Consider the following 61,726-nt stretch of genomic DNA (forward strand, 5'->3'; position numbering starts at 1 on the left):
ATGAACAATAAAACACTGAGGGACATTAGTTATGGTTGATAATTTAAAAATTTTACATATCAAATAATGAACATTCTTAAAATCTAAGATACAAAGCCAAAACTATTGATAAAAGTGGGAATGTTTAGAAATAAAGTTAGTCAAAAAGTTTCATTGGATGTCCTTCTACCTGCTGTAAATAGGCATCCAATGTAGAGAATAAAGTTCCTGTCATGCAATCAGAAACATTTTTTTTAAATAAACATGTACAGCAGGTAAAACAAATATTAAACAGATCCACAGTTCAAATATTCCTATTGGGCATGAACTTCACAACAGATGTCGGCAACAACCCAAGTAATGCACAGATACAAAGAGATCACATCAAATGAGTCCACACATGAAGTTATGGGTAGAAATTTTAATGATACAAGGGAAAAGTACTGAACACTTTTTATATAGATATTGGAAACGTCTGGTTTTGGTTGTGACAAGTTGCCTCCTGTATGGACAACTAGTAACAGGGATCGCTTAGGTGGTATTTTGACCTGTCTTTCCATGCAAACTGATTTCTATGGATGCTTTCTATGAGTACAGCATAAATATTCATTATTATCCTAAATTTTCAAATACAAATGAAAAATTCAATATAGCACCTGGAAATGGATGAAATGAGTTTTTATTACCTGTTGGAGTTAAAAAGCTGATAATTACAGACAAGTGTATGAATAAGGCACAGATGAACCAAGTAAGTTTGACTTGCAAGGCAGAGACAGTCCTCTGCAGAACAGCGACTTCCTTTTCACAAAGGAAGAAGTCCTTGCACCAGCCTTTTATTTACAACTCACATTCTTACAAGTAAAAAGTGGGAATCGGTTCAGCCAATTCTTACAGAGATTTCAACATAAAAAGTAGTCATTCCCATATATGGTATAAGCTTGTCATGTCCAGAGAGTGATCCACTCCAGACCGTATTCCTTAACTCTCCACTCCCTTTTACACACTAAAAAACAATCACAGGAATCATCTTCACTAGAGTAGAACTTAAAACATAACCCTAGTTTAAACTAAACAATGATCATTTTTATACATTTTTCCAACATTATCAAATCATATGAAGTTGACTTTAAGTTGTGGTTTCTGATTTTGTTCACCAGCAGAACTAAACACAGCACCAGTTTGAGTTGTTTGGACCACAAAGAGGAAGTTGTTCTGACAGGATGTCTTGGGTGCAGTAGAGAAACTGAATTTTATTTTTATAAAAAAATTATCTAATTGCACCAATAAACACCTGAATATTTAAGACTTTTAAAAAACACCCTGAACATAAAAAACCCCCAAATATCTACATAATTTAACAAAAACATCAATGAAGTATGTGGATATTGTTTAGGTATCTGGTAGATAATCTGCAGGGACTTGGAGTGGCATCTATACCTGCAGCCTCTGTCTGCTCATGGCATCTCCTTAAAGCCTGTGGAAGTTTGGGACAGTTCCAGGCAGGCACCATGGCATCCATCACAGCACTCGCCAGCTCTCTGTAACCTGCCGCCGGTCAAAGCACATCTCTACATAGCCTCTAACAGTTGCTGGCAGGGACCATGTTATCTCTGCAGGCAGTTTCCAGCACCATCTCATGGCTGTTGCTGTAGCATCTTGAATGAGCCAGTCCTCATACCACCATCTGAAGTGTTGCTGATGCCACAAGCCCATCTTTAGGGATAATACTTAACAACTTTAGCCCTTGCAGAGATGAATTCAGTTCAATTAAATATAGCAACTATTTTATTTTAAAAGGGTACTTAAGAAAAACAGGTCTAAATAATCTCAATCATACAATACAATTCAAACACAACATTGAAGAATTTCTAACAAAACTGGATTTTAATCTTTTTGTACCAACAACGTATTTCCCTTTTCCCAATGAAAAAAGTGAATGGAAACTACAGCTGAAGTAAAAACTGATCGCAGGAATCATCAAAGGTAAAAATCAGTATCATCCTTTGTTTTTGCAGCACTGATATCAATTTAGCTTCTGCCAAAATGAAACTATTTGGAATATTGTTCCACTGAGCATCTTAACAACTGGTCTTTGTGTTGGAGCTGACTTTAGCCAACTGTCCTAAATCATGTAAATACAGCCCAGATAAGTTACAGTTATTATTGACTGAGTTTTGCTACATTTTTACTACAATAACACCACCAAAGAAAACAAAGTGGGACAAAAAATGTGATCAAAGTCAGTAGAAAGAAATAGAACCACAGAAGAGCTTCAAGTAAAATTTCATGCACATAAAAAACAAACGAGTAAAATAATATAAACAAAACCTTAGATGCTGACCCAATTGGTGCTGAGTTAACCAGACATAAGGAAGCTTCAAACATTAGCAAAGCTGTTGAGAAAAGAGACACAACTTATTTAAATGATCACAGATTGATAAAAGAACTCAGGTGCACTTTAGAGTTACAGCAAGACATTTTTATGTTTATTTAACAAACTAATGATTCGAATATACAGAGAATGAGTTTCTAAAGGTGAATTAAACTGACTTAAATTCAATAAATTCTGATGTTTGTAAATGTATTTACACAGACAGAAATTATCAGTAAAATTCAACATAGATGCTATTTTAAACAACTGGGCCGTAGAAGTAGTATATTAAGGTGGGGTTCTGGGTTCTAATATACACACGTTGGTCATGTGTAGTTTTACATCTTTACGGATTTTATTTTAATTTAAAGAGGCACTAAATATTAAATAATATTGTTTGTTTTTAAGAGCATTTGTGAAAAAAACATTTATGAACATTTATTTTCCCTAAAGTCCCTTGAATTTTAATTTCCATAGAAAACCAGTTTAACAGTACATGCCTTAGCAGTGGGATAGTTCTAGGAAATCTAATACAATAAAGACATCTACTATTTCATAACAAGTAACAACAAATTTGTTGTCAATTCATATATATCCAAAGAATATCGTCTTGTCCTGAAGATACTGATGAAGTAGTAGGTTAACTCCCTTCAGATATCAGGAGATAAAAAGCACCTATGACAGGAGAACCACCAAAGCAGCAGGGGGAGCTGTAGCAATAACAAGACATTTAGATTGGATGTCTGGTTATTTTCATTGTCTTTTTTACAAACTTTGTGAACCTTGCAATTTGAAAATTCCTAAAAGCTCTCTGGGTTGTAGTAGTTCACCTCTCTAGCAAATACACTGCTTCCACCTTGTGGTGATATTTATCCCATACAGTCAGATGTCTAAAAACACAAGGGGCAAAGATTTTCATTTGAACTCGTTCAAAGAATCACTGCTCATCCCACATTTCAAGTATTCCTTATTTTAACCTAGAGCTGAACAAAGCAGTAAAACATGTTTTAAATTCATCTTTCAAAAAATATTATGCAAGTCTACAGGACACTTCTAACATATGCGAGGATACTCCTCCATAAAGAAAGAATGGATTAAAATAATATTTGACTGCCTAAAAGCCTATTGACAGATTATTCAGCTATTAATCATTAGCTGCAGCCCTTGTGAACACCCATGTGTCTGTTCAGATCTCCAGGTCGTGAAAATGCTTTATTGCAAACACTACAAGCAAATGGTTTGTCTCCTGAATGGACTTTCATGTGACTTTCAAGATGAATCTTTTGATTAAATCTGCTTTTACAGACATCACAACTAAATGGCCTCTCCTCTGAGTGAAACCTTACATGTCGCTGTAGCTGTATTTCATTCATAAAACATTTACTACAATCACTACAGCTAAACGGTGCTGTATGAACTTTAATATGACTTTTCAGATATACATGTCGTGAAAATCCCTTATTACAAACACTACAAATAAACGGTTTTTCTCCTGTGTGAACATACATGTGACTCTTCAGATTCTGTTGTAGAGAAAATCCCTGACTACAAATACTGCAAATAAATGGTTTCTCTCCTGTGTGGACACGCATGTGACTCTTTAGCGTCTCTTGTAGTGAAAATCCTTTTCCGCAAAAACTGCAGATAAACGGTTTCTCTCCGGTGTGAACACGCATGTGTCGTTTTAGATTCTCATGTCGGGAAAATCCTTTACTACAAACACTGCACATAAATAGTTTCTCCCCCTTATGAGCACGCATATGAGTTTCAAGTCTCTGCTGCAGTGAAAATCCTTTACTGCAAACACTACAAACAAATGGTTTCTCTGTGCTGTGGATCCACATGTGTCTTTTAAGATTTTCATTTCTTATAAACCTTGTACCACAAACATCACAAGAAAATGGTTTTTCTTCTGAGTGGACCTTCAGGTGACTTGTGAGATTACTCTTTGCATGGAACCTTCTACCACAATCATCACATGCAAACGGCTTCTCTCCAGTGTGAACTCTCATATGTGTTTGAAGAGAACGCTTTACTTTAAATCCCTTATTACAAAGATCACAGAAATGTTCTCTCTTTTCATTGTGAATCATCATGTGTAATTTAAAATTTGTCTCACGCTTGAATCTTTTGCCACAGACATTGCAACCAAATGATTTCTCTCTTGTACGAACTGGACCCTGAGCCTTAAGTTTAGTACGCAGTTTAGATCTTTTACCTCTTCTTTCAACCATCATCTTACTTTTCTGATAGGAACATCCTGGATCTTGGTTACAGTTCGGTTCTGGTCCTTCACAGTCCAGTCCATCGAGGTTTGTTTCCAACTGCTCAGCTGAGTGTCTGGTTGGAGCATCTATTTCACTGTTGTCTTCAGTTTTGATTTGATGAAGCTCTGATAACTGAGGTTTCTCCTCATCTTCACTCTTCACATTACGCTGCTCTTCCTCTTGACTGATCCACAGTTCCTCCTCTTCCTCCTTTATGTGTGTGTGCTCTGAATCTTGCTGGTCCAAATTGGAGCTCCAGTTATGGGGAACCTCTTCTTTAAGTGCCAACATCTGATGGACTGGGAAAATTGGAAACACATGGACAGTGTTTGCTTACAAACAATTTTGAAATATTAATTTAACACTAAGAAATATTTATTTATCTACATACAAATTAGTCATATTGTAACAACTATTGACATTTGGATTTTTCATATTTGGCTGAACAGCACGATTAAAACTTTATTGTTTTGGAACTGGAATGGTTAGAAGTCATTCCTGCTGTTGGGCTGTGTGAGAAGTCATGTGATGGACTGTTGACCTGTCCATGGTGTACTATACCTCTGCTACAAAACTGTTGGGATGTTTACACATAAGTTTATCACTCTGATTCTTTCCACAGTTTAGCATCCCTTTTATTACTTCCAGCCAGAGTTAACTGGCTCCAATCCACACAAATATGTGTCACTTACTGCGATCTTTCCCATCTTGTGTCTGCTCCAGTTCTGATGGAGATGCTGCAGGTATGGAGGGCACTAAACGGAGCCCTCCGGGGTCTTCTGCTTCAACCTTCATCTTTTCAGACATCCTCGACTCACTTGAGATTCTCTTGGTCACGTTACTTTTTGCTAACTTCACACGAAGATCCAGGTTTCAGTCATATAACATGTATCTATTTTTATGTGCTGCCTTTTTTATGTGCAGCCTCTGAACAGTGTATTCACAGAAAAGGTAAACCGCAGCATTGCTGAAGCGATGCTGCAAAGCAGAGTCTGATAGTTCTGGTTCCACTCTGTAACTGTCCCCAGTGTCTCGGTCCTCATCTGAACAACAAGGCTTAGAGGAGGTGTCCACAGACGACGTGGTCTTCTCTCACAGTCTCACAGACGTAGAATGTGGACTGGTCTTGTAACACTAAACCATGAACTTTTAAAAGCTTCAAAATCGGAAACACCGATTAAATCTCTGCTGTTAGCTGCTTTAGCCAATGTGGCCAACAATCAATTCACTTTGCTAAAGAAGGCTACCTACATAATGCAATGCAACCTTCAATAAGTAGAAATATTCACAGCGCCTCAAAACAAACGAGTGAAAGAAAAATCCTTCCGGTGACTGTCGAGTAAAGAGTCTACAACATACGATTTAATCCCGATTTAGCAACTCAAGCTAACATTTATACTTCCGGTTTCTTCCTGCTCTTCTTCTTCTTGTATTATTTTGGCGGTTGGTAAATAACTTTATGGTGTGCATTACCGCCACCGACTGGTATGGTGTGTGGTTCTTCATGGTTTTAAATCTTATTTACTATTACAACAATCAAATTCTATTTATTAATTTAGTTTTTTTGAAATATCTAACTATAATTTGAATATGCTTGCTACCTAAACTTCTTTGCAAAGTATCTATCAAAATAAAATTTTCTTTAATACCTTCAAATTCTCTCCTCAAAATTGATCACTTAAACGGTGAAATCAAATCAAAGAAAAACAACAGTAGAACTCCAAGCTATGTTTAATAGTGAAAGTAAGAGCATTTCCACACGCACAATGTGAAGGCTGTTTAGCCTTAAGAAAACCACTAATCAGTGAGGCTAACCAGAAAAAAAGGCTTCAGTTTGCTAGGGAGCATAAAGATTGGACTCTAGAGCAATGGAAGAAGGTCATATGGTCTGATGAGTCCAGATTTACCCTGTTCCAGAGTGATGGGCGCATCAGGGTAAGAAGAGAGGCAGGTGAAGTGATTCACCCATCATGCCTAGTGCCTACTGTACAAGCCTGTGGGAGCAGTGCTATAATCTGGAGTTGCTGCTGTTGGTCAGGTCTGGGTTCAGCAACAGTATGTGTTCAAAGACTGAGGTCAGCTGACTACCTGAATATACTGAATGACCAGGTTATTCCATTAATGGATCTTTTCTTCCCTGAGGGCACGGGAATATTTCTAGATGACAATACCAGGATTCATCTGGATCGAATTGTGAAAGAGTGGTTCAGGGAGCATGAGACATCATTCTCACACATGGATTGGCCACCACAGAGTCCAGACCTTAACCCCATTAAGAATCTTTGGAATGTGCTGGAGAAGGCTTTGCACAGCGGTCAGACTCTACCATCATCAACGCAAGATCTTGTTGAAAAATAAATGCAACACTGGGTGGAAATAAATCTTGTGACATTGTAGAAGCTTATCGAAACAATCCCACAGCGAATACGTGCTGTCATCAAAGCTAAAGTCTGTCCAACAAAATATTAGTGTGTGTAGACTGTGTGGTCTTTTTTTTTTTGATGGTGCCTTGTTTTTTTTTGGCCAGGCAGTGTATGTGGAGGAAGTATCCTGACTATTTTATGGTGTATACTTATGATTCAAAAATAGAGAATGGTAGGGTTGTGGTTGGGTTTGTTATTCCTGACCTTGGCATTAAAGTTAATACACGAACAAGTAACAATTTGGCGGTGTATACAGGAGAACAGCTGGCACTGCTTATAGCAATGTACTGGGAGAAGAAAGAGAGCCAGATAAAGGTTTACTCACTTTCGATTCTAGTAGTGCATTAATTAGTGTGAAGAACATTGACTCAGAATCAAGAATGGATATAGTATTAGAGCTAGCACAGGTAGTGAACAGAGTGAGAATACTGGGGAAAAAAGTGATGTTACTATGGGTACCGACCCATATCGAAGTAGAGCACAATAAGTAGTATAGATATAGTATAGATTTCCCACTCAAGTTTCAGAAGGCTGAAGTAAGAGCATTATCAAAACTAATATCAAGAGACTATGGCAAAAAGACTGGGACAATGAGATGACAAGCCGTTTCTAGGACATGATTTCACGTTTGAGACTGGAACACACTGGGCTTAACAGTACACTGAGAGTGATTGGAAAGCATCTAACTGGGGAATGTGAATGTTGGGGGGAGGATGAGACGATGGAATATGTTATTATGTATTGCTTAAGGTATCGGCAGCAGAGGGACATATTCATAGCACATTTGAAAGAAAGGAAAATCCTATTTATCCAGAGGTCAATAATGCAGGGGTATTCTCAAACACAGGACTGTTTATGAGAATTTATTTGGGAGGATTTGCACTTCTGGCCCACACCCCAAACTAAAAGGTGGCAGTAATGCACCTTCAAGTTGTTTGCTATCCGCCAATGAACTACAGAAGAAGAAGTGAGGAGAACAAAACTGAAAGTAGCAATGTTAGCTTGACCAGCAAAATCTGACCAGAAAAATGTCTCAGGCTCTACTTGACAGTTTTTGTGAAGATATCGCCCCTACATGTTTGTTTTTAACCGCTCTGGTTATTTCTAGTCAGTTCCCGAAGAAATTTAATGAGCCTCTATTAGCAAAGTTAATAGATTTTAACCACCAGGGAGCTAAATCACCGAACAGCAGTGACTTTGTTAGTGTTTCCTATGTTGAAACTCATGGTTTGTACTACAAGACTATTTCATACCCTGGGTTTATGGACAATGTGAGTAAGCCCACTTCATCTGTGGAGACCTCCTCTAAGCCTTGGTCTTCAGCTGAGGACCGAAAGACTGGCGACAGCTACAGAGGAGGCACAGACCTTCTGACCAAGATATCTGACTCTCCGCTTTGAAGTATCGCTTCAGCCCTGCTACAGTTTACAGTTTTTGTCAATACAATTTAAGTGATCAGAGGATCACTTCAATCAGAGGATCAGAGGATCTGCGTCTGATTCCAATTTCAGTACAGAATTTCAGTACAGGTTAAATGACTGAAACCTTTAATTCCTGAAGGTTGCAAACAAGGATTGTGAAAAGAAGAATCTGAAGTTGATCAAGGATGTCTGACATTGGGAAGGATGAAGCAAAAGACCACAGAGGGAACAGTTTGATGCCCTCCATACCTGCAGCATCCACCTCAGAACTGGAGCAGACACAAGACAGCAAAGAGACACATTTGTTTCTCTGGACTGGAGCAATTAAACTCTGGCTGGAAGTATTAAAAGGGCTGCTAGATGGTGGAAATGATCAAAGTGATAAATTAATGCAGCCTGTAAACAACCATTTAGGCATTGCAACTAAAGCAAAGTGCAAACTGCTTTAATGCTAGTGGAAATACTGTGTCTAAAAAGAGCTCTACAAATTCATTTATTTATTTGGTATATATATAGCACAATTCACAATATATGTTACACTGAGGGACTTTACAAGACAAATATGCCCCTTTTCCATTAGTCCCTAGTCCCCTTTACTTGAATCAGATCGAGTCTGCTCTTTACGGTTTGGTTCATTTTCCATTACAATTGATCACCATCTCAGTGTGGGCGAAATCGTCAATAGCAAGGCGACCACACAATCTGAAGTAACGTGATGTGATTTGTAGTGACACAAACACAATTGAAGCTGCAGCATTGAAGGCCCTTGCACCTCAGCACAACTTGGCCTGTGCAGCGACCGTGGGAGCCTGGCAACACCAGCTGCACGCCACCAACGAGCCCGCCGTTCAATTCCGAATTTCGCTTCTAGGTGGCACTGTGGGCGTCATGTCATGATCTTCACTCATGCAGAATTCTGGTCTGGCGAGAAGTATTAAAAATTTGGGGGAAATCCAACCTTCCAGATGGAAGCTGCACTCACTTGTTTGTTAGTGGGAGGGGCTAAAACAATGTCATGAATTGCCAGTGCCAACATGTTCAGCATTGATCCCTGCATTTCAAGTGGATCTGATGATGTATGAGGGAGATAAAGCACTTGAAATATCCTAGGGGGCGCTGTTGATCCAAATTCCAATGTAATCCAATAGAGTTGTTTAGGGGCTGACAAAGATCAACCATATTCAGTTTGGAGCAAATCGGACCTTCCTGGTGGACGCTACACTCATTTGTTTCTTAGTGGGTGGGGCTAAAAGGATGTCATCAATTGACTGTGTTAACATATCCATCATTAACTCATAATCATGTATACTACATTTCAAAAGGATCCGATGATGTATGAGGGAGATATAGCCCTTGAAGTGTCCTAGGGGGCGCTGTTGATCCAAATTCCAATGTAATCCAATAGACCTGTTTGGGGGTTGTCAAAGATCAACCATATTTATTTTGGAGTGAATCGGACCATGCATGTGTACTTTAGAGCCAAACTTATGGCCGTTGCGTGACATCAGAATTTGCCACGCCGTCATAGCCACACCCTCCAGCTTTAAGCAGTCAGTATTGGCGACTGTCTTAGACCATCATGTTATCTGTTACTTGGGTCAGTTTCACATTGATTCGGTAAAGAACATCAAAAATTTACTCTCTAAAGGAAAACATGACACTTCTTGTTTTCAGGGGGCGGGGCTTCGATGATGTCAGCATGTGATCAGTGAATATTGTTCAGGCCTAGAGGCAGATCAATCTCAGAAGGTTTCAGGTCTCTGTGACTTTCCTTGTAGGAGCTATATCAATTTCGTCTTTCATGGCGAGAAGTCATATTTTGAGGCTTAGCCACGCCCACACGCTTTCATGTATCAAAAAGCTTTTGATAACTTTTGATCCCCAATCCCTTAAGAGTATACTGAGTGATTTTCAAGTCTCTAAGTCAAAAGCTGTGGGAGGAGTTTGCTCAGATATGCGGGCTAGAAAGGGCAAATCCGGGGTCTAAATGTCAACTTCAATCCAAAATGGTCGACTTCCTGTTGGGTTTGGACCAACGCTCCAAGAGACTGTTTGGTAGGTCTTGACAAGTTATATATGTGTACCAAATTTTAGATTCCTCGGTCAAAGCATGGCTTGGGGCTGATTTTTTTTTATTTTCTATGGGGCGCTGTGGACGAATTAGGCCACGCCCACCAAATATGTCATCATATCTGTGTTGGGGACTGGACTAGGATCAATCACATTGAATTTGGTGCAGAACAGATGATGTATGTGGAAATTAAAGCCAAACGTATGACCAAGGTGTGACGTCCAACTTCGCCACGCCACCACGGCCACGCCCTTTTATGAAAAGTCACTGTGCTTCAAACGATGTTAGACCCACTAGTTATCAGTCACCTGACACAGTTTCAAGTTGATTGAGTGTAGCCAGCCAGATAGCAACCTTTCCCAGTAAAAACAAGTGACTTCCTGTTCTCCGGGGGCGTGGCTTTGATGATGTCAGTATATGACTCCTTCGTGCCAACTTTGGTGTGATTTCTTTGGGAAAGTTATTGCATTTTTTCACTTTGGGCATGAATGCCATTTTCGTGCCCCGGCCTAAACATGGCCAAAAACTCACGATTTTGATAACTTTTAATCCCCCATGCCTTTACTACATATTGACCAAATATGATAGCTCAAAATCCCTAGGAGGAGTTTGTTAAAGTTCGAGGTGAGTAAAAGTGAAAAATGACCAAAAATTGGCCTTTGACCCAAAATAGCCGACTTCCTGTGCGTTTTAGGGCATACCCCCAAGAGACTTTTTTTCTTGGTTTGAGGAACTCTACCTGTGTGCCAAATTTCAGATCTCTACGACTTACGGTTCGGCCTTTCTCACGTTTGGGGGCATGGCTAAGTGGTATGGTCATGCCCACTGGCGATGACATTAAGGAACCAAAATTTTCATCGGGGGACAACTTTGGGTAAAATCGTGTGCATCTAGGGGCTTGGCAAAGTCCCAAATTGCCCCGCAAAGATGCAACGGAAAAAAGAAAGAAAGAATAAGAAATCCTACGATTACAATAGGCTCTTGCAGCCTTCCTGCTCGAGCCTAAATAGAGCTTTGACAGCTGCGCAGTCTATGACTGCTGTCAGACTCTGAGTGAAAGAGTCATAGATGGCTGCTGGCAGCAAGAAGAAGCACTCTGGATAAGCACACGAGATACTAAAAATAGAAAGGTTTCCACATATCCTTTACTTATAGAAAAAGCCTAAAAAGCAAGTAGAGCTGTACCAAACTGCAATGAGTATGGACTAGTGGAAAAGGGGCATTAGATTTTGTTTATATCAAAAAATATATAATAGGATTTATCCAATCACATTGATAGTTTCTATTTTAGATACGTGCCTTTCAGTTCAATCCTATTGATAACGCAACGCTGTCAAACTTAGTTTATAATGCCAGTTGGTAAAAAGTTTTCTATTTTAGCACTGCTGATTGCTTCAAGTATCTGATTTTGAAGCAATCCCTCCATCGGATGGCGACAGTTAACTCCCTGTTAATAAGAAACAAGCCTCTGACAGAACTAGTGCAGGCCCACTGCATAAAGCAGGAAAAGTAGGAACTGTGGATCAGTCAGGAAAATCGCAGCTTACTGTGAAGAGTGAAGGTATGAGAAACCTCAGTTATCAGAGCTTTATCAAATCAAAACTGAAGCCAACAGTGAAGCAGAAGCTCCAACCAGCAGCTCTGCTGAACAGATGGAAACAGAACCTGATGGACAGTACTGTCGAGGATCAGATGTAAACAGGAACCCGGATCCAGTTAATCTTTGCGGGACAAAACGCAAATCTCACATTAAATTACACTTGATGATTCACAGTGGAGAGCGAGAACATAGCTGTGATCTCTGTGGTAAAGGATTTAAACAAAAGAGTTCTCTTCAGAAACACATGGGACTTCACACTGGAGAAAAACCTTTTTCCTGTGATGTTTGTGGTACAACTTTTAATGTGAAGGAAAATCTCACAAAGCACATGTGGACCCATACCGCAGCGAAGCCGTCACAATATCAAATCAAAATTCACATCCCTGTTCACACAGCGGAGAAATCATTTATTTGTAATATTCAGAAAGGATTTTCAGTTGAGGCATGTCTAAAGAGTCAAATCTACATTCACACAGGAGAGAAATCATACACCTGTAGTGTTTGTAGTAAAGACTTTTCACAACTAGGTGATCTGAAGGATAACATCTATGTTCACACGGGAGAGAAACCATTTATTTGTAGTGTTTGCAGTAAAGGATTTTCACAGCAAATCCATCTGAAGAGTCACATGCCTATTCACACAGGGGGAGAAACCATTTACAGTGGCTTGTAAAAGTATTCATACCACTCGAACTTTTCCACATATTACACACATTACAACCACACAAATATATTTTATTGGCATTTTATGAGCTAGACCAACACAAAGAGGTATATAATTGTGATGTGTAATGAAAATTATACATGATTTAAAACTTTTTTTTTCAAATATAAAACTGTAAAGTGCGGTGTGCAAAAGTATTCAGCCCCCATTACTCTAAGTGCAACAGATTGCCTTCAGAAGTTGCCTGATGATTGCTAATGACTAAACAGAGTTCACCTGTGTGTAATCTAATCTCATTTCATGCCAGCCAGTGTCTGAGTTTTGAGTTTGTGTTTTTGTTTATTATACCTGGTCTGGTCATTAGGTTACCCTTCAGTGTTTTGTTGTGTCTGGACTCCGTATGGGCAAGAATTAGAACTCGACTTACCTTCATTCCGCTGGCTCCTAGCATCCTTCTCTGCACTTTGCTCCTACCACAAACCGCACATAATGACAGAAGGAACCAGCCTAGTGGACCAAGCAAGAAGATGGGAGAAGGAGTTCAAGAAAGATGAAATCGTGGCCAAACTGTTTTCACACCTCCTATCTTCCCCCAGCTCTTCATGACGGAGATTAGAGGTGGCTAACCACCTAAAGGATGGGTTGGAGAAATGGGGTAGCCTTTTTCCACAGGATCCCTTGATTCACCTCACCACTGAAACAGATCATCAGAAAGCTCTGGAGGAGATCGCTGCATCCATGAGGGGGCGTCCTGTTCTCTCCTCCACTCCACTCACCACCGAGGGTGGGCTTCTGCTCCTGGCTTCACCTCTGATCGTCCATCATCACTGCTGCCCTTGTATAACTACTAGTTTCCATTACACTTGTCGATGCTGAACATATGCAAATAAAAATATTCTACATATCATTGTTCTTGCACAGAGTCAGTGTCTCCTTTTCTGTATTAACTGCAGTTTATGGCTGCTCTCTTTTAGTGTTAGAAGGATAATTTTGTGCAGCTCCGCTGTCTTGCTACCACACTTCCCCCTCGCATTGTGTGACTCTTGGGAACCAAGCATGGTAAATGGTGAATGGCCTGCAATTATATAGCGCTTTATCTAGTCCCATGGCCCCAAAGCGCTTTACACTACAATCAGTCATGCACCCATTCGTATACACATTCACACACTGACAGTGGTAAGCTACATTGTAGCCACAGCTGGCCAGGGGCAGACTGACAGAAGCAAGGCTGCCATAAAAGTTTGGACATACCTTCTCATTCAAAGAGTTTTCTTTATTTTCATGACTATGAATATTGTAGCTTCACGCTGAAGGCATCAAAACTATGAATTAACACATGTGGAATTATATACTGAACAAAAAAGTGTGAAACAACTGAAAATATGTCTTATATTCTAGGTTCTTCAAAGTAGCCACCTTTTACTTTGATTACTGCTCCGCACACTCTTGGCATTCTGTTGATGAGCTTCAAGAGGTAGTCTCCTGAAATGGTTTTCCAACAGTCTTGAAGGAGTTCCCAGAGATGCTTAGCACTTGTTGGCCCTTTTGCCTTCAATCTGCAGTCCAGCTCACCACAAACCATCTCGATTGGGTTCAGGTCCGGTGACTGTGGAGACCAGGTCATCTGGCGCAGCACCCCATCACTCTCCTTCTTGGTCAAATAGCCCTTACACAGCCTGGAGGTGTGTTTGGGGTCATTGTCCTGTTGAAAAATAAATGATGGTCCAACTAAACCCAAACCGGATGGAATAGCATGCCGCTACAAGATGCTGTGGTAGCCATGCTGGTTCAGTATTCCTTCAATTTTGAATAAATACCCAACAGTGTCACCAGCAAAGCACCCCCACACCATCAAACCTCCTCCTCCATGCTTCATGGTGGGAACCAGGCATGTAGAGTCCATCCGTTCACCTCTTCTGCGCCGCACAAAAACACGGTGGTTGGAACCAAAGATCTCAAACTTGGACTCATCAGACCAAAGCACAGATTTCCACTGATCTAATGTCCATTCCTTGTGTTCTTTAGCCCAAACAAGTCTCTTCTGCTTGTTGCCTGTCCTCAGCAGTGGTTTCCTAGCAGCTATTTTACCATGAAGGCCTGATTCACACAGTCTCCTCTTAACAGTTGTTCTAGAGATGTGTCTGCTGCTAGAACTCTGTGTGGCATTGACCTGTTCTCTAATCTGAACTGCTGTTAACCTGCGATTTCTGAGGCTGGTGACTCGGATGAACTTATCGTCCGCAGCAGAGGTGACTCTTGGTCTTCCTTTCCTGGGGCGGTCCTCATGTGAGCCAGTTTCTTTGTAGCGCTTGATAGTTTTTGCGACTGGACTTGGGGACACTTTCAAAGTTTTCCCAATTGTTCGGATTGACTGACCTTCATTTCTTTAAGTAATGATGGCCACTCGTTTTTCTTTACTTAGCTGCTTTTTTCTTGTCATAATACAAATTCTAACAGTTTATTCAGTAGGACAATCAGCTGTGTACTGTATCCACCTCCTGCACAGCACAACTGATGGTCCCACCCCCATTTATAAGGCTTGAATTCCCACTTATTAAACCTGACAGGGCACACCTGTGAAGTGAAAACCATTTCAGGTGAATACCTCTTGAAACTCATCAACAGAATGCCAAGAGTGTGTGGAGCAGTAATCAAAGCAAAAGGTGGCTACTTTGAAGAACCTAGAATATAAGACATGTTTTCAGTTGTTTCACACTTTTTTGTTCAGTATATAATTCCACATGTGTTAATTCATAGTTTTGATGCCTTCAGCGTGAAGCTACAATATTCATAGTCATGAAAATAAAACAACTCTTTGAATGAGAAGGTATGTCCAAACTTTTGGTCTGTACTGTATATATGTGTGTGTGAAAAATATATATGAAAAAAGAATAAAAACAAATAAAATGAAAATTGGCATGCGCATATGTATCCACCTCTTTGCTATGAAGCCCCTACAAGTTCTGGAGCAACCACTTACCTTCAAAAGTCACATAAGTAGTGAAAAGAAGTCCTTCTGTGTGCAATCGAAGTGTCACATAAACTGCCTGTATAACCACACCTTTTCTGAAAGGCCCAGAGGCTGCAACACCACTAAGCAGGAGGCATCACACCATGAAGACCAAGGAGCTCTCCAAATAAGTCAGGGACAAAGTTGTTGAGAAGTAAAATCAGGGTGGGTTTATAATAAATATCCAGATATTTAATGTTCCCTTGGAGCATCTTCAAATGGAAAGTACATGGTACCACAGCAAATCTGCCAAGATAGGGCTGCCCACCAGAACCCTTAGACTGGACAAGGAAGGCTTAATCAGAAAGGCAACACAAAGACCAAAGGTCACCCTGAAAGGGGCTGCAGAGTTACACAGCAGAGACTGGAGGATCTGTCCATATGACCAGAATAAGCCATACAGTCCACAGAGCTGGGCTTTATGTAAGAGGGAACAGCCATTACATTACAAGGCCTGTGGGTTTCTCAATAAATGTATGGAGGAAGGAGCTCTAGTCAGATGAGACTAAAATGTAACTTTTCGGCCACCAAGAAAATTCTACGTCTGGCACAAACAGAACACATCCTATCACCCTAAGAACACCATCCCCACAATGAAACATGGTGGTGGCAGCATCATGATGCGGGATGTTTTTCAGTTGCAAGGCCTGGGAAACTGGTCCGGGTTGAGGTTCATTTTCCAGCAGGACAATGACCCGAAGCAAACTGCTTTAGGAACACACAAATAAAAAAAAATAAAAATAAAAAAATCTTATTTTCCAAGAATTGATTTTGAATTTGTCAACCCTAAAAAATGTAAAGTAATACAGCGAAAAATAAATATCTGTTTTACTCCTGATTTAATTGACATATTTTTTATGTACAAGATCCTTCTGTTACTCAAGTTCGTTTCTGGTATTCACTGTGGCTTTGTTTTACCATTCAGAAGTTTGTGCTCAAACTAATTTATCTTCTTTTCATGAATCCTCTGGTATGTGTGCTATTCTGACCGGTCTCTTGGTTCGTTTGTTTGAGTGATTATATTTCTGGTTTGTTTTTTGCTGTTTGGGTGTTGTTTTTCTCAGCGGTCCTTCCCCCGTCAGGTGGCGCAGTTACTTGTAGTTACGCACTACTTATTTTGGTGCTTCCGGGTCAGGCGGATCGGAACTGTTTCGGATTGTGCCATGGTGGTTGTAAACACGTGTTAGTTCAGCCTTCATCTCTGACTTTGACCCAAACAGACCGAACCAGTTATTCAGAACCAGCCGAGGAGGAGAGAACAGAGCTTCGGAGACCTCCTGCAACCATGGGCCCGGTGAGAGGACCTGTTAGCATCAGGAACATAGCTGGTTCAGGACCGAGCTTCAGATGGTTCCGTTCAGAGCAGGTTGAAAGCAGTATGCAGACAGAAATCTCAGGTTGTAACTGCACAGACCTCTGCTGCTGGTGGCTCACTAAGGGTTGCTAGGTCTCAGCCCGAAGGGTCTCCATTGGGTCGCCACCGTACCTGTGCATTTATTTGAGGCAGTAGTTAGTGTTTCAGAGCTATGTGTGTTTCTGCCAGTGTCTAGGTCCTCAGAGACATTCTATTTACCCCTTACAGATGTCTGCTTTTCTGTTTCACATAAATGTTTCTGTCAGAGAGTAAAAACAAAAAGCAGTTTTCAGATAATGATTTCATTTATTAAAGGGAGCAAAAAGCTATCCAAACCAACCTGGCCCTATGTGGAAAACTCATTTGATCCTCTTGTTAAATCATGGATTAACTGTAATAACTCCATATATTTTGATCCAGTTCCACCATCCACACCCATGCTTCATTGCTGTCAGACATGTAGAATCAACAAATCATTTCTAGATCCTGCCTGACAACATCAGGTAGGCTAAAAGGAAAAGACGGAACACCCTGATCCAAAACCTAAATTGTTTTTAAAACAGTGAGCAATTATTATTTTGGCAATACTAAAATAATACTGATTATTATTATTAAAGATATAATAATTTTCTTAAAAGGTGCACACCATGACGAGAGACCAATGTAAAGAACACCCTCTGAATTTAGTAGAAGTTTTATGTAATGGTGTGGAATATTTTAATTTCTTGCTGTTCTACTTTTTGGAGCAACACTGAATGCTAACAATAAATGGTTAATTAGCAGGGTTTGGCTAACTGGTTTTCACTCTGCTTATACTGACATTCTGCTATAGACATTTAGCAGAATGGGTGGTGTCCTTCAATTTATGTGCTTCTTCTGTCGACGACGTCTTCTTGTGGTTCTCTATGGCAGTTAGCAAACCAAATTATAGATGCATTAATCCACTTAACTGGACTGGAGCGTTTCTGTAGAGAAAATTTAAAAAAGAAAACTATTGTTTTGATCAAGCCATTGTGTTTAAAGGACATCGACCAAGGATGTGCTCCAGGTTAAATGAGATTTTTAGTTACAGCCATTCCTGCTGTCTTCACATGCATGACATTCTAGTATTGCAGAAAGTCCTAGGTTCAATTCCAGCTTAATACTGGAATTACTACAAAAATAAAATAGAAGCAAGCAGTCATTGCCATCGTGGCGAATGGCAGCCAATCAGCAGTGGCTTAACATGGGGAATGCAACATTTGTAGCCCATGTGTGGGATTCATCTGTGCATGCTGACTCTTGATGCGCTGACTTCCAGCCTCAGTCCACTTCTTGTGAAGCGGCCCCAAATTGTTGAATGGATTTTGCTTGTTTCTTCCACTCAGCTTTCTATGAATATGCTCTAACTTTTCATTGATCATGAGACAATGCATTTTTCAATCAACAGAACAAGAAATAAAGGCCTGAAAAATGTCACTCTGTGCAATGAATATATATATATTAGTTTAACTATGAGTGGCAAAAAATATTGAACTAGTTTTTTTTTGGCTGTATGCTTAAAAATTATGGCCATCTTAAAGGATATAGACTTTTTCCTATAGCAGAGTTTAAAAAAGCTGTCTTCTAAAAATTTTTAATGGATTTGGGAGTTGATTTTGAGTCGGGCCTAGCTCATGGCTAATAATACCTGCCCATAACAGTACCCTGTTTTTATCTGAGTCGATGTCGAGACACTAAATATGCCACAATGGAATGATTTTTATTCAGTGGTTCCCAATCCTGGTGCTCAGGACCAGCTGTTCTGCATGTTTACTTGTCACATTAAATCTCAAGAAAATACATTGAGGTTTGTGGATTGAAGGGGACAGAATGTGGAAAAGGGCAGAGGTAGGATTAATACAGTCATTTTTTGGGAAATAAAAATATTACAGGTGGTTTTTGTTAAAATTGTACAATAGAAACTGCAGACATTTTGAACAGGTCCACAAAAAATTGCTTAAATATTATTAGAAGCATCTCAGCTGAAGTAGAAATGCTGTGTTTTACCCCCTGCAGCTCCGCTCAAAGAAGCGCCGACCAACTTTCCGTCGCCTATTGAAGACAAGCGACATGAAGCTGGAGAACAAGGTAAAGAACCGTCAACTGAAGCAGCAGAATGTCGCCAAGAAGCAACGCAAGGAGCAGAAGAGGATGCGGCAGGCCATGAAAGGCGCCGCCTTGCAGATGCCTCGCCCACTGGAGACGTACAGGAAGAGACCAGGTGAGACGCTGAAGAATGGACACATGCAGCAGTTTATGAGTCTATTAGTAAACCAATTCTCTCCATCTGACAGAGGAGGAGGAAGAGGAGGAGGAGTTCCTGGAGAGCCTGCCCACAGATATGATGGATGAAGAAGACTTGCAGCAGATGACTGCCATGGCCCGAAAAGCATCCTTCATAACCAGAGACCTGTCTTCCTGGTAGCACACACGCACTTACCTGTTGTCAAATGACGGAGTGAGCTAGCAGTGACCGAGGTGTGTCTGTTTTCTCCCAGCGGGCCGGTGCATAGCAGCAAGAAGAGGAGCGCCGATGTGGTCCGCAGCTACGAGAAGATTCCAAGGAAAATGGCAAAGATGGAGGAAAAGGAGCTGATCCAACTGCTTCCGATCAAAGACAAAAGTGGTGTGATCCCGAGGTGCATCGAGAGAGGTAGTTTCCACGTTACCTATCCTCTGATTGATTTCTGCGATCGCCTGTTAACATTCCTGCTCTGCTTGTCTCAAGCAGTTAAACGGTATCCAAATGAAGTAGAAGAAGAAGAGGAGGAGGAACTCGCTGAGACGCCAGAGCAAGAGGACAACGGTAAGAAACAAAGCCTGTTGGTTCGTCAGAAATCAGTCAGAACTGAGTTTGTACGTCTGATGTGCCTGTCATGACTCCTCCTGTGCAGAGGGTGCGTCACCGAGCTTCATGGAGCTGACACCGGAGCAGAGAGAGCAATTCAGAGTTCAGGCATTAAACATAAAGAAACAGCGCATTGCTAGCCTGGCTTCAACAATCATTTCAGATCCATTAAACAATGTAAGTGTTGCAGCTGGTCTAAATTCATCATGATGGTAATGAGTGAGGGTTGGAAATAAAATCTGTTTTTCATGCATCAAGATTCTGACTCAATTAAGAAACATCCAAATCCTATTGACTCATTACCTAATTATGTGGAAAGGAAAAATGGAGTTTGAAATCGTGTAAGTGTGGCACCAAGACCGTTTATTATTTATAATGTATTCTGTAATATATTTGTTTATGCTTATTTCCCAGGTATTTCAGCTAGGTTTTTGTCTGAAATGTCTTGTGGTTTATGTCATGTTATGTCAAACATCAGTTAACCAGTCGCTTTCTTTATTTTAATCAAATCAAACTGAAGTGACTAAAAATCATTTACAACAAGTTGAGAGTAAAGATGGGACTGATGATGATGTGATTATGGTGGCATGTTCTGCAGATGAAGCGTGTGAAGGAGCTCCGGGGGATGATGATGGAGGCTGACCCCAGCGTGGCGGTCTCCGTGAGGAAGATGGTGATGGTTTCTCTCATGGAGGTCTTTAAAGACATCGCCCCCACCTACAGGATACGACCTCTGACCCCTGCAGAGAAGAACACCAAGGTCACCTGTGCACAGTTTGTTTGTGGTTTATGACTGTTTTGAGAATGTTTTAACAGTAGCTATATTTTGGTTGTTCTGCAGGTGAAGAAAGAGACGCAGCAGCTTAGAGAGTTTGAGGAAAGTCTCGTGAGTCAGTACAAGTTCTATCTGGAGGATCTGGAACAGACCATCAAAGGTACATCATTGCTACACACACCAGCTCTACACACGCACGCACACACACAGACTTACACTGTCTTCATCTCCAGACTGGAAGCAGAAGAAGAGGAAACGCAGTCAGGTAGTGAGCTTTCAGTCCTACCGCAGCCTGGCTGAGGTCTCTGTCCGCTGCCTATGTGAACTGCTGCTCACTATGCCACACTTCAACTTCCACAACAACATCATTGTCACTCTGGTTCCTCTGATGAACGACCCCCTGAAGACGGTGAGACACTCTGGATATGTGCTCCTGCTCGGGTAGATCAGGTCAGACAGAAAATCTGAGATACATCTGATCAGGTCAGGTTGGATTAAGCTCAAGCAGATAAGCTCATATGTCTTTTTTTAGTAGATCAGATCAGGTGGGTCAGCAGATGTTGACGTTCTAATGCATTCATGGATTTATACTTGCAGGTGTCAGACATGTGTTGTGATGCGTTCAGGAAGCTCTTCCAGGAAGACAGAGTGGGTGGGGCATCACTGGCCACTGTGCGGGTCATCTCTGGCCTCATAAAGAGTCTCAACTACAGCGTCAGACCTGAGGTAACAAATCAATTACATCTTAACCTCTTCTGGTTCTATGCATCTAAGACTGTTGGGCTTAGTAACCACTTCTTTCACCTTGGTTCTCCACCTCACTTTAAACAGATGCTTCGGACTCTGCTCAGTCTGAGGATCAAGGAGGTGGAGATGAAGAAAGACCTGGAGGCCACAGCAACAAAAAAGAAGTTTATGACAAACAAAGAGAAGAAGAAGAACTTGTCCAGGATGCAGAGGAAGGTAAACAAAACAGCTAGAGTTTAGAGGCAGTTTGAATATTTTTTGTATCTTTTGTTTTAGTTTCAAGCTGACGAAGATGCTTGTAGTGTAAAGTTTGTCTGCCAAACCGACAACCAGCGAGTTTTAGGTGTTATGTTTGTGATAATTCTGGTTCCCCCTCTACAGAGTGTAGTCAGCAGCTCTCTGCCATCACGAGCACACGTTGGTCATAGCGTTGGAAGAAGTAAACCCCCAAACAGTAACAGATGTGCTCCTGCTTGAACTGCTTAGGTTCTGCAGCTCAACCAGAACCAAGCAGGAGATTTTCATGAGCTAAATATTTCCTTAGGTTCTGCCTGCTTGTTTTTACAGATCTGCTGAGAGAGAAAATTAATGTAGGCTGATCATTAGCTCTCTATCACTTCATCCACAAGGGGGCCTTAAGAAAAAGCGTGTGTGTGTGTGTGTGCGCGTGTGTGTGTGTGCGTGTGCACTACGCAGTGGAAGAAGGCGGAGGAGAAGCTGGAAAAAGAGCTGCTGGAAGCAGAAGCATCAGAGAGCAAAGAGAGGAAGACTAAGCTGGTGAGATTTTATTCAGGAATTAAAATCAGAGAGGACGACATACAGAAGGAACCTAAAATCTTCGCCTCCCTCTTATTTCTCTGCAGCACACTGAGACTCTGAACATCATCTTCCTCATCTACTTCAGGATCCTGAAGAAAGCTCAGAAATCTGTCCTCCTCCCTGTTGTCCTGGAAGGGCTGGCTAAGTATGCCACACACTGTCTGTATGGCATTTTTGTTCTAATACTTTCCTGGTAATGGCCATGATTTCCCCTCTCCCCAGTTTTGCTCACCTGATTAACCTGGAGTTCTTTGATGACCTGCTGAATGTGCTGCAGAACCTCATCCAATCAGGAGTAAGTATTTAGCATGACACCACTCCTAGTCGTCTGTATCTTTCATTGAATGATTTATTTGGTCATTGATCTGTGCAGAATCTGACCAATCGGGAGAGTCTCCACTGCATCCAGACAGTCTTCACCATCCTATCTGGACAAGGTCAGATTGTTCTTCTGTGTCTGTGATGACCACTAAAGGTTTCAGATGTTTTAAAGGCCCGCCCAAGGCTGTGTGCGACATTTTATGGTTTAACGAAGCTGATATCCGATTTAACCAGAACAGTCTGCTGTATTACGAGGACAATCTGTGGTCTAAAGAGGAGAGCAGTGGCGGATGCTGGTCTTTCAAGGAGGAGAAGCTCAATTTCAAGATCGCTGATTCGCTCATTTCGCTGTCAATCCAAAAGGGATTCAGCCTCAGACAGATCATCCAATCATCATGCAGAAGCTGAGTGTCCGGTCCAGCCGAGGCCAGCCCACTGCCCCATAGACCCCCAGAGACGCTGAGCGTCCGATGGGTGGGACAAAGCCCAGCATTTTGCTTCGCAATTGAACTCACTGTTTAAAGCACAGCGAAGCTGCGGGAATGAGTGAGAGGAAAGCCGTGTCGTTACCAGTGATAAGAATCTGATTCTGAACAAAAGTTGAGCATGTTATAGCGCATATTTAGTCAATGACATGTACACACAACAGTATATATTTGATCACTTATTTTTTGACATTTTAAGGGAAGCTGAGCTTCCCTTGCAGTCTTAGAGCAATTGCCACTGTATGAGAGGTGGTGGCTCATTAAGGAACTTGTCTCATGCTCACTTTGTGTCCATTTTAAAGTTTCTGTCTTCTTTTTGGGTTAAGATATGTTCTGAACTTAGTTTTAGAGAACTGTAAAGGTACAGACTAGATATATATATATGTGTGTTTTTGTGCACCAGGTGATGCCCTGAACATCGACCCTATGAACTTCTACTCTCAGCTTTACAGAATTCTGATGCGGCTTCACGCCGGTGCGTTCACAACTTCTTGATAGAACTACCAGTCAAACGCAGACCTCGCAAGTCAAATGGCTTTGTTTAACACTCTGGTTATCGCAGGGGCACCCAATGATGACATCATCATAGTACTGCGCTGTCTGGACGCCATGCTGACTCGTCGCAGGAAGCAGGTGACCCTGCAGAGGGCCATGGCCTTCCTCAAACGACTGAGCACTCTTAGTATGCATGTCATGCCAAATGCCAGCGTAGGAATCCTCGCAGCAAACCGAGCCACCATGCATGTGAGTCTGTTAAACCTTTTAATTAACAGGTCATTTGTTTTTAAATAATGAAGCAGACTGCTCAGCTCCAACCTCTTTGTTCTGTTTAATCATGGGACAGTCATTCTCCAAGTGTGACTTTCTTTTGGATAATGAGATTCAGGGTAGTGGCTTCTACCTGCCAGAGCTGGACGAACCCGAACATTGCAACGCTCAGAACACTGCACTCTGGGAGCTTCACACACTGCAGGTATATACACATACCAAGGTTCTCTCTAGGGCCACTAATTGTCAACAAATTCAATTAGTCACATAAAAAGTTAATTAGGCACAACCTGAATACAGCGTTGGTTCAAAAAGAAACTTCCATGGTTTAAGCTAAATGTAAATGTAATGTATACAAGCTCAAACTCTAAATGGTAAATGGACTGAACTTATATAGCGCTTATCCAGTCATACAGACCGCTCAAAGTGCTTTACACTAGAGCCACATTCACCCGATCGCACTCACTAACGCTTACACATTCATACACCGATACGCAGATCGGTAGGCAACTTGAGGTTAAGTGCCTTGCCCAGGGGCACATCGACTTATGGCAGGAGGAAGCTGGAATCGAACCCACAACCTTCTGATTGCAAGACGACTACTCTTCCTACTGAGCCACATCATCTGAACTTAAATACTGCAGACTAATACCAACAGTAGTGTAGTGCAGGGTTCTCGCCAGTGCATCACGAGGTAATTACAACAGCCTAAATAGATCATTTAAATGGTGGGAGAAGAGATATGAAACCTGGAAACAACATGAACAGACTTGAAAATGCTAATCGTGTGACTGTTGGAAATGTAAAGATCTTTTTACAGAATTACATCTACTGTTATATTTTACATAAAACATCTAGAACACAACTTCTAAAAGCCTACTAACTACGGCTAAAAAATTATTTTATACATACATACAGTTAGGCTCAAAAATATTCATACCCCTTCCAGATTTAGTTACATTATCCTAATCTTGAGCTCCCTCCGGACTCTTTAGATCCAAATTGGGACCGTTGTTGTATTAGATACAGTGCAGGTTCTTGATATAGTCTTTCCAGCCATTAAAGTCCAGTAATAAGGAGGACTCTAAGTGTGCAGAAACTTTGATGATTATATTGTAGTTCATTATTCAGGCCAATTTGGACCATTGGACAGCATTATTCAGTGGTGGTTGTAAGGTAACTCAGGCTCAGTCTGACCGCTCTAGCATCTCATGTTGGGTTTGCAGCTGACCATCCAGGATGTAAGGGCTGCTGTTTAAATCCTGATATTCTAAGGCTTATCACATAGTTAGAGAGGAACATGGCTCCATACAAATGTAGTTAAATTAGTAAGAACATATTTATTACAGTGTCTTATAAGTAGATGATTTTGTTACATGTAAATTAGTAGGACCACAATCAGTTTTACAAAATGTTTAATGTTGTACATGAAAAAATAAACTACATTCATCAAAATGTTCCTGACTATTAAACCTTAAAATACTAAATCTTTAAAACATTGAGTAAATTGACATATCTTCAGATTTCAGGCAGTATGGCATATTTCCCTGTAGGCAGATGATCTGGTGGGCACACAGCATCACTGAGTGACACACGCAAGCCTCTGCCATCTTATGTGCTCGATGTCATCAGAACAGGCTTTCCCAATGATGCTGGAGACTACCAAGGCTTTCGGTGGCTGAGTCTGGACTAGCGTAGTTCTGAAATGTATATAAAATACTTTGGGCATATAAACTGTGTAGGAATATTACAAGTGCCAGGTCAACCATTTCTGTTTCATCTGACCTGAATTTATAGCAGCCTAGACTCTTCTCTACTTTCACCTTTTCCATAAATTTCACCTGAAATTCAAATATCCCTAACCTTTCTGAGTGTGTATGTATATGTACATATACACATGTACATTTACTCACTGCAGGTATGTATAGACACAAATGTCTGACATCAACATGTCTGTTGCTGTATCTTCAGAGACATTTCCACCCGGTTGTAAGGCGGTTTGCAAGTCATCTAAGTCATGGAGCTCCCAGTGACGGCTCATCAGCACTCAGTGTGGAGCTCTGCCGCAGGTACAAATAAATCACCTTCTTAAAGGAACAGTATATACCCCTTTAATTACAAGCAGAGCTGAAAGTATTGTTAGCTTTATGTTCAGCAGCAGCAAGGTTTCATCAGCTGTGTTAAACCAGTAAAGACTTAGCAAAGATGTTCTCACCTGTTCAGGTCTCCACTGGAGCTGTTTGAAGACTACAGTGTCAAAGACATGACCTTTAACCCACCTGTGGCTCCACCTGCCTCCAAAAAGAAGGTAGGGAAAATCCTGCTCATCTTCAGCCATGATTTTCATTCTGATTGTCATGTTCATGTTATGTGTTGGTGTGTGTGTTCACCCGCACGCTGCGCTCCATTTCTTACTATTCAGGATCAGTTTGTGGTCGGAGCGGCACTGCTGGACGACAAGCTGCAGAAACAAGTGGATAGCATCCTAAATGCTGCCGAGGACACACAGCTAGACTTTACTGCAGCACAGCACTGACACACTCAAGATGTGTCAGAGCGAGGCTCCTGCTAGGAGGGGACCATCGGAAGACAGAGCCTGATTTATGTCAGGAGACGGGAGACATCAGCTTGGAGAAACAGGTTTATTCTGTTTCAGAACATGTTCAGGTGATGTAGAAGAGTGGAAGATCTGGTGGTGTTATTCATGACCCGGACTTGCTTCCAGAATGAGACAATAAAGACCAACAGCACACGACCGTGGTGATTTAAAATATTCCCAACATGTTGGTCTTCATGTTTGGGGACAGCAGCTTATTTTTATCAAAGGAAAACCAAAAATAAACCTGATAAACCTGACACATCTGTTTGTCGATCATTAAAACAGCAGTTCTGCATTAGACGTCATGTCCCGTTCCTCTGTTTTAACGTCTTATCAGAACTTCATAATGTTTGAAACTGGACCTTTTGAGTGCTACATCATTCAGCTCATCTGTGGTTCCTGAAGGAAAGGTTGACCAGAACCTGCTCTGTGGAGAGACAGTTTATGGTCATGAAAATGTCCAGTCAAGTAGATCGTCCTGCTGCTTTACCTGCCCTGCACTTCCAGCCCATCCCTGACTCTGACTGAAATGTGCTGCTTATCTTCACTCACCCATCTTTACAACTTTCATAAGGATGGGAAGTTCCATCATCATTTTCGGGATTTATCTCTCAATCCCACTTTTGTCCAATCATCCAGTCCTTGACTGCTTAATGTCAGCCCACTGGAACCTTGTTCTTTCCTGTTTAGGTAAAAATGATGGTTCCAGTTTTGCTTCAACTGGTTTTTTACAGTTTGCCCTCAGACTTATTCCTGTTTGTCTTTCATTTCTTTGTTTGGTTTCTTTTTATCTGGCAGATTGCTTTGATTTTTCTGTTCTGGTAGTCATTCTTTGTCTGGAGGTTTCCCTTTACCAAACTGAACCCTACTGACTGGAAACAGCCATCAGATTATTTTCCTTCCTCCCCTGTTCTAGTTTGGGTTTGTTTCATTTAATATAAGCTCTCACAGTTTGTGTGTCACAGCTCAGGTTTTAACCACAGTTACAACAGGAAGTAAACTCATTAATCTTAAACTGAGTTTAAATAATTTTGGTTTTTCATCTAATTAGAAAGAACATGTTTTTAAGTTTTGCGTGTTGTTGAGCTTTATTTAATAAAGTCAGTATTTTCAATTGTTTTTGGTGATTTTATTTTTAGATATGTTTCCTGTGGTGTAAACGGTTTGTGTGTTTGAGTTTTGTATCCTGTTGAAGGAATAAATGAAAACATAATCCTGGGGCATGGCGCTTCACCCATAAGAAGGTTTCCGTCCCCAACACAGTGATTGATGGTTCGAGTCCCGACCCTGAAGGCCTGTGCTGCATGTCTTCCTCCTCACTCTACCCCACTTCCTGTCTGCTTACATTTGAAAAATAACAAATATAAAGGCCAGTAGTGCCAAAAAAAAATCCTGGTTGAGACACTAAAAGTGTCTTAATAATTAGTTCCAAGCTTCAATGTATTTATCTTTGTTTGAGCCAAAGGCATCCTACAAAACAAGACATAGGTCATGGGGCTTATTGTTAAAGATGGATAGTTGGCTATTTTATTGTAATCCAAAGCAAACAGGCTTTGGTAATAGGACAAAAGGGCCAAGTTGTTTAAGTATGGAGTTGACTGAGGCCCTCAGTCCTGTTTTTATTTGATCTGTAGTTGACTGGACAGCTATTAAACAGTTCCATTAGAGATGGATCGGTGTGTTCCATGTTGATTTTGCTTCCCATCTGTTGGATGAAAAAAGCTTCTATGATGGTGATATAAAGTTGCCGGAATGAGCTCTCCAGAAACTCCAGTTCTCCAAATGTTGCTGATGCAAAGAGCCCCACACCTTCCTTGGTTTCTGTATTTAAAGAAATATGTTTTCAGTATTCAAGTTTATCGTTATATTTGTTTCACAGTCATTAGGAAAACTTTTAAATACTGATAATTTAAATGAAGTAATATCTTAACATTTCTTAGGACAGTTTATGATCACAGGGATTAAAAGTATAAAGTTAAATTAAAATGATTGGTTAAGCGAATTCCTTAAATTATAAAATTGTAGCTATCTTTTTAAATTGAGTGTTTTGAAAGACACAAATCATTGGTAGAACGAGTTGTCAGACGAATCAACACAGAGACATTGAACAGTTTTTTCATCAGTGGTACAGGAATAAATTTAATATGCTGTACCAAGGACTGGACACAGTGCGTTTCTTATCAGTGTGACTGCGGTGTAAAAATGGACCCCAGCCTAAAACTTAAGTCCTCTTTTGTCAGTTGAGGCAGCCGTCAAAAATCAAGTCCCTCCTGTCTAGATGCCACCTAAAGACAGTGATCCATTCTTGTATCACCTCGCATCTAGATTACTGTAACTCTTTTGATTGGAAATAGCCAGGCCTCCCTCTCACATCTACATCTGATACAAAATGCCGCTTCTTGATTTTTAACTGGTGCAAGCAAACGAGAGCACATAACTCCGGTTTTGCTTACCGTTCAATGGCTTCCCGTTTCATTTAATTAATGTTGCATTATTGTTAATTTTATTAATGATGAGAAATAAGATGGTCTAGCTTGGCAAAGCGTCTTTTTATACAACAGTAGACTATTTTCTAGATTAAGTAGGACTCTGTAGAACACCACTTTCTCTCCAATTTTTTAACGTTGTGCTTTAAAATATGCAGCTCTGAATTAAACCAAGGAGCCAGCCTCTTGTGAATAATTACCTTCTTTTTCAAGGGGGCTACACTGTCTAATGCACCATGCCATGACAACATAAATTTGTCAAAGATTAGAAATTAATTTGCTCTCCTCCACTGTGTTCTCCTGTGATAGGGAGGAAATTAAAATCGAACAGATTCTTCAAATGTTACAGCATTGTCTGATAATGATCTACTATAAAGAAATTTTGTTTCAGGTGTGGAGTACTCAAACTAAACTCAAACATTATTAAAAATGGTCAGACAGGACAGGGTTATGAGGAAATAGTATTTTTTCTTCACACTCAATGCCACATACCAGCACAAGGTCCAGAGTATTAAGACAAAAGTGGGTAGGTCTACAGATGTTTTGAGCAAACCAATTTAGTCTCAGATGCCAGGCGGAATGCTGCTCATCCTGGTAATTGTGATCCATCTGATATAAATTGCTGCTGGTTCATTTAAGACTGAGGGTTCTGTTGTTTTGGGTTTTTACAGAATTGAAAGTTTTGGTGTTTAGGACAACTATGAAAAAGCTTCACTCAGAGTACTTGCATTCTGAGGCCTCCTGCTTTAAAAATACAGTCAACAGCAGGATATAGACTTCAGACAAAGCATAATATGCTACTGAAAAGCTAAAGAACAAACATCGAGTTAAAGCTTAAATGTCTGAGGGGATTAATAAAATAGAATAAATATGTGCTGGTTAGAATGTGTCAGTGTTCTACCTAAATAAAGAGTCTTGTGTGTGTGGTTGTGTTTAAAGCTGCAACGTTCTATCAGAGTAAAGTAACTGAGGCAGGTTGTAAGAATGATCTGACAATCTGTTTAATTTTCCTACCGTGGGGCATTTGGACAGCAATATTTCAGTCAGTGCTTCTCTATTTAGATGGTTATGAAACAATCCAAATGGTTTGACAACTGTTAAATAATTTCCAAATGTCATACCCAAAGTCCCAGGCTTTAGTTCTCCTCACTGCGTCAGAGCTGTTCAAAGATTCAACATTAGATTTTTATGGTTTTATGACTTTTTGACTACTTAATACCTAACAATGACAAAATAAGTTAAAAAACAAGAAGAAGAATGAAAGTTTTAATGAAACGATTACACATGAGCAATATTAATATTCAAACCTGTTTTGTTTTAGTCTGACATGAGCTGGAACACAGAAACAGACATACCTCATGATGGTGATGGTAATGAGTCCAGTCTCTCAAGAACCGACCCTTCCATCCTCTGCAGAAACTTGATCTACAGCCTGAGCTCTGCCGCAGAAATGAAACTAAAGCTGAAGCTCTGGTGGTGATTTTCCTGAGCGCTTTAAGAGAAATGAAACTGAAACTAAAGCTCTGATTGTGCATTCACTGCCCGTTCCAACAAACCTGAAACTGAAGCAACAGTTGTGGTGATCCAGTTGCAGCAGATGATGATTTCCATCAGACAAAGTCTGCTTTCTGTTCTTGTGCAGTTATTTGGGAGTGTTTCTTTTAGTTTTAGTTTATTTTACTATCTTGCTGTACGTTTTTTACTAAACAATTGTTTTACTGGGTGAAATGTTTGAAAACCAGTTCTCTTTTGATACAGTGGTATTTTTCTGTCCTTCTGACTAATTATTTTTTCCATATATGTAGTATTTCAGTTATTTGCCATTTTAAAACCTCTCTGCCACTATTTGTTTTTTATTTCGTGTTAGTGATGGTTTAGAAAAAGGTTGTAAGCATATTACCCATTTAATATTCAATTATTTTCTTGATATCCTGTCACATTTTCGGGCTTATTTGAGAGGATTTTGAGTTACCTTGTTTCTTTGTTCGCTGTGTGTGTTTTAGTGGACTGTGAACTCTTGTGTGTGTGGAGCAGTTAAGTGTTTCTTTACAAACTGAGCTATGATGCAACATTTGAAGCTTTAAAAACTGACACTTGCAGGTTTGCGTCACCTTCAGAACCCTGCAGAACCTGTAAGTGTCCAGCAGATGTCACCATCAGATGGAGGTCTGAGCCAGTCCAACAGTCAGATTCAGTCACCTAGGTCTGATTCAATCCTAGCTTATCCTGCTTGAGCACATGTCTATTCAGGCAGCCATTCTGTTGTAGATTCATTCATCATTCCCTGACCTCCCCTAGAAGAACAAACAGCCTTCAGATTGAAAAATGTCAGACATGTTTCAGCAGGTCACAAACACTTCACTTAGCTTGTAATCATGGCTGTCAGAGATTTTCTTTACAGCAAACCAGTAGGCTGAAACAGATTAAAACTCTAACCACTTCCTTTTCATAATGACTTATGAAACGGAAGTGTTTCATCTGAACATATCAATAAAATTAATCTGTTTGTGTCACTAATCTGATAAATTATAATTACAAAATCAAGAGTTTAAACTTTCACAGGTCATGGTATACAGAGTTCTGCTGATTTTTTGCAGAACCTTTCATTGCTCTAATCATCCTGAGGTCAGACATTTTCACACAGTCCAGCATATTTGGATTTGGAGCCATTTTCCACAGAAACATTTTATCTATCAGTGGGAATCCTGATACGGGTTCTGTATAGAGAGAAGGCATGACTCAGTGACAGAACTAGTCTGACTCTTAACAGACAGGGTCCATCACATCATAGCATGCTGGTCAGTGATCCAGAACCAGATCTATAACTATATTGTTCTAAGTGTGACTCTGATGGCAGGAACAATCCCCAGCTCAGGTAAAACTTGACAGGAATGTTGGACCCTGCAGCCAGTTTTCTTTGAGTTGCTCAGACTCGCCCTGCAGAATTTCCCGGAAGAAAAGAGAAAGAGTCCAAATAAGACTATGGGGGTGGAGTTAGAGGCAGAGAACATCCTGTTGAGCTTTAAAAGCTGCTGTGATAATTGAAGAGTTCATACACCGAAACTGAACCAGAATCATGCTGCTGCAGCCAGTCTGGAGCTTCCTTTTGGGACACTCGTCTCTCCTTCGCTCCCCCTTCTTCCCAGTGTTCTTCTCCCTGTCCGTGTACCTGACCTTCTGCCTGCCCTTTCTGCTGCTGGACCTGCTCTCCTGCAGGTGGAACCTGGTGCGCAGGTACAAGTTGCAGTCTCAGAGCTCTGTCAGCTGGGCCTCAGTGCGGAACTGCTTGGCTTTGACCCTCTACAACCACCTAATCTTTATCTTTCCACTGACCGTACTCAACTGGTACCTGAGGCCAGTGCTGCTGCCCTTGGAGGCTCCACTTCTGCCTCACCTGCTTGCCCAGGTGCTAGTCTGCCTGCTCCTTTTTGACTTCCAGAGCTTCATCTGGCACCTGGCGCATCACAAGGTGCCCTGGCTATACCGCACCTTTCACAAGGTTGGTTCAGAGTTTAAGGTTTCATCATCTGAAATTCAGTCTAAGCTGTTTTTAGATTAATCTGTGGCTTTCTGAAAGTTTTTATCCTTATGCTCACCTTTCTTCCTTCTTCGGCAGCTGCATCACACCTACACGTCTACCTCAGCACTGACCGCAGAGTACTCTGGGGCCTGGGAGACCCTAAGTTTGGGCCTGTTTGCTGCTGCCAACCCCCTGCTGCTGGGCTGCCACCCTCTCACAGAAATGGTCTTCTTCATTGTGAACATCTGGCTGTCAGTGGAGGACCATTGTGGTTATGACCTGCCATGGGCCACGCACCGTCTGATCCCCTTCGGCCTGTATGGTGGTTCGCGCCACCATGACCTCCATCACCTCAAGTCCAAATACAACTACGCCCCCTACTTTACACACTGGGACCGTTTGGCCGGGACACTGTACATGGAGGACTGACCTGAAGGGACAAAGTATTTCTAAATGCACCTCAGCTCAGACTGCTGCTAGATGTCCTAACGGAGATGTTCAGGGACCGTTAAAAGACTTTGTCCAGCTGCAGACTGGAGGGCCAGTACCGAAGCTCTGTTTTTTATCCACAATATTTAAATGTATAGATTATTTATTACCAGTCAATAGAAATTCATTATTTTATTCATTATTTATTTGGAGCAGCTTCAGGACCCACAATACAACTATATGTTCTGTTTCTTTTTCTCTTCCTGCAAGACTTCTATTGTAGTTTAAAGTTGAACTTTAACAGTCAAAACATGTTCATGTTGAACAGTTTAACCTGCACAATTTGTATAGTTTGATATACAGCTCCTATTCCCTGCAATAAAAAATGAAGGATTGTGAACAGAGAGCAGGCCAAAGTGGTAAGGAAAGCTGCTGAGGAAGAGGAGGAAGAAGAAGATGAGAAAAGATGTGGAAGGAGGAGGAAAATGAGAAATGATAATGAATATTTTGTATGAATTTGTTGAAAGGAAAAGAAATGTTTAAAACAACATGTGAAGTCTGGTATGAAAGAGGTGAATGAAATGATGCACTAAAAAGAGAAATGGAATAAATATTTCAAAGAAAAACAAACAATTGTCTGTGGCAGATTTTTTGTCCAGGTTTGTCCCAAAGGCTACAGCTTCCTTTGGAATCTGAATGTTTTCCTTGACCAGCCAGTTTTCCAAACAGAGGACAGAGTAATAAAAAACATTTTCTGACTTTTTTTACTGATTCACTTAGACAGGTACTGATCCCCCAACTAACTGGGTGTTATTGATTACACTTGTGGCATCAGATGTTGATCACGTCATTGGTCACATGTTACTAATCACGTTATGTTCTGGATCCAGATGTTCAGACTTGAGTAAACCGTCTGTAGACGATTCAGTCAGTTTTGATTTCTGTCGCTTTCTTTCTCTCTCTGTGATGATCAGATCAGGACTGGGATCCTTTTGTTTCCTTACAACATATGACCCATATAAACCCTGACTTCAGGTGTTTTTCTCGACATTACATGAGGTCCGGTGGTTTTCAGCTCGATGCTAAGTATTTCTGAAGAACTTTCTGACCTCTAAGCTGCTGTCAGATGAAACATTGATCCTGAAAGGATTAATTATCTTTTATTTCAGATCAGACAGTATAAGCAAAATATATTTCCAGCTCTGTCTCATCTGCTACATTTCAACTGGTAATATCCATCCATTCCTGCAACATATTCCACAAACAGCTGAGATGGTAACCATCAGGACCAAATTCTGACTTTATTTCCAGCAGATGACAGCTAGTCTAATTTGGTCCCAAAAGCAGCATCAATCTTTAAAAAAAATTGGTGTGATGTTAATTATTAGTTTATTTAAATAAAACAAAATAACATTTGCTTTAGGAAATGATTGAAATGTGCATTCCACTGACTGATAGTAACCAGAGGATGAATGAAGGACGACTACTATATTGCCTGGCATTGAAAAAATTGTCATCTTTCAATCAGCCTTTTATTCATAACCATTCAAGGGAGAACTGTTTACACCATCAGCCATGTGCTTAAAAGGTGTGCAGTATCTATTGTTACTAGACAAAGGAAATAAATCTCATAACATCATTCTTAGGTAAGTCCCTTTAGGCCTGGAGGTCTGTCAACATGCCTGGGAATTCCCAGGCATGTTGACAGAACGCCAGGCCCTTATGTCAAACTCTCCAGCCAACCATCTCTGAGACTGCTACTGCAGGAGGAACAGAGACGGAGAGTGAATACTTTTATCAGGTCATAAAACAAAGGTATTTTTTGTATTCTCCACCACATTCGACCTCTTCAGTCATAAATGAAACATTTACAACAACGACAAGGTGAAAACTACCTACAGCAAGAAAATAAATGTTACAAAGTCACCATCCCCTTTGTGGAAAAACCAGTCAGACAGAACATAACAAACGTTTTGGGCATACACCCATCAAACAATTAGGCTGGGAAATTCCCACGTGACTTATTTGTTCAATCGGTTACATCATAAAGGAAGGAAAGAGAAAAAAAAACAATAGTAAAAAATAAAATATATTGAGAAATAAAAAATGTGATTCATAAATCATCAACAATCTGTATTCATTACCTATCTACAGAAGTATCATTAGAATCAAGAAATATTCAATTAATAAATAAAGAAAATTGAGAAAACAACAAAAATATCATCATTTGATTAAATGGAGATTAAACATTTGTAAATTCATCTTCAATGAAGCTATCAGAGTCATCAGAACTTTTGAATGAATCACCTTCCCCAGTCATGATAAGGTTTAGGTGAATCCTCCTTTTATAAGACTGCGGGAATCAACCTGGTGGTTAGGGTACCCATACACACCGACTAGCACAACAACCACAGCAAGTAAGGATACCAGCGAAACCAGCAACGCAAGTAATGGCAGCCAAAAAAAGATTTCCATTTACAAAACGTCGATGTAAACCAGTCAGATATAGAATCTACTTCTGAATCATCTGCCATCTGATATGCTAGGGTAGTAATCCATCCAGAGCTCTGTTTAGTAAGCCATCAGCTGTTTATCCGGAAAAATGGTGCAACACAAAGAACCAAACATAGCGCAAACACCACCCTTTTCAGACTATATTATTACTAATGGGAGGAAAGGGAGAACTCAAAATAGAACAATTAATGGTTGAGGGAGTCATGTGTAAACACTATTTCAGGTGAAGAGGGATTCAAAGTTACCAAAATCTGAGGGGTGTTTGCACTGAGGGAAGGACTAACACTTTCCAGAATTCAGGGCACCATAATCCAGCTGTAGGCTTAACGTGTGTAAAAATGCAGACGTACACATCAGCACTACGGTAGCTGTCATCATAACCTTGACATGGAATTACACCATACAGGTCAAATTTTGCAGTCAATGTGGCATTTCTAAGGACCTGTATGGTTGCCTGTCTTGACCCAGCTGACCCAGTTCTCCCTAGGGTGACCAGAGGTCTTGATTTGTGCAGATCAAATTCTGATAAGTCCAAAAAGTCTGAAAAGTAAAGAAAGCAGAGGTGCAGTTATCATCACAGAGCCACATCGGCTGTCAATCAAAATACGCAGCAATGTCCCACATCATGACCAACCTGTGCACCACAATGCTAGTAAAATAAAACAGAACAAAGAACGGATTTTCTATTACAGATTACATCAGTAGACCATACAGAATATAATGGAAAGTATGTCACGGAAAAGAAAATGCAGCTACAACAAAGGCCCTGTCCCAATACCCGCACTTCCACCCTTATGTCCCTGAATTGCGCGTTCCCGTTGATGGGTTCGAGTGCGTCGTGTGTCCCAATTCTCCAGAGTCGTCCTTAGCCCCGCCCCATTTATGTCCCACATCCGCCCTTCGGCGAAGCCCGCATCTGAGCGGACTTCGCCGAAGTACATTACCCATAATTCACTGCTGCAGGTGACGTTCTGAGCAAAAACCAATTACAACCGTCAACGTAACCAGCCATCAAATCAGAATAATAAGAACTGCGTTAAATTTAGACAGCAAGCCGATAAATATATATTTTTTACTGGTTTTCCAGGCTCAACATAGTAAGAAACCACTGGGTTCAGAGTGAGTCTGGGCAGTCAGTAGGCCATAACACTGAAGTTACCTTTCAAACAAACACTGGCGCGGCGAGATTCTGGTGTATAAACCTCCTCCGCTTCCTGCACTTTCTTCTCCTCAAAACAATTGCTTGTTGCAGTTTTAAATAGTTTTTTTTAGCAGCAAGACTGTGAAAACAGCGCTGGTTCCCGCCCTTTTTGATGTTGCAATTACGGTGCAGAGGTGCAAGTCGATGACGTCACCCCTACTGTCCCAATTCTCCAATTTTGCACACTTGTAACCTGCGCACTTCAACCCTTACATGCATTTGTACAAAGTAAACACTTCATAGAGGGGCGTAGGGTGTAGTGTGGGTATTGGGACAGGGCCAAAGACTGCAAAATGGTTTATAACCGGGTAAGGCCACTGAAAGGTAGTCTCTGAGGGATTTTTATGAATGTTTTTCCAATTTTACACGGAGGGGAGCACGATGTGAAGAGACACTGTGAGTCACACAAGAAATTCACAGCTGAAAAAGCCACCTGCTTTTCATTTTTACATTCATTTTTACTCAAACCCAGAGATGACTGCCAGACAGACAAGTTAACAGCAGCTGAGATTATCCATGTTAAATTTGTAAAGTTTTTAACTTGTGCTAATTCATTGTTTTGCACTAACAGGCAAAGCAGGATTTTAGAAGAATCCCAAGTCTTCATTGGAGGTATGAGGAAACGTTTCCTTATAATTTGCAGTATTTTCCCCCTAACTGCTAAAACCTTTGTAACCCAGAGTTTTATTTTATTTAAGGTTGACAATTGTTAAAAAAAACAGATTTAATTTTTATATGGCATTTTCCCCTACATCGTGCATTTTTAACCTAGTTAAACCACATAGGATTGACGTATTTAAATATTTATAGCTTTTGTTATCTCTATGTTTTAGCCATTTAAAGCCTTATTTTTAATAAAGAATGAGTCCCACATCATCTTGATTTGTCTTGTATAAAGATGAGGAAATCTAAACGAATGGAAATTCGTCATGTAATTTAATGCAGAAATTGGACCGAAATTATTTCCCTAAATGTATTGAATCATGACTCCATCTTTTATTAGAAATATATTCCTTATTTTTGGCATATTGTGAACTGTCAGCTAGTTTAATGGCACCAGGTCAAACAAATTCTTTAAAGAAGTTTCAACTATTTCATTAATCTTGTAATGGTAGAATACAGAAATCTTAATGTTATGCCTTATCCTTGCTTAGCTAGTATATAATCATGGATTAAGGCCAGTAATCAACAAGTCCGCTTTTTTTTAATCGCTTTTGGCTCTCAATGTTAAACTGAGAAAAGGAGGACTGAGCTCTTCCATGGAAGTTAAGACGTGTACAAACCTCATTAGATAGTGAAACCAGGCGGAACCCAGTCTTTTGGGCTGTGAGCAGTCACACAGTTACTTTCTTCTATCTAATGCAGCTCAGATTGTAAAACTCAGAAACACCCTGCTTCTTAAATATACTGAAAACTCCGGGTTTTAATCAATCTGGGGTTGGGAAACATTCTAAACATGAATTATTGCGTCAAGCAACATATCATTCATTCCAACAAAGCAATGACAAAACATCACAGACAGAGACACAAATGGCCAAAATTTTATCTTTGACCAAGAGTGACTTCCTGAAGCTCCAGGAATCGCTTTTCCAAAAAGTTTACTCTGCAACATATCATAATGCTTTGTGCTGATAATCATTAAGACTCTGTTTAAAGATAAGTGCACACAGTCCTAAGACATTTCAAGTATAATTCACAATGATAGCAACTGGTTTCTCTTAAATGAAAACAAATCAAAATGTTCTGCTGCTGCAACTCTTTGCCAAGCTTTTAAATATTAAGGTCTGTAATGACAGCAATTGTAAAAGTCTAAAAGTTGCTGTTATAATTCTGTTTTTGCATGTATTTATATGTGTTTATATATGAATAAATAGATATATAGAAAACGAATTGACGAATTTTACTGCCTCACTTTTAGACAGATTTTTCTAAATTAAAGAATTAGAAATCCTTTTAATATATGATTTCAATGAGATTTTGTGGATGAAGATAACACTAAGGTTCTATACATCACTACTACAGGTTGTCTGTGGCAGATTTTTGGTTTCCTTCAAAAGTCCACCGTGTTAGTAAGAGTTCATTTTTTGCATAAGTTAGCCATTACTACACATAGGATGAATAATAGGCTACGACTTGGTGACCACAGAGAGTGTGTCTTTATAATATAAATTATATTTTTAACTTGCAAAAATGTATCAATTTGAACAATGAAGTGGTGCAGCAGTGGGGACATCTTATGTTTTGAATCATCATAGAGCCATTCTACAAGGCTAAAATAGAGGAGATTTTTTAATTTTATTTTACTTTTGTCCATGCAGAAGATTTTACTCCAATAATCTCAGCTAAATCCTGAGGATCATGGAGTACTCAGTGGGTGCATTTAAAGTTTGATTCATTATAGTAACAGGGAGGGCAGTTAACATAGGGATACAAATTATTTTCAAGTATTTAAGCTTTAAAAAAATAATAATATTCAATATTTTACAACAATAATAACAAATATTAGAATTCGCTTGATTTTCATAACTTAAATTGTTACCGATAGCTCAGAAAACATAAACTGGAACATATCAGTTTGGCCTGTTTGCAAATGTTTTTAATGAATTCATCCTTCAAGTAAGTCATTAAGAAAAACTTATTATGGGCTTACTCTTTGAATGTGTTTTCAAAATAAATATTAGCATATCTTTAAACAGAATGTATCAAAGGAGTAAGAATGTAGGAATGACCCACATACATGGTAGATATTAAGTTAAAACAAGAGTAAACTAGAGTAAAACTATGGGAATCATCGGATTTCAGTGAAGCACATGTCTGTAATGTAAGGGTGTGTTTTAACACTTTGGGGGGAGAAAGTGAACTCCGTCTGAGAGTAGACAGCAGGCACATTAAGACCGTCATTCTTAGATTATCATGCCCGACTCTGTCAAAGTAGATCATTGGTGATATTGAGCAAGGCTGTTGCTGCAGATGAGACCATAAATCATGCTGCAGAGAATAAAATGTTCCCTCTGAATAACACCACCAGACGTCACAGACTCCTGTAGGTTCTTGTTGCTCTGCCTTGTGCTTCAACCTTTTGACGTGTCTACCTTAGCAATTACAGGAACATGCATATGTGTTTGTAAATGCTTCATGGGTTGTTATTTTAGATGTTATCAGCAGGGACCTGTGGAGACATTTCAGTTAAAATTTAGAGCCGCAAATGTTCACATAGCCATCACTGCTCAGTCAACAATGAGGAAAAATGTGAAAACAGTATATGGTCCTCACTGGAGTTAAAGCTTTATTCATTCTGCATATATATAAAGTTTGTTCTGTTATACATATATAGTGACTTAAATAACAGATACATCTGCAGTTACAGCATGAAGCTACAGCAGCTGTAGATGTCTGATAATGAAAACAGACTTAAGAGACAACATAAACTGTCATGGTTTTTAAGGCCGACTTGACCCACATGCAGAGGACACTCAGACAGAGAAGCGTAGATTTAAAGTTTTATTTCTCAGTCTCAGGAACAAGGCGAGCAGAGTGGTCAGGAGTCAGGCTGTAAGGAAAAGACAGATATGAGCTGAGGAAACAGATCGGATAAATCAAGCCAAGATATATGCTCACTATTCAGGAGGCGATCGATCCGCCAGGGGGAGAGACGGGTACAAGTCTGGGGCGTGAGCCTGCGCAGAACCTGCTGGAGCGCTCTGATGTTCCAGGTAGCAAGGTGGGTGGACAGGTTGCGCTTCCAGACTGGAGGACTTGCAAGGGTGGCTGCCAGGCGCAGCAGAATCCAATCTTGACGGGGGGTGAGTCCCAGAGGGAGACACCCAGCTCAGCGGCTTGGCTTGAACAGCCTAAGATGAAGAGAAGATATAGACAATTAATCAAGGCTCAAAACAAAATTCAGGAAATGTTGGCCAGGTTAACACTACCACAGTAGGCAAAACACTCAGGTGTAGAAGAGCCAGGAACCACCCTCACATAGTCCTCCAGCTGATGAGGCAACGAAGTACACCTGTCAAACCTCCGGCCTGCAGCTCCAGCGCCTCTTAGGGGTGAGAGAAAGTTAGTAGCAGGTAAGTTGAAAAACAGACTGTGACAATAAACAGTCAGAAAACAGTCTGAAAACCAACCTACTACTAGACTGAAAAAAGGTCAAATAAACTGATCTGGACCAGAATGAGAACTCTTAATCCTCAGCTGTTAGAATGAGAAAGAAACTGTCAGAAATAGTAAGACTGAGACTTTTTTACAATCTGATGTACTGTTATTAAGGAGATATTTTATCTGTAAATACAAACCTGCATCATCATTTTGTGTGCCAAAGACGAATGTATTTTATGCAAAGTGCAATAACTCAGAGTGTCTGGGCTAAGAAATGAGACAGTGATGTTAAAGTTTTTCTCTCCAGACGTTTTCTCCCATAGCTGCAGAGATTTTTTTGTTTTATTATTACCAATATAAACAGAGAAAAAAGATGAGTAAAAATGGGAAAATAAAAAAGACTAATATGATAAAAATGATCAAATTAAAATAAATGACCAAAAGAAGGAAATACTTTTCAGTCCAGCTCTAATCAGTTTTCTCTTTCTTTCTGCCATGATCTGTGGGACTATAATTTACTCACGTTGGTTATTCTGCTATTCTGAGTTCAGTTCATCTGAAATTTTAATTTTCTCAGTGTTTTCTTCTCTTTGGGCTGTTTCTCCATCCTTGTTTCCTTGTGATTGCTCTGTTCAGTTATTTCTCCTGTTTCTGTAGTGATCTAGATGGTTCTTTGCTTCTTTACAGCAACCTTGTGTTTAGCAGTTCCATTAACTGCTGTATTTCACTGTCAGTTTTGATCTATTATTTTTCTGTGTCTAATCCTGTTGCATTTATATTTTCCCTAGTTGGTATCCTTTTGTATTTCCAGCTGTTGTAAATATATTTATATTCATAAATATTACTTCATGACGATCCTACCTACAACCTCCCAGCGTTCGGCACCTCTTCGACAACACACTTTGATACCTCCCAAATCATACATTCTTGCAGTCTTTAAAAGTGAATCTTTCTTCATGTCTGAAGGACTCATAGATCAGAGTTTAAAGGCTGGAGAAAAAAAATTATTGAAACTAATACATTTGTACTAAAAAGAGGCTTTTATTTAAAAGGACTACAAAAACTATTTTAGGACTGAGCCCTCAGTGTTACCACATCTTAACTGCCTTGAATTTATAGTTATTTTTAGTGAAGTCTGTGTCAGAGACAGTTTCACTCATGACAGCAATGGAGACTTCAGAGATATAAAAAAAACTTTTTTAAAGTTTTTGGAAATAGGGAGAGCAAAATGTTGGAAATTCTTTGTAAAGATGATTAAATGAAAAGCCAATAATACAGGGATTTGTACATCGTTTTATTTTGTGTTTACTTGTTTGTTCTCTAGCAGATTTATCCAGTTTTTCTCTGTGTTAGTTCAGTCTGCTGTCAGAGTTAAAGCTGAACATTCATCCTCAGCCTCCTGCAGTCTGGCTGGTTTCCCTTTTGTCTTTGGAAGGCATTTAGCAATGATAACTTTCACTTGGGTTTTTTTATTGCTAATGACTGCACTTCCCTTCGAGTTACCAAAGGGGTACTTCCATATTTTCAAGAAAAGCTGACTCATTTCCTTCCTCCAGGATTTCTTGCGATATATCTCAGCTTCATTTAACTGGAAACTCCTCTATTTGTGTTTGTTGGCTCTTTGATTGCAGTCTAGCAGGCGTGTAGCGGCTGGTGGAAGGTTGGCAGGCCGGCTGCCTTTGTTCTGTCATGTGATTCAGGAGCAATGTCTGATTGGAGAAAAATATTTCTGAAGCTGCGAAAATGTAATTATCTTATGCGATCTCTGAGCATGAGTCACAGTTCTACTGTATTCTGTATTTGCATTACTGTTTGATAGGTCAGCTTAGTCACAGAAAACAAACTGTGGTCCCTGAAAAACATTATCTATTACTATAAGGAACAACTTGGATTCCCAGTCTAAGCTTTAAACTTCCTAAACTGAGTTGTGCTCATGTAAACTTAAAAAATGTAAATCATGTTTGATTGATGGCAGCTTAAATCTTCATGAAACTTTATTTTTCTTTAAATTATTGAAACAGCAGTTTGAACCATGGAGAGATGAGTTTGACTCAGCCAGAAAGGCTTTAAAATAGCTCCTGCAGAAGAATTCCTGATGAATGTAGACAGTTATAGAACACAGTGTTTACTGTGAAAAAATGGATGCTATTAAAATGAAAATCATCCTCACGAACATGATTAGTCCATCCTCAATCAGTGATGCAGCATTGACAGTAACTGTTCTGATCCAGTTCAGCTATCTGAGTAATCAAAAAATTTGCCTTATCTAAACCGTGTGTGTTAGACCCAATCCCAACCAGTAAATGGTTCAGAACCACAGGCTTTTAGGGCAACTGTAATTAAACCGTTTACTTTAAAAACCTTAACTTTGTCAAGATGAGTTAATAAATTACAGTCACACTGAATATTTAACCTTGCTTTCTTATCTAAAATTCGTGAGAAAATAGTTGCTAATCAAGTGTGTGAGCATTTACACAGTAGTGATCTGTTTGAAGAGTCCCAGTCAGGCTGAAACAGTCTCATGCGCTGTGAAAGTTATTACAGCTAATCACCTCGCATGGCCCCAGATAATGGACGTGTCTGTACCTGTACTGTTAGAACTCAGAGCTTCATTTGAAACTGTTAATCACAATGTTTCCTTAGAAAAGCTGTAGGGATCAGGGGAACAGCACTACTCTGGTTTAAATCTTATCTGTCCAACAGATTCCAGTGTGTTCAAGTAAATCTTCAAACTCCAGGGTTACTTGTGGAGTACCACAGTGTTCAGTGCTTGAGTCAAGTCTCTTTTAGCATGGGGTATATTTCCACTGTCTGATCATTTCAGCGCTATCCAAGATGGCGCCGCAGATGGTCGCCTCGGCGTGTTGGTGCGCATTGTTTTGTTTTGTTTTTTGCTTTAAAACGGTCTTCTGTGATGGTACCCGGAGCTCTCTCACCAGAGAAGAACTCATGAACATCAGGGCTACTACACCAGATGAGTTATTTCCCACTTTTCTGCCTACTGCTCTGGAATTTGTGGACATCCTGGTCAAAGGTTCCGCTCACCTTTGTTCACGCGGTGAAACGCCGGAAGAGAGGGAAACGGGCTGGGGTGCTGGTACGACTTCACCAGCGTGGACTACGAACACCGTTACCTGGAATATTTCTCTCTAACGTGCGCTCACTTCCCAACAAAATGGAGGAACTACAACTGCTGTCGGGGAAAAACAGGGACTTTTATTCATCGGCGGTTTTGTGCTTCACGGAGACGTGGCTGTGTGGATTAATACCGGACTCTGCGCTGCAGCTGGCAGGATTCCAGCTCTACAGAGCGGACAGAGACACGGAACTCTCCGGCAAAGCGAAAGGTGGAGGAATCTGTTTTCTACCTCAACAGTGGTTGGTGCAACGACGTGACAGTGATTCAGCAGCACTGTTCTCCAGACCTGGAAGCCTTCATCATAAACTGTAAGCCTTTCTATTCCCCCCGTGAGTTCGCTTCGTTCATCCTGGTCGGTGTTTACATCCCGCCGCAAGCTAACGTGCAGGTCGCACAGCGCATGCTCGCCGACCAGATACTGAGTGTGGAGCGGACCAACCCGGACTCCTTAGTAATTGTCGTTGGTGACTTTAACAAAGGTAATCTCACCCACAAACTCCCCAAATATAGACAGTTTATTAAATGTCCGACCAGAGAGGACAACATTCTGGATCACTGTTACACCACCATCAGAGACGCTTATCACGCCGTCCCACGTGCTGCACTGGGCCAATCCGACCACATCATGGTCCACCTGATTCCTGCATACAGGCAGAAACTAAAGCTCTGCAAACCTGTTGTGAGGACGACAAGGAAGTGGAGCAGTGAGGCTGTGGAGAATCTCCAGGCGTGTTTAGGCTGTACAGACAGGGATGTGTTCAGGACTTCTACCAACAGTCTGGACGAGTACACAGAGGCTGTGACTTCCTACATCAGCTTCTGTGAGGACAGCTGTGTACCATCATGCACCAGGGTGAGTTACAACAACGACAAACCCTGGTTCACAGCCAAACTCAGAAGGTTAAGACTGGATAAGGAAGAGGCCTTCAGGAGTGGGGACAAATACATATACAGAGAGCAGTACAAGTTTGGCAAGGCAGTGAAAGAGGCCAAACGACTGTACTCTGAGAAGCTCCAAATCCAGTTCTCAGCCAACGACTCTGCGTCTGTCTGGAAAGGGCTCAAGCAAATCACCAACTACAAGCCGAAAGCCCCCCACTCCATCAACGACCGACGCCTCGCCAACGACCTGAACGAGTTCTACTGCCGCTTTGAAAGACAAAGGGACAGTCCTGCAACCATCCCCATGGCACCCCCCAACAGCTGCAGCCACAATCCACCACCCCCACCTCCCCAACCTCAAGAGGGGCCTTGGCACCTCCAACCCCCACCCTGAAGTTCCCCCTCACCAGCCCCCTACCCACGCCGAGGGCGGCTCTTTCCATCCAGGAGAGGGACGTCAACAAACTCTTCAGGAGACAGAACCCCCGGAAAGCTGCTGGTCCGGATTCTGTCTCACCAGCCAGGCTGAAGCACTGCGCTGATCAGCTGTCTCCAGTCTTCACAGACATTTTTAACACCTCACTGGAGACATGTCATGTGCCTGCCTGCTTCAAGTCCTCCACCATCGTCCCTGTCCCCAAGAAGCCAAGGACCACAGGGCTTAATGACTTCAGACCCGTCGCCCTGACCTCTGTGGTGATGAAGTCCTTTGAGCGCCTTGTGCTCTCACACCTAAAAGACATCACCGACCCCCTCCTGGACCCCCTGCAGTTTGCCTACAGAGCCAACAGGTCTGTAGATGATACAGTCAACCTAGCCCTTCACTTCATCCTCCGGCACCTGGACTCCACAGGAACCTACGCCAGGATCCTGTTTGTGGATTTCAGCTCTGCCTTCAACACCATCGTCCCAGTTCTGCTACAGGAGAAACTCTCCCAGCTGAGTGTGCCCGACTCCACCTGTAGGTGGATAACTGACTTCCTGTCTGACAGGAAGCAGCGCGTGAGGCTGGGGAAGCACGTCTCTGACTCCCTGACCATCAGCACCGGTTCCCCCCAAGGCTGTGTTCTCTCTCCTCTGCTCTTCTCCCTGTACACCAACAGCTGCACCTCCAGTCACCAGTCTGTCAAGCTTCTGAAGTTTGCGGACGACACCACCCTGATCGGACTCATCTCTGATGGTGACGAGTCTGCGTACAGATGGGAGGTGGACCATCTGTTGGACTGGTGCAGCCAGAACAACCTTGAGCTCAACGCTCTAAAGACAGTGGAGATGGTTGTGGACTTCAGGCAGAACCCAGCCCCACCTGCCCCCATCACCCTCTGTGACTCCACAATTGACACTGTGGAATCTTTCCGCTTCCTGGGAACCATCATCTCCCAGAATCTCAAGTGGAAGCCAAACATCAGCTCCCTCATCAAGAAAGCCCAGCAGAGGATGTTCTTCCTGCGGCAGCTGAAGAAATTCAACCTGCCAAAGACTATGATGGTGCACTTCTACACAGCCATCATTGAGTCCATCCTCACCTCCTCCATCACCATCTGGTACGCCGCTGCTACAGCCAAGGATAAGGGCAGGCTGCAGCGTGTCATTCGGTCTGCTGAGAAGGTGATTGGCTGCAGTCTACTGTCGCTCCAGGAACTGTACACCTCCAGGACCCTGAAGCGGGCAGGGAAGATTCTGGCTGATCCCTCCCACCCCGGTCACAGACTCTTTGAAACTCTCCCCTCTGGCAGGAGGCTGCGGTCCATCCGGACCAAAACCTCACGCCACAAGAACAGTTTTTTCCCATCTGCCACCAGCCTGGTTAACAAAGCCCGGAAACCACACTGACAAACTGTGCACATATATTTATATTATATTGTAGATATGTTTATACTGTTTAATTTGTATTGTATTGCACTGACTACGCCAAAACAAATTCCTTGTATGTCCAAAAACGTACTTGGCAATAAAACTTTTCTGATTCTGATATATAACTTTTCCATTGGTGAAATTATCAGATAGCATGGTATAAACTTCCACTGTTATGCCGATGATACTCAGCTACTTTTATCCATAAGTCTTGATAGATCCTCTAATAGATAGATTACAGGCTCGTCTTGCAGGCATATGCACAAATAAGTACATCAGCAGCACATCAAAGTCCCCCACTCTGCCACACCCCACATAGTCCAGCCCACATTCACAGTTTACAGAAAGTTTCAACATCACCTTGTTCTGTGTCATCAGACAAGTCACTTCCTGTTCATTCACGTGAATGTGTTGAGAACTGATCTCTGATGATGCTCAGGAAAACACGTGTGAAGAGACGACATGGCCAACTTCTTTTAGGGTTTGGACCACGGCTCCAATTACCTTTTTTGTAGGTCTTGAGACACTACTTATGTGTATGACATTTCTTAGTGCTCTGTCAAAGCATGGCTTGGGGCTAATTGTTTTAATGTTTCTGGGAGGCGCTGTGGAGGAATTGACTACTTCCACCCAATTTTTGTCCAAATATCTATTGGGGGTGGATTAAAATCTATCATCTTCAATTTGGGGCAGATGGCGCGCTGGTGGTGTAGGGGCGAAAGCATGTGACCATATACAGAGGCTACAGTCCTTGAATGGCAGCTGTCCCAGGTTCGAGTCCTGGACCCGGCGACATTTACCGAATGTCTCCCCCTCTCTCTACCCCTCTTTCCTGTCTACCTACTGTCAAAAAATGGAAAAATAAAGGCCACTAGTGCCGAAAAAATATCTTCAATTTGGGGCAGATCAGATGATGAATGTGGAATTAAGAGTCAAACATATGGCCATGGTGTGACATCTGTCCGAGCTACCGCACCCTGTTGGCAGTCAGACGCCTCGGAGCTCCTCCGGTCCTTGGTCTCCAGAAGCAATCACACACTTTGTCTAAAGACTCTTAAACAAACGACTCTCATACAGTTTCTAACTTTTAGCTCCTTTAATCTAAATTAAGGCACAGGAATGATTACAGAGATCAGCGCTGAGGCTCCCGTCTCGGACCGTCACTGTCTGTTAGAGGATGACAAAGAGCCTCGATGATTATCAGTAGACTATGTGTCACCATTGTGGTGTCTTATCTGTTAGATTGTGTTAAATTTGGTGAAGTTTTCTAAATGTTTGGGTCTCCAAAAAGCTAATTCATTTGATGGGAGATTGGACCTTCACAGCAAAAGTGCTGTGAAGGTCAAACAACTTTAAATGAAAATTTAAAAAACTGCACTGTAACATTAAGATAGCACCCTTAAGGCCCAGTTTATACAGTTTATCTGCAGTTTATCTGCAAAAAAGTTGATTTGAGGTTAAGTTCCACTTAAAATATGCAACTTATTCAAGATGGTGCAACAATTTACAGGAAGCGGAGGCTTTATGCCAAAAAGGCAGTTTTATCATCTGAGTGCCTCAACCCCAACTTCCACAGAAAACATTAAGCTGTCAGAGATGTTAAAAGGGCTGTAAACAGAACTAGTTTATGGAAAGTTGTGCTCAGATTGTCACAAATTCACACCACCAGATATGCCAAAATCCAAGTATCATTCAAGTTTATACAGCGTGGAGTTGCAAAACATTCATGAAAATGATCAAATGATAAATACTTATTGCCTTATAATTCCAAATCAGAACTTCTGTCAGATTATCTACGAATGAGCATATCTATGTTTGTGGTTTGGTGGTGTGAACAGAAATTATAAACCCCTTCCTCGTTCTGATCCAAACAGATAATGCCACCACATTTTTGAATGCTGCTGGCAGCAGAAAACCTTTTAGACTGATTAAAGACTCATGAGATCTCAGGAGTCGGAGTTTTACAGCATGTCCTCACTTTCTGGAGTTATCAGGACTTTTTCTCCCAGGTTTAGCTCAGAGCGTTGTGTATTTCCTGCTTGGACTTTACTTTACTTTGTTGACCAGCTAAATCGGCTTAAAAAGAAACTAAGGGCTTTTCCAAGAAAGAATGCATTAATCTGCTGGTGGGTGGGTTTGTGGGGGACTTTGGCCTCCTTGGAGAATTGTGACATCATGCTTTCCTTTCCCTTCAGATTCCCTAGCTTCCAGTAGGAAGGAGCATTTCTGGGAAGCTGTTGGTGGACAGCCCAAATTCTTCTTCATCACATGATAAGGTTTAAAATAGCCCAGGCTTTCAGATAAATAATAAAAATAATACAAAATACAAATATCAACAACTTTAGAGTAATAACATTCATTGCACTCCATAGAGCTAAGAAATATCTGCTTGGGAAACTTCATCTCTGAATTTATATTCAGAGATGATGCTGGAATAAAGCTTTATTCTATTGTTGTTCATGAACATGAAGAAGAAGAAGAAAACTGCTGCAACTCTTAAGATGATCAAGAATCTGCTGCAGGCAAATGGCATCATCTGTTGGTGACTACGAGAAACTGCAATCACAATTTACATTAGCATTGACAATGGTCAGCAGTTATCTGACACACACTTATAATAAGGCTTTTCATTTAAATGTGTTTTATTTTAATCGTATTTTTACTTAAATATTCAAATTTCATTAAATACAAAAGAACGAATAGTATTTTGTGATTATTGTTTTCATATATTTCTTCATAAAATCTTTAAATGTGTTTTCGGTTATTTATTTTATTTGTTTTACTGTTATGTTCTTTTTTGTGATTATCTGATCAGTCCACATGCTTAAATCTGACATAGCTGAGGTTGTTTTAAGACCTGGACCTGGACCTGACCCATGATCCACCAGTTCAGGTCAGAGATGCTCTGAGACGTTTTGTAAACCATCAGGAGAATTTTAAAGGGGATTCAGGTAGAACTTGACTCATATTTACTTATTAACTTAAGTTACCCTGAGTCATCTCTAATTATGCTGCTACATTAATGACCACTATATTCTCATACTACTCTCCAATTTTGCGTTATTTGCTGTTATTTCAGCTTTTAACTTTATGTTCTTTCTCTTTTCTCTACCTAGAAGATACACCTGTCCTGACTCTGTGTTTAGCTGCAACACCTTCCTGGAGGGGGACATCAGCCAAGCCAACAACTTAATAATGTAAATACATCCCTCTACTTTCAGGGTCTACTTGCAGCAGCCCATGCTCACCTGAGGTGCCAAACGTAGAGGAAACGAGTCAGTCAAAGAAACAAAAACTTACTGAAATTTCTATCACTGTTTAATTTGTGGTCTTTCTTTGCTCAGAAGTTAATCTATTTAAACATTTATTAATTCATCATTTTCAAGAGAAACGTTCTAGGTTTGCAGTGGGAAGTGTGGATCCTGGGCAACAACTACAAATCACAGAAACAGGCCTGTGTCCAACAACAGAGCTTTGATTAGGGCTTGCTGCAGAATCATAAAATGTAATGAAATATTAATCATCTTTTAACACATTCTGGATGCATGAAATACAGATGCAAACAGTTTGGTGAGGGATCAAATGAGAGATGGGGGACAGATCATAATGAAAGCATGCACTGACTTTCTCCAATCCAGCAGTGTGAGACAGAGAGATGGCAGACATGAAACAACTGTTCTGTTTCAAGCTGTTAATTACATCCCGACAGCAGTTTCAGTTCTGTCCTCCTGTTCACATGATCCTCAAGCATCCAGAAAGGTTCACAAACTGCTAATTAATTCATAATGTCAGCACCATTTTCAGTTTCTCTGACACCAGCAAGCTCTCTGATTGGCTGAGGCTGCAGCTCTCAGTCCTGATGCCATAAACAGAAACAAGCAGGAACACACACATTCCTGAGCTGCTCTATGTTGATGTAAAACAGCCAATCAGAATCTGTTTCAGACACTGCGAGGCGACCAACTGTTTGCCCATTTTCGGTCAAAGGTTTGGTTGGTGTGTATGTGTGGGCAGGTGGGGTATGTGTGTATGTGAACGCAGCTGGGGGACTTCCTTCTCTCTGCCCTCAGATGTTCCTCATGTAGCAGATGTTCTTCAGTCGGTCCTGCTGCAGGTGCAGGTTATATAAATGAAGGTTCTGGTATTGGTTCTGTTCCGCAGCTGTAAGTTTTTCATTACATTTTGGTAGGTTTTCGGGCCTCGTTTAGAACATTACACTCTGTAATGTGTTGCAGTCAACAATGCAGGTATGGGTACATTTTAACAGAAGACATTAAGTTCAGATGACACATAAAAACATGCTGAGTGACAAAATATCAGTTTAATGGAAACACAAGAACCTCATTTATTTCTGTAAAACTATAATCTCACCGTCAGATCACTTTTTTATACATTTACATTATTTGTCTGAATCCAGATACACAGACTGAAATGGCTATGTTATTATTTCTTGATTTTAACTTTTAATTATATGCCAATGCAAACATTGGTGAAGAGGCTCTGCCATGTTAAAATTAATATCAACATCATTGATTGGATCAAGGAGGTTTTAACAGACTGACCACAAAGAGTTCGATGTCGTGACATCATCTCTGATTAGGTGGTTTTTAGTACAGGTGCACCCCAGGGAAGCGTCATTTCTCCTGTTCTTTTACACAAATGAGATCCAACCTAAGAATTCAAACTGAAACCATCTGTGAAGATATGCAGATGACATGGTGCTTGTTGGTCTCATTCTGCCTATTTTAATCATATTAATGAACTCATTAAATGGTGTAAGACCAGTTATTTGTTTATTAATAAAAGTAAGACTAATGAACCAGTGGTGGGGCAACACAGTATCTGTCAGCATCTGTTTTCAATAAAGATCACCCTGTTGAAATGGTTCATGAAATCAAATATCTTGGAGCTTTTATTGATGGCACTCATGTTCTTTAGACAATGCAGATTACATTCTTAAAAGAGGTATGCAATGTATGTGTTTAACATACAATGTAGGCAAAATTATTTTAGACACTTTTAAGAAGTGTTTTAACCTTTAACATGCACCTGGTACAGACACTTGGGAGTGAAGGACAAGAACAGACAAACTGTCCAGAATGATCAGTAGGGTCAACAAGATCATAGGCAGAGGTCCAGGCACACAGGTCCAGGACTGAAGTTGTGCCTGTTGTGTGTCCATTACCCTGTTGTCTTTTCTGTCATTTATTGTGTGCTTTTTATGTTTTTAACTACCATGTGAGGTCAAAGGCAAACTTCTACATTTGAAGATAGTCAGGGTTATTATTGTAAATGAGAGTTCAGTCTCATCAACTTCATACACACGATGTGGTTGTTTTACATCAAAACTGGGGATAAGTGGGAAGGGTTGTGGGTTTGATTCCATCTTCTTCCTTTGCCACATGTAGATGGGCCCCTGCAAAAGGTACTTAACCCCATGTTTCCTTCCTGTCTGAAGACTACAGTTGCGACCTGCCCGACTGTCACATTCAGCTCAAAGAGTCAGTTGGGGCTGTGTCAGGCCACAGTTCTGTCCTTCAGGTCAGTTAATGATGCAGCAGGTTCTGGATCTGGATCTCCTTCGGGCATCAGAGTTTTTCGCTTTTCCTGCAACAAAACAGTTTTCTATGGTTTATCTAAGAGGTCAGAGTATTGAGGATAGGGGGGCATTGTTTGGACCCTGACACAATGATCATCCACATGTTAGGATGTGGTTTTAATATGTAATATGAAGGCTCAGTGTAGTCTAAAGCTGTGTAGAAAGAGAATTTACAACTAAACAAGGATATCACAGAGAAACACTAAAGGCCACAGAAGACCGCACCCACAAGGAGTGCCCATTCTGCTCTAGTTTACTAACCCACTGCCTTATTAGGAGCCTCAGAACTGCTGCTGGTTTTCTGTTATCCTTACTCTACATGTTCTGTCTCAGTTCACTGTCTTGTGTTCTGGAGTCCTTGCTGAAACAGAGCGGTGAGAGGGCGGAGTCTCTGCTGCAGAGGAGCTGTAAGGGGGCGGGGTCTCTGGTACTGAGGATTAGTAAGAGGATAGGGTCTCTGCTGCAGATGAGCCATAAGGGGGCAGGATCGTTATTAGTTTGGATTAGTTAGTTTCTTTTAACTTCATACATTTATTTATTTTTTTTTTTGTTTCTTTTAATTTAATTTAATTACACCTATTTTTCTAAAATAAAAAAAAGGATTTAATACTAGAATATCATCACATTGTGCCCCATTGGTAGTTGATATATTTGCAAATTAAGTGGATAATAATATAATAACTGGTTTGTTAACTAGTGATATTAATGATCTTTTATCAGTTTTTGCTGTTTACAAGTGTAAAGATAAGGATGGGGGAGTAAGGGAAACACAAGGTATAGAAGAATTAAAACTGAGCAGACAGAACTTTTAAAAAAAAGAACAAATATGGAACATCATACATACAGAAAATGAATTTAATACACAATATGAAGCCTTTTTAAAGATATTTACAATTTATTACAATAAAAACCACCCAATGATAGAGTATACAAATGAAAAAGTTTACAAGAAGTCTGTGAATGACTGAGTGACTCCAAAACCCTGCAAAAAGAGAATTGCCTATATCATAAATCCCTTAAAAACAGAACTATTGAAGCAGAAAATAAATGTAAAGAATAAATAAGTTAACCAATATAATATTCAATTCAGTTTATTTATATAGAGCCAATTCACAACACATGTCGTCTCAAGGCAATTCACAGAAGTCAGGTACATACATTGCAATTAATCGTAACCATTGAACAGTGCAGTCAGATTCAGTTATTTATTCAAATTGGAAAAAAGTTTTTCTGTCTAAGGAAATCCAGCAGATTGCATCCAGTCAGAGATTTGTAGCATTCACTCCTCCTGGATGAGCATGTAGAGACAGTGGACAGTCACTGGTGTTGACTTTGCAGCAATACTGAGCATGCATGTAGCGACAATGGAGAGGAAAACTCCCTTTTAACAGGAAGAAACCTCCAGCAGAACCAGGCTCAGTGTGAGCGGCCATCTGCCACGACCAACTGGGGTTTGAGAGAACAGAGCAGAGACACAGAGAACGAAGGAGCACTGATCGGGAGTACTTTCTATGGGAAGGAAAAGTAATGTTAATGGATGTAGCTCCTTTAGTTGTTTCATCTAGAAAGAAACAACAGATAAACTCTGAGCCAGTTTTCAAGGTTAGAGTCTGAAAGAGAGCACATAGAGTTAGTCACAGTAAAAGCTCAGTCAGTTACAATGTCTAGGAGAGAGAAAGGGTTAAACGCTGAAAGACAGGGCCAAGTGGATCATCGGTAGAGGGTGAGCATTAAGTTGTTGCCAGCAGAAGCTTGGACGATGCCACTCTCCAGAAAGGTGTCACAGGTAGCTTTTAGGAAGAGAAAATAGAGAGAACAAAGTTAAAAGCTGAAATAACAGCAAATAATGCAAAATTGGAGAGTAGTGTGAGAATGTAGCGAAGAGGGTGAAAGTGGCCATTATGTCCTCCAGCAGCCTAAGCCTATAGCAGCATAACTACACAGATAGCTCAGGATAACCTAAGCCACTCTAACTATAAGCTGTATCAAAAAGGAAAGTTTTAAGCCTAACCTTAAAAGTAGACAGTTTGTCCATCTAGAGCCCACTGATGGCTATTGTTATACTAACCACAACGATTGGGATACCTCTCTCTGTCAGATTGACCATAACCATTGGAAAAGAGAGGGGGTCATACATGTAGCAGAAATGGAGGGTGTGTTTGCACCTCAACCATAACTGAGCCGGTTTAGGCTAAACCTGACTCCCCCTTACTTCATCCAATAGGGAGGGAAGAAGACGGAGGTAAAAAATAAGGAAGATAGCTCAGGATAACCTAAGTCACTCTAACTATAAGCTTTATCAAAAAGGAAAGTTTTAAGCCTAGCCTTAAAAGTAGACAGGGTGTCTGCCTCACGGACTAAAACTGGGAGCTGGTTCCACAGGAGAGGAGCTCAATAACTAAAGGATCTGCCTCCCATTCTACTTCTAGAGACTCTAGGAACCACCAGTAAACCTGCAGTCTGAGAACGAAGTGCTCTGTTAGGAACATATGGAACAATCAGATCTCTGATGTATGATGGAGCTAGATCATTAAGGGCTTTATATGTGAGGAGGAGAATTTTAAATTATATTCTGGATTTAACAGGGAGCCAATAAAGGGAAGCTAAAACAGGGGAAACATGATCGCTCTTTTTAATTTTCATCAGAACTCTTGCTGCAGCATTTTGAATCAGCTGACGGCTTTTAACTGCATTATGTGGAATCCTGATAATAACGAATTACAATAGTCCAGCCTTGAAGTAACAAATGCATGGACTAGTTTTTCAGCGTCAGTCCAGGATAGGATATTTCTAATTTTGGCAATGTTCCGGAGATGAAAGAAGGAAATCCTACAAACCTGTTTAATATGGGATTTAAATGACATGTCCTGGTCAAAAATAACACAAAGGTTTTTTACTTTATTATTGGAGGTCAATTTAATGCCATCCAGGTTAAGTGATTGACTAAGCAGTTTTTTTTTTTAAGACTCCGGTCCAAAGACGGCAACTTCCGTCTTGTCTGGATTTAGAAGCAAAAAATTTAAAGTCATCCAAGTTTTTATGTCTTCAAGACATGCTTGTAGTCTATCTAACTGGTTGGGCTCATCAGGATTTATGGATAAGTAAAGCTGAGTATCATCAGCATAACAGTGAAAATTTATTCTATGCTGCCTGATAATTTTACCTATTGGAAGCATATATATAGTAAAGAGAATTGGCCCAAGTACTGAACTCTGTGGTACTCCACAATTAACCCTGAAGTTTAAAGATGATTTATCATTTACATGAACAAACTGGAATCTGTCAGACAGATAAGATTTAAACCAGCATGTTCCAGCCTTTCTAAGAGAATATTATGGTGGACTGGATCAAATGCAGCACTGAGATCTAACAGGACAAGTACAGACACAAGTCCATTATCTGAGGCCATAAGAATATCATTAGTGACTTTCAGCAGAGCTGTTTCAGTGCTATGATGAGCTCGGAAGTCTGACTGAAACTCTTCGAACAGGTCATTGCTGTGTAAATGCTCACACATTTGATTAGCAAGTATTTTCTCAAGAATTTTAGATAAGAATGGAAGATTGGATATAGGTCTGTAATTTATTCAAGTCATCTCAATCAAGCGAAGGTTTCTTAAGCAAAGGTTTAATTACAGCTACCTTAAAAGCTTGTGGTACATATCCATTTACTAAGGATAAATTAATCATATCTAAAATGGGGCTGGTAATCAGAGGGAACACTTCCTTAAATAATTTGGTAACATACAAGTTGAATGTTTAGATGAAGCTAATATTTCTGATAACTCAGGAAGCTTCACAGGATCAAAACAGTCCAAACACAGATCAGGTTCTGCAGTTATTTCCAATGTTGTCTCACTTGCTGTGGATGAAGTAATCATCTTCGGGAGTATGTCAAAGATTTTCTTTTTAATAGAATCAATTTTATTTTGGAAGAATCCCATAAAGTCATGACTGCTGAGAGCTAAGGGAATGGATGGCTCAACAGAGCTATGACTCTGTGTAAGTTTAGCAACTGTACTAAAGAGAAACCTAGGATTATTCTTGTTCTCTTCTATTAATGATGAGAAATAGGCTGTTCTAGCTTGGCGAAGTGTCTTTTTATACAACAGTAGGCTATTTTTCCAGATTAAGTAGGAATCCTCTGGGTGTGTAGAGTGCTATTTTCTCTCCAATTTTCTAACATTGTACTTAAAATACGTAGCTCTGAATTAAACCAGGGAGCTATCCTCTTATGAATAATTACCTTCTTTTTCAAGGGGGCTGCATTGTCTAATGCACCACGCAATGATGAAGTAACACTATGAACATGAGAATCAATTTGTGAATGGGAAGAAAGAAAATTATTGCCCTCCACTGTGCTTTTCTGTGATAATGAGGAAATCAAAAGTGGAACAGATTATTTAAAGGTTGTCACAGCATTGTCTGATAATGACCTACTACAATGAAATTTTCTTTCAGGTGTGGAGTACTCGGTTAAATTAAACTCAAAGGTTATTAAAAAATGGACAGACAGGACAGGGTTATGAGAAAATATTATGTCTTTACACTCGATGCCATATGTCAGCACAAGGTCCACAGAATGAAGACAAAGGTGGGTAGGTTTGTTAATGTTTTGAGCAAAGCCAATTGAGTCTAAGATAGCATTGATGGCTATATTTAGGCCAACACTTTCAGTGTCAACATGAATGTTAAAATCCCCCACTACAATAACCTTATCTGTATTTAACACTAAATCAGATAAAAGGTCTGAAAACTGATCTAAAAATTGAGAGTAAGGGCCTGGTGGACGGTACAAAACAACAAACAGAAGTGGTTTTAGTGCTTTGCAATTTGGATGAGGAAAACTAAGGATTAAATATTCAAAAGAGTTGTAGCTATTGATTGGTCTGGGACTAATCAATAAATCGGACTGAAAGATGGTTGCTACTCCTCCTCCTCGCCCAGTATTTCGAGGAATGTGAAAATTTAAATAATTAGTAGGAGTTGACTCATTTATAGTAACATAATCCTCTTGCTGCAGCCAGGTTTCTGTGAGGCAAAATAAATCAATCTGATTGTCACAAATCAGGTCACTAATTAGCAAAGTCTTTAAAGAGAGAGATCTTATGTGCAGTAAGCCACATTTACTTTTATTAGATTTTCCTGATTTCCTCGTTTTAGATTATTTTTTAATCTATTAAATTTTGGCTGTGGGCGAGACACTGTCTTAATAGGGTGATGGGTGGGTAGCAGTACAGAAGCTGCAGAGAGGAGTGTTAAACTACGACCCTGCTTCCTGGTCTGAACCCTGGGTTGTCAGAGATTTGGAGAACTAATAAATTCGGCCAGATTCCTAGAAAGAAGAGCTGCTCCATCCAAAGTGGGATGGATGCCGTCTCTCCGGATCAGACCAGGTTTTTTTTTTGTGCCGCTCAAGGTGGCAGCAGGTTGGAGTAGCTCTGTTACTTTTGATTCTGATTTATTCTTTTTTTGGGAACTATTCCTCTTGTGGTGGATACAGTTGATTTTTTTTATTTTTTTGGACAACTGTCCTCTCCGGTGTCAGATGCTGTGCAGCTTGTAGGATTTTTCCTAATACTTTCTATTTTTGGACATTTGTTATGATGCATTGCCATGGCAACAGGGTTGTTTCTTACAACCGGGAGCAGCTGATTAATATCTCAAAAGCTCAAATAATACTTCAACTACAACCCCAAATCCCTGATGAGTTGAAAAGGAGACGCTGTGGATGCAGAGCAGGAGCTAAGAGAAGAGAGAGAAGGAGGAAGTTCAAACCATCTCTTCCGTCGATTATGATGGGCAATGTGAGATCGTTGGGAAACAAGTTGGATGAACTCCAAGCCCTACAAAGGACCCAGCCAAAGTACCGGGCATGCAGTATTACAGGTCCTTCTCAAAATAATAGCATATTGTGATAAAGTTCATTATTTTCCATAATGTAATGATAAAAATTTTACATTCATATATTTTAGATTCATTGCACACTAACTGAAATATTTCAGGGGTTTTATTGTCTTAATACGGATGATTTTGGCATACAGCTCATGAAAACCCAAAATTCCTATCTCACAAAATTAGCATATTTCATCCGACCAATAAAAGAAAAGTGTTTTTAATACAAAAAACGTCAACCTTCAAATCATGTACAGTTATGCTCTCAATACTTGGTCGGGAATCCTTTTGCAGAAATGACTGCTTCAATGCGGCGTGGCATGGAGGTAATCATCCTGTGGCACTGCTGAGGTCTTATGGAGGCCCAGGATGCTTCGATAGCGGCCTTTAGCTCATCCAGAGTGTTGGGTCTTGAGTCTCTCAACGTTCTCTTCACAATATCCCACAGATTCTCTATGGGGTTCAGGTCAGGAGAGTTGGCAGGCCAATTGATCACAGTTATACCATGGTCAGTAAACCATTTACCAGTGGTTTTGGCACTGTGAGCAGGTGCCAGGTGGTGCTGAAAAATGAAATCTTCATCTCCATAAAGCTTTTCAGCAGATGGAAGCATGAAGTGCTCCAAAATCTCCTGATAGCTAGCTAGCTGCATTGACCCTGCCCTTGATAAAACACAGTGGACCAACACCAGCAGCTGACACGGCACCCCAGACCATCACTGACTGTGGGTACTTGACACTGGACTTCTGGCATTTTGGCATTTCCTTCTCCCCAGTCTTCCTCCAGACTCTGGCACCTTGATTTCCGAATGACAGGAAGCTGAAGAAGCTCTGCAAGGTTGCTTTGAGGGTACAGACTTGGATGCACTGTGCCAGCCACATGGAGAGGACCTCAATGCAATGACTGAGTGTGTAACCGATTATATAAACTTCTGTGTAGATAATATCATCCCCACCAGAACCGTGAGATGCTTCCCCAATAACAAACCTTGGATCACCAGTGACCTGAAGGACCTGCTTAACAAGAAAAAAAGAGCCATCTGAGAGGGAGACAGAGAATTATTGAGGAGTTTACAGAAGCAACTTAAAGTCAAGATAAGAGACAGCAAGGAGGTGCACAAGAAGAAGCTGGAGAGCAAGCTCCAGCAAAACAATATCAGAGATGTGTGGACAGGGATGAAGAAGATCACAGGCTTCAAGCAGAAGGATGATCAGACCAATGAAGGTCTGGACAGAGCCAATGAACTGAACACATTCTTCAATAGGTTCAGTTCAGAAACAAGCTTCGCATCCTCCTCTCCTGCTCACAGCCAAACAGACATTCCACCTTCCTTTGACCCACAGGACCCACAGCTGTCCAGTAACACCTCAAATTTTTTATCTTCCACCTCAACCCTAGACCCTTCTGCTTCTACATGTTTGCTTTCAACCATATCAGAAGATGATGATGCTTCCTTTGCTTCCCCCTTCCACCTGTGTGTCTCAAGAAGTCAAGTGAAGATGCAACTGGAGAGACTGAATTGGAATAAGGCTGCAAGTCCAGATCATGTCAGCCCTAGAGTCCTGAAGGCCTGTGCAGAGCAGCTCTGTGGGATTCTGCAGCACCTCTTCAACCTTAGCCTGGCCCAGAAGAAGGTTCCGGTGTTGTGGAAGACCTCCTGTCTTGTTCCGGTACCAAAGAAAACTCACCCATCAGTCCTCAATGACTATAGACCTGTTGACCTGACATCCCACATCATGAAGGTCCTAGAGCGACTCCTGTTGGCCCACCTGAGTAAGCAAACAGTAAACCATCAGGACCCCCTTCAGTTTGCTTATCGCTGTAGAGTTGGAGTTGAAGATGCCATGATACACCTGCTTCAACAAACCCACTGTCATCTGGACAAAGCCAGCAGCACTGTGAGGATCATGTTCTTTGATTTCTCCAGTGCATTTAATACAATCCAACCTGATTTGCTTTGTTAGAAACTCCAGAAGACTCAGGTGGAGGCCTCAACAATCTCCTGGATCAAATACTTCCTGACAAACAGACCACAGTTTGTGAGACTGAAGGGTTGTGAGTCTAACCAGGTAGTCAGCAGCACAGGAGCACCACAGGGACTGTACTCTCACCATTCCTTTTCACTCTATACACCTCAGACTTCCAGTACAAGACAGACTCCTATTATCTGCAGAAATACTCAGATGATTCTGCAGTCGTGGGGTGGATCAGAGATGGACAAGAAGTTGAGTACAGGGAGTTGGTGGATCGCTTGATGGCATGGTGTGGAAACAATCATCTCATTTTGAATGTGACTAAAACAAAGGAGATGATTGTAGATTTTAAGAGAAACAGGAATAAGTCAAAAACTATTTCTATCATGGGAGAAGAAGTGGAGGTAGTGGAGGAGTATACAGGTCCTTCTCAAAATATTAGCATATTGTGATAAAGTTCATTATTTTCCATAATGTCATGATGAAAATTTAACATTCATATATTTTAGATTCATTGCACACTAACTGAAATATTTCAGGTCTTTTATTGTCTTAATACGGATGATTTTGGCATACAGCTCATGAAAACCCAAAATTCCTATCTCACAAAATTAGCATATTTCATCCGACCAATAAAAGAAAAGTGTTTTTAATACATAAAACGTCAACCTTCAAATAATCATGTACAGTTATGCACTCAATACTTGGTCAGGAATCCTTTTGCAGAAATGACTGCTTCAATGCGGCGTGGCATGGAGGCAATCAGCCTGTGGCACTGCTGAGGTCTTATGGAGGCCCAGGATGCTTCGATAGCGGCCTTTAGCTCATCCAGAGTGTTGGGTCTTGAATCTCTCAACGTTCTCTTCACAATATCCCACAGATTCTCTATGGGGTTCAGGTCAGGAGAGTTGGCAAGCCAATTGAGCACAGTGATACCATGGTCAGTAAACCATTTACCAGTGGTTTTGGCACTGTGAGCAGGTGCCAGGTCGTGCTGAAAAATGAAATCTTCATCTCCATAAAGCTTTTCAGCAAATGGAAGCATGAAGTGCTCCAAAATCTCCTGATAGCTAGCTGCATTGACCCTGCCCTTGATAAAACACAGTGGACCAACACCAGCAGCTGACACGGCACCCCAGACCATCACTGACTGTGGGTACTTGACACTGGACTTCTGGCATTTTGGCATTTCCTTCTCCCCAGTCTTCCTCCAGACTCTGGCACCTTGATTTCCGAATGACATGCAGAATTTGCTTTCATCTGAAAAAAGTACTTTGGACCACTGAGCAACAGTCCAGTGCTGCTTCTCTGTAGCCCAGGTCAGGTGCTTCTGTCGCTGTTTCTGGTTCAAAAGTGGCTTGACCTGGGGAATGCGGCACCTGTAGCCCATTTCCTGCACACGCCTGTGCACGGTGGCTCTGGATGTTTCTACTCCAGACTCAGTCCACTGCTTCCGCAGGTCCCCCAAGGTCTGGAATCGGCCCTTCTCCACAATCTTCCTCAGGGTCCGGTCACCTCTTCTCGTTGTGCAGCGTTTTCTGCCACACTTTTTCCTTCCCACAGACTTCCCACTGAGGTGCCTTGATACAGC

General features: G+C 40.8%; 3 protein-coding genes and 3 long non-coding RNA genes across 9 annotated transcripts; 2 read left to right on the forward strand and 4 right to left on the reverse strand.

Annotated features, from left to right (window-relative positions):
* Positions 1 to 640: 640 nt before the first annotated feature.
* On the reverse strand, positions 641 to 6,023 carry LOC124874638 (gastrula zinc finger protein XlCGF57.1-like). Its single transcript, XM_047376074.1, has 2 exons — positions 5,310 to 6,023; positions 641 to 4,916 (listed from the first exon to the last, which is right to left on the reverse strand). The coding sequence occupies exons 1-2, from the start codon at positions 5,422 to 5,424 to the stop codon at positions 3,502 to 3,504; spliced, it is 1,530 nt and encodes a 509-aa protein (XP_047232030.1). The 5' UTR covers positions 5,425 to 6,023; the 3' UTR covers positions 641 to 3,501.
* A 10,904-nt stretch (positions 6,024 to 16,927) lies between these two features.
* On the forward strand, positions 16,928 to 27,657 carry noc3l (NOC3-like DNA replication regulator). Of its 2 annotated transcripts, none has more exons than XM_047377909.1 (21): positions 16,928 to 17,100; positions 19,198 to 19,402; positions 19,476 to 19,602; positions 19,680 to 19,834; positions 19,913 to 19,987; positions 20,076 to 20,206; positions 20,628 to 20,789; positions 20,871 to 20,964; positions 21,038 to 21,213; positions 21,402 to 21,530; positions 21,636 to 21,767; positions 22,248 to 22,328; positions 22,415 to 22,515; positions 22,593 to 22,665; positions 22,744 to 22,807; positions 23,580 to 23,651; positions 23,739 to 23,920; positions 24,021 to 24,149; positions 25,916 to 26,013; positions 26,168 to 26,252; positions 26,367 to 27,657. In XM_047377909.1, exons 1-21 carry the CDS (start codon positions 17,092 to 17,094, stop codon positions 26,478 to 26,480), a joined length of 2,394 nt encoding a protein of 797 aa, XP_047233865.1. In that variant the 5' UTR covers positions 16,928 to 17,091; the 3' UTR covers positions 26,481 to 27,657. The 2 variants fall into 2 exon arrangements, with proteins under 2 accessions (XP_047233865.1, XP_047233864.1); XM_047377908.1 differs by having other exon boundaries at positions 16,929 to 17,100; positions 19,910 to 19,987.
* On the reverse strand, positions 25,265 to 25,991 carry LOC124875635. Its single transcript, XR_007040082.1, has 2 exons — positions 25,858 to 25,991; positions 25,265 to 25,644 (listed from the first exon to the last, which is right to left on the reverse strand). It is a non-coding gene; the product is annotated as an uncharacterized LOC124875635 (long non-coding RNA).
* On the reverse strand, positions 26,573 to 30,483 carry LOC124875634. The gene is made up of 2 exons (XR_007040081.1): positions 30,385 to 30,483; positions 26,573 to 28,364 (listed from the first exon to the last, which is right to left on the reverse strand). It is a non-coding gene; the product is annotated as an uncharacterized LOC124875634 (long non-coding RNA).
* Positions 30,484 to 32,073: 1,590 nt separating this feature from the next.
* On the forward strand, positions 32,074 to 33,608 carry ch25h (cholesterol 25-hydroxylase). Its single transcript, XM_047377473.1, has 2 exons — positions 32,074 to 32,528; positions 32,646 to 33,608. The coding sequence occupies exons 1-2, from the start codon at positions 32,106 to 32,108 to the stop codon at positions 32,976 to 32,978; spliced, it is 756 nt and encodes a 251-aa protein (XP_047233429.1). The 5' UTR covers positions 32,074 to 32,105; the 3' UTR covers positions 32,979 to 33,608.
* Positions 33,609 to 39,954: 6,346 nt separating this feature from the next.
* Positions 39,955 to 40,750, reverse strand: LOC124875746. Of its 3 annotated transcripts, none has more exons than XR_007040115.1 (3): positions 40,672 to 40,750; positions 40,312 to 40,544; positions 39,955 to 40,243 (listed from the first exon to the last, which is right to left on the reverse strand). It is a non-coding gene; the product is annotated as an uncharacterized LOC124875746 (long non-coding RNA). The 3 variants fall into 3 exon arrangements; XR_007040114.1 differs by having other exon boundaries at positions 40,623 to 40,719; XR_007040113.1 differs by lacking the exon at positions 40,672 to 40,750 and having other exon boundaries at positions 40,312 to 40,616.
* Between the last annotated feature and the right edge of the window lie 20,976 nt (positions 40,751 to 61,726).

This window comes from Girardinichthys multiradiatus, chromosome 10, assembly GCF_021462225.1.
Source record: "Girardinichthys multiradiatus isolate DD_20200921_A chromosome 10, DD_fGirMul_XY1, whole genome shotgun sequence".
Lineage (NCBI taxonomy): Eukaryota > Metazoa > Chordata > Actinopteri > Cyprinodontiformes > Goodeidae > Girardinichthys > Girardinichthys multiradiatus.

Bases quoted from the DNA above. Each gene is read 5' to 3' on its own strand.
- LOC124874638 (XM_047376074.1), bottom strand. From the start codon at position 5,424: ATGTCTGAAAAGATGAAGGTTGAAGCAGAAGACCCCGGAGGGCTCCGT. The intron at 4,917-5,309 runs GTAAGTGACACA...CAATTTTCCCAG, and splicing joins ACAAGATGGGAAAGATCGCA to TCCATCAGATGTTGGCACTT.
- noc3l (XM_047377908.1), top strand. The intron at 19,403-19,475 runs GTGAGACGCTGA...TCCATCTGACAG, and splicing joins GACGTACAGGAAGAGACCAG to AGGAGGAGGAAGAGGAGGAG. The intron at 19,835-19,909 runs GTAGTTTCCACG...GCTTGTCTCAAG, and splicing joins CCCGAGGTGCATCGAGAGAG to CAGTTAAACGGTATCCAAAT.
- ch25h (XM_047377473.1), top strand. From the start codon at position 32,106: ATGCTGCTGCAGCCAGTCTGGAGCTTCCTTTTGGGACACTCGTCTCTC. The intron at 32,529-32,645 runs GTTGGTTCAGAG...CTTCTTCGGCAG, and splicing joins TATACCGCACCTTTCACAAG to CTGCATCACACCTACACGTC.